This window comes from Tamandua tetradactyla, chromosome 10 (genome assembly GCF_023851605.1).
Source record: "Tamandua tetradactyla isolate mTamTet1 chromosome 10, mTamTet1.pri, whole genome shotgun sequence".
NCBI classification, from domain to species: domain Eukaryota; kingdom Metazoa; phylum Chordata; class Mammalia; order Pilosa; family Myrmecophagidae; genus Tamandua; species Tamandua tetradactyla.
The window spans coordinates 1,615,861-1,687,949 of record NC_135336.1 but is presented as its reverse complement, the minus strand read 5'-3'; the positions used below and the strand labels follow the sequence as shown (position 1 = coordinate 1,687,949).

The window sequence follows — 72,089 nt, the reverse complement described above, 5'->3', positions numbered from 1 at the left end:
TGGGAAAGAGGTTATGTTTGTCTTTTTCCAGAAGGTACAAAGTGACTATTTTGGGTCCCAGAATGCTGTGTGTGAGACACAAACCCTGAGCAGCAGACTGAACCATTGATAACATGGATGAAGGTGTTGATGCTGACCACCCAGAACCAGCAGAAGCACTGCCACCAGCTGACAACTAATACCTCTTCTGCACCTGCTATGACATGGGGACAAATAAAATCTTACCTGAGATGCTGCTGTAATTTTACTATCTACTGGTCAACTTTCTACTCAAAAATTGTTTTTTATAGCTTGCTGTTCTTTGTTCACTCTTCAGGTGGGCTTAGTTTCAGGAGCATGCCATTGGGCTTATGTTCCCTTTCCTCCCATAGTTTCTCCTGCTTCTTGGAATGAACCATCTGTACCTGTTTTTGTAGATGACATCCAGCTTTTGGGAGGCCAGTCAGTGTGCTCCATTAAATATGAACATGCAATAATCAAATATACAGGAAATTTAGTATTTTGGCCTTTATGTTTTTCTTGTAGAAATATTAATGGATGTCTTTTAGTTGGTCAAGAATACCAGATGTCAGTTGGGGGAGCTCAACTTTTTAATTTTGATAATTCTGGTGATTATGATAAAATTCTTTGACTGGTTAGAAAGAGGGAATTTATGAATGACACCGCTCAGATTCCTTTCCAATACCCCCTTTTCCTTATTGTGGCAGCAGTGCACATACTGGTCTTAATCAGCATCCTCCATGGGTTGAGTATGTGCAACCCTTTGCCTCAGAACATAGTACCAGTTTAAGTGGTGACACCTTCACAGTGTTAGATTGGGCACACAATTTAAATAATTTATTTTCCCGTTCCAACCCTCAGTAACCAGGAAGGTTTGTTGCTAATATACTTACAACTAAAGATAGACATTTTGAAAAGGATCTTTGGAGATTAGTTACAGCATCTCAGTCTATTTAACTGTCTTAGCATGGCAATAATGTATTATGTAAAAAAGATAATTACTGTGCTAAAAGAGGAATTATTGTTGGAATTTGTTTACTGTAACTGCATGTATTAACCCTCCTTATGTAGTCCTTGCTGGAAATTTAATTGCAACATGAAAAAATGGCATGTTTGCTATTACTTGCTCTAATGGCAATTTAACAATTTGCCTATCTATACATAATGCTGGCCAAGGCATTCTTATACTTTGTCATCCTGCTATTGTCATGCTGTCAGTTAATTTCAGTGTCCCTGGTACTATAATCTGTGACTACAAGTATTAAAAGAACTACATTCTGGACTTATTCAAAAAAAGTAGTAGGGTTATTTATAGCTGGTATATTATCTCTAGTAGATTTAAAAACCACTGCTATTGTATGTACCCTGGTCTTAAGTCAAATTATTCAAAATGCTAATACTATTAATGGTTTGGTTCACAATACTTCTGTAGCCTTTCAACCTTAACTGGATTTAGATATTAAATTTGATGCTAAACTAAATGCATTGGAATCTGCTGTGGTTCAGCTTGGAGATCAACTCCAAGATCTTAAATTTAAAAAGGAGCTCTTATATCATCCAGAATATTGCAGCACATCTTTAACTGCTTTACCCTATAATGAACCCAAGTGGAATTGGTCACAAGTTCAAAATCATCTGGCTGGCATGTGGTTCAACAACAATGTGAGCCTTGATCTTCAACAATTACATTCTTCTATACTAGATATACATAAAAATACATGCTGATGCAATTGATCCTAAAGAATTTGCTAAAGGATTATTAGATGATTTGTGAAGCTTTAATCCATTCAACATGCTAAAGCACTCTGCTATATATATAATTATTTTATTGTGCTTAATTATTCTTAATTTTATTCTCTTCTCTTCAGTCCTCCAGTGTGGGTACCTCCAACTCCCCTGAAACAGAACAATGATTCATCAACAACACTTAACTTCTAAAATTATTAGAAGGCACTGATGTTATGAATGGGATTCCTTACTAACATAGCTGAAAACATTAAGGAGATTTGCTATTAGCTTAATAGTGATGTTAACTCTTCTCTTTTGTCTTTTTGCTTAATCTGGAAATGTTTCCAAAGAAAGCAACATGAATCTAAATTTAGGATTGCTGCCTTGATCTCTGTCATACTAGTGCTACAAATATAAAGAGGGCATGATCAGGCCCTCTCAGGGCACATTGCCCCTTCCACATTTGCACACCTCATACCACCCTGCTTGGCCCAGAAGATGATTGGTTAGCCAAAGATGGGTAAGATTCCTCAGAGGAGGAACAAACTGAGACAGGCACAGTTGCAAAGGGGCCATCAGGAGAAAATTGGGAAAGCTGTGGAAGGTGGTTTGTTAGCCAAAGATGGGTATGATTCCTCAGGGAAGGAACAACCTAAGCAGAAACAGTTGCAAAGGAGCCATTAGGAGAAAACTTGGTACTCTTCTTGAAGAATAAAAAAGAAGGAGATGTTGGGGCCCAGTTCAGATTTTTCATAAAGCAGGCTTCTGACTGCAGGCAAAGCCACATCAGAATAACATTGGAGGCACAGCCCCTTGGTCCCCTGTGGAATGAGGTCCAGCCTGAGCTGCACCATATCTAATCTGGCCTTACTGTGGTAAAGATCTGCCTTTGCAGTTTCAAGCAGTCTAATTAATGTTCACTCTGTTCTCAAGAAAATTCTGTATCCCTATTCATTACAGCAAGAACATTCTCATGTACTGCACTGCCTTATCTGATATTCTATTGTTGAACAGTATAAAATAAACTTGCACTGGCTTCTCAGAATTGGTTGCCATCAGTCAGGCAATGAACCGCCTAAACCCTGCTAGGTCTCTTAAACTATGCATTGTATTTTTTCATAAATCTCCCACTGCCCCATCTGACCTATTTGGACAGTTGCTTGAGCTAGACTCAGCATATATTCATTAGGGAGATGGGCCTGTAGCTTTCCTTTCTTATAACATCTTTACCTGGTTTTGGTATTATGTTAATTTCATAGAATGTGTTTTATGATAGATAGTGTTCTTTTTTCTTCAATTTTTAAGAAAAGTTTGAGAGAATTCATGTTAGTTCTTTATGGGATGTTTGATAAAATCCCCTGAGAAACCATATGGCCCTGGGTTTTTCTTGGTAGGAAGGTTGTTGATGACTGATTGAATCTCTTTCCTTGTGATTGGTTTGTTGAGATCTTCTATTTCTTCTTGAGTCAGCATAGCTTGTTCATGTGTTTCTAGGAATTTATCCATTCCATCTAAGTTGTCTAGTTTGTTGGTATGTAGTTGTCCATAGTATCCTCTTAGGATTATTTTATTTCTTCAGGGTCTATGGTTATTATCCCCCTCTCGTTCCTCTCATTTCTGATTTTGTTTATTTGCATCCTCTCTCTTTTTATCTTTGTTAGCCTTGCTAGTCATCCATCAATTTTATTGATTTTCTCAAAGAACCAAGTTTTGGTTTTATTGATTCTTTCTATTGTTCTTTTCCCTCTCATTCATTTAACTCTGTTTTAATCTTTGTTATTTGTCTTATTCTATTTGCTTTGGAGTTACTTTGCTGTTCTTTCTCAACTTCCTCCAGGTGAACAGGTACATCCTTGATTTTTGTTCTCTTCTTTTATAATATAAGCCTTTAGGGCAATTTTTGCCTCTCAGAAGAGGCTTTGCTGCATCCCATAAGTTATGATATGCTGATTCCTCATTTTTATTCATTTCCATATAGCTACCAATTACTCTAACAATTTCTGTTTCAACCCACTGGTTGTTTAAGGGTGTGTCATTTAATCTTCATATATTTGAGAAAGTTCTCATTTTCCAGCTTCATTCTATTGTGATGAGAGAAAGTGCTTCAAATAATTTTGATGTCTTTAAATTTATAAAGACCTGTTTTATATCCCAGCACATAATCTATCCTGGAGAATGTTCCATGGACATTAAAGAAGAATGTATATCTTGGTGTTTTGGGTGTAATGGCCTATTAGGTCTAGTTCATTTTGCAAATTATGTTTTCTATTTCCTTGCTGACCCTTTGTCTGGTTGTTCTATCTATAGAGGAGGGTGGCATATTGAAGTCTCCTACTATTATTGTTGAAATGCCTATCACTCCCTTCATTTGTGCCAATGTTTGTTTCATGTACTTTGGAGTTCCTTGATTGGGTGCTTAAACATTTATGATTGTAATTTCTTCTTGGTGAATTCTCCCTTTCATTAATATATACAGTTTTTCTTTGTTGCTTATGATGTCTTTACATTTAAGGTCTATTTTGTCCAACATTCGAACAGTTATTCCTGCTTTTTTTTGGTGACAGCTTGCATTGAACAGCTTTTCCCATTTTTCATTTTCCATCTATTTGTACACTTGGTCTAAGATGAGTCTCTTGTAAAAACAGCATAGAGCTGGATTATATTTCTTAATCCATTCTGCCATCTGTATCTTCCAACTGGTGAATTTAGTCCATTAACATTCAAAGATATTACTAAAGGCGTTTCTTAAAGCCACCATTTTATCCTTTGAACTTAATTTGTCAGATCTATATATTCTTGTCCCTCTTTCTCTTTTTATCCTTTATGTTATGCTTACTGGTGCTCTTAAATTCTATTTCCTTCTCCAGACATTGCTCTCTTGTCTTTTTATACCAGCCAGCAAAATTCCCTTTAATATTTTTTGTAGGGACAGTCTCTTGTTGAAAACTTCTTTCAGCATTTGTCTGTGAAAATTAAAATCAGTCCCCAGTTTTGAAAGGCAATTTGGCTGGGTACAGAATTCTTGGCTGGAAGTCTTCCTCTTTCAGGATATTAAATATATCATACCACTGCCTTCTCACCTCCATAGTGCCAGTTGAATAGTCCAAACTCAGTCTTACGTGGTTTCCCTTGGATGTAGTACTTTTTTTTTTCTCTTGCCTCTTTTAAGATTTTCTGCTTCTCATCAATATTTGACAGATTTACTAGTATGTATCTTGTGGAAGACCTATTTGGAGTTGATTGGGCTTCTTTGATTTGCTTATTTATGTCCTTTATAATAGTTGGGATATTTTCCCCTATTATATCCTCAACTGATATTCCTCATCCTTTACTCTTCTCTTCTTTTGGGACACCAATGATTCTTAGATTTCAGTGCTTTGTTTTGTCCATCATTTCCCTAAGATGCAATTCAAATTTTCCATGTTTTGCCATTTGCTGTTTTATGTGTTTGAAATCAGGCTCTGTCCTCTAGTTTACTTATCCTTTCACTTGCCTCGTCAAACCTGTTGTTGTGTTTCTCTAATATATTTTATATGATCTTCTGCATCTTTAATCTCTGAGATATCTGCTATTTTTCTATTTATTCTTTCAAATTCCTCTTTATGTTCTTTTTGTGTCTTTTTGAATCTCCTTTATATCATTTGTCATATCATTGATTTTATTTAATATAATTATATGAACATCTTAGGTAAATTATTCCAAAGTCTGTGTCTCCTTTGTGTCTTATTTTGGTCATTAGGCTGGGCTATACCTGTCTGAATCATGATATGCTTACTGATCTTCTGTTGCCTTGGAAGTATGTAAATATCTTGATAGGGTTACTTTGGAAGTTGATTTCCTTTGGTAGTCTAAAGTTTTGTATTTACAAGATGGATGTGGAACAGGATGTGGGACACAACAGTGCACTGATGGGATACAGCACTGGTATAGGCACATATCAGGGACAATATGATCCTAGGGTGTGGGATGTGGGGTTGTGGCTGTGGAGCATTGTTGCTCTGAGGGCAGGGTGCAGCTTAGGCAGGCTTTACAGTGCAGAAGCAGTGTTTGGTGTGGAGGATGCATAGGTAGGGCACAGCAGGAAGCAGATAGGAAGCAGGGCAGATTCACGGGACTGTTGCTCAGACAGTATGTGTGTGGGTACATGGAGTGTGGTAGTTGTAGATATCAGTGTGTTGGATAGGTGGCGCAGAGGTCAGGACCCAGAGAAGGCATGGCATGGTTGTGTCCTTGTGCAAGGGGAGGGGCCTGGGGGCCCAGGGCATTGATTATGAGTGTGTAGGGGTAGGGCCCAGGTCACAGAAGTTGTGGGCATGGGTCAAGTATGAGTGATGTTGGGTGGGCATGAGCATTCATGGGTCTGTGAGGCAGCACCCTGGTATGCACAGGTTTAGGAGGCAGATCCCTAGTGTGTATATGCATAGATCTCAGGAGCAGCATGCTGGGGATGTGCCTGCTTGGGCTAGGAGCAGATGTGGCCTAGAATTGCAGGGCAACACTTATCCAGAGCTATGGGTCATGCTGTGGGTGAACAAGTGTGCATTTCTTGGTGTGTTTAAAACTGATGTATATGTGCACAGAGCTCAGGAGTGGGGGTGGGGTAGTAGGGGCTGTGTGAATGTATGTAATAAGATCATAACTGCATTTACCATAAATGCTAAAAATGTAAATGTACACATTTTAGTTAATGGGCATTAAACTATTACAATGCATCTGGCAATTGTAAATTTAGTTTGATGTTCCCCAACTTACATGAGGTACATGCTAAAATTACAAATTAAAGTTTTGGTTCAGACATTGGTATAAACTCGGAGTGAAAAAAAGAGTACATTGTTTATTTTCCAAATATTTTTGAATTTTCTATTCTTGATTTTTAATTTCTATTATTGATTTTCAACTCCATTCCATTTTGATTGGGAAACCTAATTGCATGTTTTCAACAATTTTGAATTCTTAAGATTTGTTTTGTTAACTAATGTATTGTCTAATCTGGAGAATGATCCATGTGCTCTAGAGAAAGATATGCATTTTGCTGTTTTTTGGAAAAATATTTTACATATGTTTCCTAGGTCTAGTTGTTTGAGGGCATTGATTAAGTCCTCTATTTCCTTATTTATCTTCTGTCTAGATATTTGGCTCATTATTGAAAATGGTGCACTGAAATAACTTATAATTAGTATAACTACCTATTGCTCTCTTAAATCTGTATTTGCTTCATATATTCTGGGACTCTACTCCTTAGTACACATATATTTGTAATTGGTTTATCTTCTAGCTAAATTGACCCCTGTATCAGCATATAATGACTGCATTTCTTCCAAAGCATGATTTCCTTTATTTATGATGTATTTTTTCTTTTAGTATAGCTACCCTAGTTTTCTTTGCTTAGTACTTGTATAATATATTTTCCATCTTTTCACTTTCAACCTATTTATGTCTTAGAAATTAAAGTGAATGCCTTGTAAACAACCTGTAGATTGGTCATGCTTTTTCATACATTCTGCCAATCTTGGCCTATTGCATGGAGAGTGTAATCTATTAATATTTAAAGGAACTTATTGGTAATGCATAATTTCTTTTTGCCATTTTTCTATTTTGTTTTTGTAAATCTCATGCCTTTTTGATGCTTAATTATTCTGCTTACTGTTAATTTGATATTTACCTTTTTGATTGTATCATTTTCAGGCCTTTCTCATTTATTTATGAAAATATTTCATGTAATTTTTGTGATTGCTGTGGGATTAAAATCTAACATCATAAATCTATAAACATAAGGTTTAATTTGATATCAACTTGTGTATAATGGCATACGCATGCACTCTTCCAATACTACTCCATCCTCCCACCATTTTTGTATGTTTTACAAGTTGTATTTCTATTGATTGTGTGTTCACAAGCACAGATTTATCATTACCTTTTGTGAATTTGTGCTTTAACACCTTTAATCAGTAAGAAATATAGTTACATGATCCACCATACAATACAATAACACATGCATTTATAACCACATGGCTTATTTTACCAGAAGTCTTAATTTCTTTATGCTGTTTATATCCACAGTCTAGTGTATTTTCCTTTCAGTTTAACTGAAGATAAGTTCTAGGGTTAATGTTTGTAGGAATCATCTAGTAGTTATGAACTCTCTCAACTTTTGTTTATTTCAGAATGTCTTGATCTCCCTCTCTCTTTTCTGAAAGAAATTCTTGAGTATTTAAAATTTTTTGTGGACAATTATTTGTTTTCAGCACTTTAAATATTTTGTACTATGCCTACTTGCTTACATTATTTCTGTTAAGAAATTGGCACCACCTAATCTTATTCCCTTGTTCATAACTCATTGTTTTTCTCTTACTGCTTTCAGAGTTATCTCCTTTTCCACAGCATTAGATGATTTGTTTCTTATGTATCTGGGTGAAGTTCTCTTTATGTTTACCCTATTTGTGATTCTTTGGGCATCTTGAATGTAGATTTTCATATCTCAGATTAAATTAGGAAAGTTTTCTGCCATTATGTCTTTGTACATTCCTTCTACCCTTTTATCTCTTTTTCCTCTTTCTGGGATCTTCATAATGGGTACATAGGTTCGTTTGATGTGTTCTACAGGTCTTTTATGATCTGTTTTTATTATTACTTTCTTATCCTATTTCCCCCAATCTCTCCAACTCCCCTCCCACTCACTCTCTCTGTGTTCTAGTTTGCTAGCAGCTGGAATGAAATATAACAGAAATAGAATGGCTTTCAAAAAGGGGAATTTAATAAGTTGCTAGTTTAGAGTTCTAAGGCCAAGAAAATGTCCAAATTAAACAAGTCTATAGAAACGTTCAATCACAGGCATCCAGGGAAAGACACCTTGATTCAAGAAGGCCAATGAAGTTCAGGGTCTCTCTCTCAAGTGAGAAGGCATGTGGTGAACTCAGCATCATCTGCTAGCTTTCTCTCCTGGTTTCTTGTTTCATGTAGCTCCCTGGGAAGTATTTTCCTACTTCATCTCTAAAGGTCTCTGGCTTGTGTACTTGCTGCTTCATGCTGCTGCAAGATTCTCTGCTCTCTCCAAATCTCCTTCATTATCCAAAATGTTTTCTGTTTTATAGGACTCCAGACCCATTGAAATGGATAGAGACATGTCATCACCTAATCCAGTTTAACAATCACTCTTGATTAAGTCACATCTCCAGGGAGATCTGATTATAGCTCCAAGCTTATAATACTGAATGGGGGTTAGGAGAAATGGTTGTCTTTACAAAATGGGATTAGGATTAAAACATGGCTTTTCTATGGGACATACATCCTTTCAAACCATTCCACCCTCTGGACCCTAAAAAAGACACACTTTCCCCATATACAAAATGCATTCATTCCTTCACAATATCAGAAAACCTTAAGCCATTTCAGTAACATTACAAATACAATATAAGTTTAAAACAAGTACAAAATCTCAAAGTTAATTACAAGCATGGTCTATTCTAAGGCAAAGTTATCCTCTGTCTTTGGACCTGTAAAAACCCAACACAAGTGAATTGCTGCCAGCATAGAAAGGAGGAACTTTCATAGGATACATATACCCATTTCCATAGGGAATAAGGAACACAGGGGCCACCAGACCCATACAGTTTCAAAAACCCACAGGGCAAAGTCCATTAGATTTCAAAGTCTGAGAATCATTTCTCTTCAGGGCTTTAGAAAGTGGCAGTCCCACCATTTCCAAAGGCCTGTACAGAGGCTTGCCTCTTTCTGAACACAACCTTGGGGAACATTGGGGAGACAACCTTTTCCTCAGCTCCACCCTCTCCAAGCATTGGGGCTGCACCTGGGCTCTCTGCCATCTCTGGGGCACATGTTCAACCACACCATGTGGTGGCAGCCAGGCTCTCCCCAAACCCCAGGAAATGTGCTTCACTCTCTCCAAGACCTGAGGTGGCATAACTTTTCCACTACAATGAGGTGGAAGGCCCATCCTCTGCCTTTGGGGCAAACTCATCCTGTTCAGGGCCAACTCACCTGGCCTGAGGCTTCTTGATTTCAGAACTCAGCCTCCATTGTTTTGCCTCTGAAGTTATTTTTCCTCCAGTATGTCCCTTCTCTAACCGCCCCAGTCCAGACTGGCAGCCGCTGTGTTTATACAGGTCCCACAGCACTCTCATTGGCTTTCTATGTGGTGGTATTGGATCATGCCCATCAGACATAAGGGGATTCCAAAAATTCTTCCTGTATAACTCCATGTCCAATCTTGGCTTTCTCTGAAATGGCTGATTGGTTCCATATTTGGTTAAGTCCTCACAAAGGGAACTATTCTCTGTGGTGTCCCTTTTCAGAAGCCCAGAATTTTCCAGGACCTCAATTTCTGGTTTCTTTGTACTCAAGAGTTCAGTTTTCAGCTTAACTATCTCCTGTTTCATTTCACTATAAGCTTTGAGGACAAACCAGACTGCACTTTTGAAATTTAATTTGGAGAGCTCTTCTGCTAAAATCCAAGTTCATGGCTTTTAAAATCTGTCTTCCAGCCAAACTCACTAGTCAACTTTGCCAGATTATCTGCCATTTTAAAACAAGGCCTGTTTTCCTTTCAGTCTATAATAGCACATGCCTTATTTCTGTCTAAGGCTTTATCAGAAGTATCTTTAGAGTCCACATTTCTATCAACAGTCTCTTCAAAGCATTCTAGGCCTTCTCTATTAAGCTTCTCACAACTCCTCCAGAATCTTCCCCTTATCCATTTAAAAAGCCATTGCAACATGTCTGGTATTTGCAAACCACAGCACCACCCCACTCCTGGTACCAAAATCTGTTCTAGTTTGCTAGCTGTCAGAATGCAATATATCAGAAACAGAATGGCTTCTAAAAAGGGGAATTTAATAAGTTGCTAGTTTACAGTTCTAAGTCTGAGAAAATGTCCCAATTAAGCATGTGTATAGAAATGTCCAATCACAGGCATCCAGGGAAAGACACCTTGATTCAAGAAGGCCAATGAAGTTCAGGGTCTCTCTCTCAAGTGAGAAGGCACATGGTGAACATTGCTTCATCTGCTAGCTTTCTCTCCTGGTTTCTTGTTTCATGGAGCTCCCTGGGAGGTATTTTCCTACTTCACCTGTAATGGTCACTGGCTCATGTACTTGCTGCTTCATGGTGCTGCAGCATTCTCTGCTCTCTCCAAATCTCCTTCATTCTCCAAAATGTTTTCTGTTTTATAGGACTTCAGACCCATCGAAATGGATAGAGACATGTCATCACCTAATCCAGTTTAACAGCCACTCTTGATTAAATCACATCTCCAGGGAGATCTAATTACAGTTCCAGATTTACAATACTGAATGGGGGTCAGAAGAAGTGGCTGTCTTTACAAAATGGGATTAGGATTAAAACATGGCTTTTCTAGGGGACATGCATCCTTTCAAACCCGCACACACTCTCTCTCTGTTTTTTTCCTCCTGTAATGTTATTTTCCTTCCCATAATGACAGAATTTGTTTTTACCTGATTTAGAACTTGTGGAGAAATAAATGAACCTGACCCTATCCAATCTTCAGAGCACTTTTAGACACCTCTTAGCTTTAGGTCAATCCATATAGTGTGAACATTTTATGAATTTTAGAAACTTAATTGGGACATGCCTTCCATATTCTTAGCTCACAAATTTAATTCATTTATGTGGTATTACTTTGCCCAAGTGTATCAACAGGTAATCAATGAACAAAAGCTTTACTCTTAATATTATTTGTAAAGGCAGGGCATACAGAACCTTTACTATCTATACACTTTTTCCATTGAAATAAAACTAAAACCATGTAAAAAAAATAAGCCAGAAAGAGAAACATCCATTATCACAGTCTAACATTTTTGGTATGGGGGAGCACAAGGGGACACTCCTATATCAAATTTCTCCTAACCATCCCTAAAGCACACCAATTGATTGAAAATTTTGCTAGTTAGGAACCAGCTCACAGATAATTTAGATGTTCTTCCAAGTTTTATACTCCCTGGCAGGTGAAAAATCTGAGGGCTCAAGCTTCTAGCTTACTATGAGTTTTGTACTGCTCTCCCTCATTGCTTTGGAGGTATTGTCAGGGCTGCCTGTCCCCAACAGAAACACTCAATATTTGCTAAATAAGAAGAAACTGCCATTTGCTTTTTACTTTTTGACCTTTAGAATATTTTGCAACTTCACTCCTCAGAAAACCACCTATCTAGAATGAAAGTGTTCCATGAAGGTTAGAGGTAGGAGTTCTAATCCTAGAAAACCTCTGTCCATTCTTGCTAACACTCAGTATATGGATGAAGACAATATAAAAGCAAGTGTATTGAAATGGTCTGCTTATATTCAAGAGATGACTTATTTCTTCCTTTTCTGTTACAAAGAAAAAAAATGTGCTCTTTTATTGATAAATTCTTCTCTCCCATCCAGAGTACTTTGTTCCTACACTTCTTCATTCCCCCAAAATATTCTTCTATTAATTTTCTGTTTGCTTTAGCTTATCTCTTTTCTTCATGTTTCCCTTTCTCTATTTCTGTCCTCTCCCTCACTTCTTAATCTCCTTTTCATTTTTCTTTAACATGCTATTTCTTCCTGTACCTTTGAGGTTATGAAATTGTATGCTTAGTGTTCAAGAACCCTAAAGGCATTGTACCACTGATCACAAAATTAATAGTTTTGTATTTATTCTGAATTTTATTTGCCATCATACAGGAAGACTGTGCTTAATAATTTTAGTTGTATTTTACCTCTTTTGACCTAAGCTATGATCCTGCTACTTTATTCAACCTTCTCCCTTATAATTCACCCATGCTATTCTAATATTGCTCTAGATTGCAAGCTGCTGAAATATGATATACTGGAAACAGGATGGCTTTTAAAAATGTGACTTATTAAATTCCAAGTTTATAGTTCTAAGGCCATGAAAATGTCCAAATTAAGGCAAGTCTATGAAAACATTCAAATTAAGGCACCAACAACAGGTTACCTTTACTCAAGAAAGCCTGATGAAGTGGGGGTTTCTCTCTAAGCTGGAAGGGCACATGCAAAGTCCACAAGCTCTCTTTTCCAGCTCCCTGTTTCATGAAGCTTCCCTGAGGATATTTTTCTTCTTCATCTACAAAGGTCTCTGGCTGCATGGGCTCTAAAACTTTTTTCCAAAATGGTTCCCTCCTAAAGGGCTTCAGTAAAGAACCCCACCTAGAATGGGTGGGCCACATCTCCACGGAAACAATAAAAAAGCTCCCACCCAGCAATACTGAATGGGTATTAAAGGACATGGTTTTTCTGGGGTACAGAATAGAATCAAACTGGCACAAATATACACAAAGAAGATTATTTTCTCAGTCATTTCAAGACAATCTCTGCAGCACATTATACTGTTTCTCACCTACTTTTCTTCTTTTTTCTCTACTGTTAGTGAGAAATAAGTCTCATTCCAAAAATAACTACTTGTTCCGTGAGATTCTCTTTTCCTTGACATTTATTCAATTATTTGCTATTCATTGAATATCCTTGAAAATAAAATATGAAGTCAGAATATTAAAAAATAAGTTATGATTTTTGCATGTGGTTTTGTCAAAGGATATTTCCTTATCTAAAGTCCACAGAAGTGAGGTAACCTTTAACAGTCATTTAAATATATTAAATTATTTAAAAATTATTTTCCATGCACATATTTACCATCAAAACATGATCATTTGTTTTCCCATGATTGCATTAATTGCTTAAATTTAATAGTTCTGTGCTATTTTACCATAAGATCAAAACAGAAACTATTTTCTATTTTTTACTTTATAAATTTAACCTACTCAAATAGGATTGTGACATTAACTCATCATAATATCAAAGATTTATTAAAATGGTCAGAATTGTATTTGTTGTGAATTCAGTAGAAATTACGTTCAGATATTAGCATAAATGCTGGCTTTATAGTTATATCCAGAATGGGAAGGGAAAGGCACATTGGTCAGATCATATGTGTATGTTATGGTTTACATTTCTTGAATTTGTACTCTAAGAGATGAATAAATAAGAACTTATCAGTAGTTGGGAAACTATTTCTTTGATAGGTGCAAAAACTACAAAAAGGAACTATAGAAAGATTAAATCCATTGTTCCAAGTGGACAGAAGGATCAAAGTAGACATAAAAGTAGATTCAAATCTAACTCTCTTTCAAATTGAGAATGGAGAATGATTCCTGCTCTGGTTTCATTTCTAGAAACTCTTTATTAATATCCTAGAGTTCTAAGATAATCAGATGACTAAAATTAAGCTCAATGAGATATTTTCCATAGTAAAAACTGAAACTAACATAATGGTCATAAATCTATACTTCACTTAGCCTTCAAAAGAAACTGCGGCACTACAGTATGGGCTGTAAACACAAGTGATGGAGAAAAGAGCAATAATGTAGCAATGATAGATTTAGAGACAAGGGCTTCTCAGAAGTTCTAATATTTGTTAGTTCTTGCTGTCAATTAAATCCTTCCCAGAACATTGTAGAAAACAGCTGACTTATAGCCCAAGATTTTGTTCTTTTCATTAAAAATGATGCATTACAATTGAAAACAAATTTTGTCAAAATAACTAGAAAACCTTTATAATTTTTGCATCTTTAATAGACATCACTAAAGTACAAATTTCACTACAATACAATTATTGGTAAATAGTTAATGTTTCATGTAAATGGGTAACAATCTGCATGCTTGACAATAGAGAATTGTCTATTCTAATTATGGAATCACCCCAATAAATTATATAATATGCAAATATTTTAGCAAAAATACTTAATATAAATAAATAATATAAATAATTTTCCATTATAATTCCATAGCCAATCTTGGAAATTCCAATGGAAATAAGCATACTCATAAACAATTCAAGTAATTAGAAAGAGAGGTGGAATTATTTTCTTCTTTCATGATATCCACAGTTGCTTTACACCTAAGTGGCCTGGGAATTTTTTGTTTTTAAATGCATTTTTAGAGTGCATTTTAAAACATTTTGTCTAACCCATGATACTACAGATTGCATGCTTCAAAAATAAAGAAGCAAACAGATACATTATTATAACTTTGATTCCTTTACTCACTAGGTGGCATAACTTTAAAGCATGAAAATCAAACAATGATGATGAAATTCTTGTTCACAAGATTTACTGAGAATTGGATGCTTTTGAGGCCTCTAACTTACTGATCTACTTAGTGGTGATATTGGTGAATTTTTTCATCAGCTTTCTCACAATTCTTAACTGGAACCTCCACAATCCAATGTACTTTTTCCTCTGTGATCTATGTCTTATTTCTGCCACAATCCCCAAATCAGACTCATCTCCCTCAACTTCAATGACTTCAAATCTTTCCTGGGGTGTATGTTGCAGCTCTTCCAGGTGGTACTCTTGACAGGGTCTGAGATTGGAATTTTCTCCATGATGTCCTATGATTGCTATGTTGCCATCAGCCACCCTCTTCCATTACTAAAGTGGTCTGTGTCCAGATGATAGCGCTGTCTTTGTTCAATAGTAGGATATTGAGAATTTTATACTCAGTGGGTACATTCTCTTAATTTTTGTGGCTCCAGTAAGATACATCACTTTCTGCTGTGGTATTCCTGCTTTACTAAAGCTCACTTGTTCTGAACAACATGCCAGCATCAACATCAGTATGGTCATTGGGGTCACTTATGTGTTTTCATGTTTACTTTGTATTGCAGCCTCATATTTGTATATTTTCTCCACTTTGCTAAATGTTCCATCTAGACAGAGCCAATCAAAAGTTCTTTGGACTTGCCTGCCTCACTTCACTGTTGTAAGTGCATTCCTTATAACTGGTGATGTTGCTTATATAAAACCAGCCTCCAATGCCCCACCTTCTCTCAACTTTTGCTGTCTGTGTTCTGTTGTGTGGCACTCTTAATCTTGAATACTGTTACCTACTGTTTGAGAAACAAGGGTATTAAATCAGCTTTAGATAAATCCTATGGAATGTTTGAAGCAGTGAAATAATGGAAATATGACTAAAGATGAAGTAAGATTTCCTTTATATTCTTCTGCCACTTAATAGCTGCCTGAAATTATTTCTGTTTAGATATCAATATATCATAGATCTTTGTTAGTGAGTCTTTTCTTACATTACTTCATTTTGTTTTTTTAGTATAAATTTTTTTCAATTATATATATATATTTATTTTAACCCTTGTTCCGAAGCTCCATTCACTTGAGAATTTATCAGATTCCCATCACCCCCAAGGTTTCTTCTTCCCAAGAATTCACTTTATTTAGTAAATGCTTAACAAGTTTAGATTTTTAATTAATTATCTATATTCATTCAGCTTTCTTCATGGCTTCTAATTTTAAGAATTTAATGTCTGATATTAATTTTACAGTTGTCAAAAAGCATACTCAATTTTATCCCACATGTCACTTATTTGACTAAGATGTGCTTGAGGATTGATTTCATACAGTTATTAAAAAATGCATAGGATTTCATAAGATAGTTCTCTTACATCTTTTTTTTAATGTAAATCACAGATTTAGGACTTGGATTCTTCTCATTTCATTAAAACGTCTGTTAGACGTGTTGACATCTGACATTGTGGTCATTTTTTTCAAAATATATTTGAATTTATGCAATTAGTCTCTGACACCTCTTTTCATGTTGTGATATATCCCACATTCTTCTTTTACCAGATTTCAGATTTCATACTTTCATGTTATTTCATGATATATATGTCATACATGCATATATATATATATATATATATATGTGATTTACAATATGATAAATATGCAAAATGATTTCCAACCTCTTTCTACATGGAACAGTTCTGTCACCCTAATTCCTCTGCTCACTTCTTCCTCTGGATGGTCTTCTAACCTGGTAAGGACAGAAATAAATATCTGTTGAATAACTTCACTATATTAGATACTTTCATAACACCAGCTCTATTAAATCATATCAACTTCAATGTGAGATGGCATTAATGCAACTGGGATAACTAGGACAAGGGGAGGTTGGTAGAACAGTGTCACATAGCTAATTACACAAGGATGCAATATTACAATACCCACCTAGTGATTGACAATCCCCAGGAAGTTTCACATAACAAACACCATCTCTGAAACTTTTACATAATTACCATCTTTATGGAGCCCTCTACTTTTCCAAATTCTACCTATATTTCAAAGTCTAGTCTAAGTTGAGTTGGCTTTAGGGAATAATTTAAGTACTTCATTATGTATTTCCAAAACTCTAAGCACTTGTACATAAATTGACAATAAATTACTTAAATATCTCTTCTATTGAGATAATTAATTTAATACTTCAATGGGTTTGTGTGATGCTTGGGCAGAAAGTCTATGCATAATTCCTTTATTTCCCTTTACAATGCAATTCATACTTCTTAGCAAATAATAGTAATTCTATAAATTCCCCTTGAACACAGGTCCTCATCTTGAATCAATTATTTCAAAATCAACTATATGTTTCTATTGCTGGAAAAAGAATGCATTAAATAAATTTATCAATTTTCATATGAGTTCTATGATAGAAATATAGAGATATGGAATATTTATTTATGTGAGTTTGAGGACATGGAATCATGGCTACATTTTTAGAGAGGAATAATAAAGAGTAAGTGATAAATCACACAAGAAACAAATGAATAGATTTGAAGTGGAAAGCCAAAAAGTCATGAGACAGTACAATGAGGGGAAACAAAATGATTAGTTACATTTTAAAATCAAAGGAAAGAGAACTGTAACTAGTCCTGGATTCTTTGATAATGCAGCTATATAATCATAAAATTTACTTATTGTTTATATCTTCTCTGAAAACTTGTACTATGAAATCTTCATCCTGTTGGCACTCCATTTTCTGCTCTGAGGATTGTTCATTATACTTTCTGACATGTATCGGATGTGTTACAATTTGTACAGAAAATCATGCAAACTTACTTCTCACATCTTTGATGCTATCCCTCTCTGTACCCTCCAATCTTTCTCCAAAACATTTTCTTCATAAAGATAATTCAACTGAATGTAAATGTGAATAGTACTTCATATTCATTTAAAAGTATCTTTGAGTTTCCAGAAATATATGCTTTCTTTCCTCATATGTTGAAACAAAGCATGTTTCTGTTTCTTTCTTTTTCTTTTTTTCTTTTTAACGTGGGAAGGCACCTGGAATAGAACCCAGGTCCTCTGGCATGGCAGGCAAGCATTTTTGCCTGCTGAGCCTCCGTGGCCACACATGTTTTTGTTTCTTATGTCATCATGGAAGAGTCTGACTTCTGTGTGGTGATTTATTCATTATTTTATTTCAACATCATTTTTAATCATGTATTGTCTAATTTGTATTTCCTATCTCTTGATATTGCATCAACACAAATTACTAATATCAAAACGGAAAGTGAGGCTATCACACCTGATTCCATGCATATTAAAAGTTTAATGAGAGTATTATAAATAACTCTATGCTCACAAATTTGATAACAGATAAAATGCACTAATTGAACTAAGTAATTGAATAATCAAGCTCTTGGGCAACCATATAATATATCATTCAGATAAAAAATGAGCCATCAAGCCACAAATAGATATTGAGGAAACTTAAATATGCATTGCTAAATGAAAAAAGGTTGATTTTATATCAATAAAATGATATGACATTCTAGAAATACAAAACTATAGAAGCAGTACAAAAATAGTGATTGCCAGAAGCTCTGTGGGGTAGGGTAGGAGGAGGGCTGATGAAGTGAAACACAGCATATGTTTAAGGCAGTGAAACTATTCTATATGTTACTTTAGTGGTGAACATATAATATTATGTGTTTGTCAAAACCTATAAACCTTTACAACCCAAAGAGAGAAACCTAGTTAAACTATAGACTTGGTAATAATAATTAATGAATATTGGTTTACCAATTGTAACAAATCTACTCCACAAATATAAGATGTCGATAGTAGGAGAAACTGTATACAGGGTCATAGAAGATTTAGGGAGCAAGATTATGAGAACACCCAATACTTTCTGTAAATATGCTTTTGTAAAACTAAAATCATCTAAAGGATAAAGTGCATTATAAAAAATTTAGCCAGGTAATTGACTTCTGAAGATGGTAGCATGAACTAATGGCCAGTTGAGTGCAATGCCAGCTTCACTTAAATACTTATTTAATATGAAGTGATCTATTTGTGTGACTTTTACAAGACATGGGAGTTTGCATGATTATATTTTTATAGATGTTGGAATGTTTCCATTCTGGTGCAGTTACAAATATTTCTTAGCCTATTATACATACACACTGATCTTGAATTGGAATGCATTTAGGAGTGGAATTACTTACTTTGGGGAGGTACATATCTCTAAATTAAGCTAATTCCGATTTTTTTCCAAAGTGTTTGTACCAGTTTTCATTCCCCACCAGTCATCTTAAGACAGTTCTTTTGTGGCCACACTTTTACTACCACCTAGTAGGTGTCTGTCTTTTTTATTTTAGCCATTCTTATGGGTCTGAAACTCTTTCATTGTGATTGTAATTTTAATTTCCCTCTTGTCTAAAGAAGATGAACAGTTTTCAGCATTTGTTAGCCATTTTCATCAGTTCTTTTGTGAATTGCCCATTGGATTCTTTGTATCATACATTAGTTTTAAGCATCTTATTCCACTTTTTGACCTATCTTTTTGTGCTCTTGTAATGATATCTTTGGATTTGGTATGTTACTGCTGTTAATACTTTTCTTTTATGTTTACATTTTTTTTGGTACTGACTGAGGTTTATTTTATTAACTAAAAATAAGATAATCTGTTATGTTTTAAAGCTTTATATTTACCATAAAATTAAGATCAGTAATATACCTAGAATTGATTATTGTGCATTGTGTAAGGGTATAAGGTAGACAGCAAGTTTCATTTTAGACATAAGGATATATGATTGACTCAGCATCTTTCCTTTAAAAAGAAAAAAATGTAAATTCTTTTTCTTTGCAGTACTGTCTTTGACATTGTTCATGCCCTCTATATTTATGGTCCATTTTTCCTCTGTATTCTGTTTATGTTTGAGTGAATATTCAAATGTTCTAATAACTGTATTTTTTTTATTTTGATATCTAGAGAAGAAGATATCCATCCTATCTTGGAATTTTTAGCCATTTTCAAATAACTTTTATATGCATTTTAGAATAAAAATCCAAAACCTTACAGAAAGTGTGGCCATATTTTTTTTTCACAAAATCATATTAAGTGCATAGATTCATTTGTGGAAATTAAATTTTCTAATATACCTCTGATATTCCTCAGATGATGAAGGAATATCATCTTCTTGGAAGCAAGTTGGATAGGGTGAATTCTGCATTTTTTCTTTCTGTGTTGAGGGGAGTAGAGAGATAACATATACTTTGCCATCCCCTGGGACTCAATACAAAACAAATTAAAGCACAGGGTTTCTACTGTTAAGAGTCACTCCCCCTAGATATTTGGGACTTGAACTAATCTGGGTATTTTAAAAATATAAGTCACTGATAACACTTTACCTGGGTTATTTTTCAGGTTGTATTGTGTAACCTTGAGGTTTGAGGAAATCCCCCCTTTCTTCTCCATGGGTAAGCAGTAGGGTTATTATAGCTGGCTATAAAATGGATGGATTTCCAAAGTCAGGGTCCCTAATCTGTATTGCAAATACTCTGTGAATGTAGCATATGTCCTCGATCACAGCATAGCCCCTGTGTTACTTGGGGACATAGACTGATATTCATGATATTTGTGGTGCCATAAGCAACGAAGTCTTTTGTCATTGACTTAGGAGTATTGTGTCTCCTGCTAGCAGACATGAAATATTAGTAGACTACCTTATTCACTTCAAACAACAAAAAGTCAAATTTCAGACATTGACTCTTTTTGGGGAAGAAGTCAAAGAAGCTGAGAGAATGGCCACATGACAATATAGGTTTAACCCCTGTGAAAGAAAAGGGAAAGGAAGAAGGTGCAGTGTAACTCAAAGAACATTCTGGAAAGGCTGCTGAAGAGTCACCAGAGTCATCCTGTTCCTCCCAGGAATGAGCCTAACTTAGTTTTCCTACTGTCTTCAGATAATGGCTGGCGGCAGTACTGGGGAAGTCAGGGACTCATTTAGCAGTCATCAACCAGCCCTCACCTACCTTCATTTCTTTTCCATTGTGTCCAGATGTTTCAATATGCTTCCTTTCCACAGCTCAAGTGAGATGACTTCATGTCTAATGGGATGGCCCTGTCATACCTTAAACCAGAAACAAAAACAAGCTCTGCAGCTGCTTAACTGGGTAGGAACTCTCAGTGGTAGGGTGCCCTACCTCTAGGATGTATTCTTAAATTCATTCTGGGGCAGCATAGATGACTCTCATCTTTGATGTGAAGTAGGACTTGTGCAGCCACCACCACCACCTGACAAAAGCAGTTGGCCTCCATGGGGAACCAGTCATTATGGGATACTTTCTGCTGATGTTTTAGAACTTTTTTGCTAAATAAGTAACAATGGTCAGTGCTAAAGTTTCTGTTGTGTCTGACCCTGTGCTGCGATGATGCGCGTATAGCAACTTTTACAGATTTTGGTGCAGCTTTCAAGGTACATGGGTATGAAGTGGTTTGATCCTTTGGTGTTTTTCTTTCCATCAGTTTTATGTTCTTTCTGTACGAGAGCATCTTCTAAAACACAGGTCTTCTGGATCTGTTGGCTAAACTTAAGTGTCATCCCACACTACCTGTCTGGGTAGAGGTATCTTCCAATGGCTATGGAAACTAGGGCACGCTGCCTCTTTCCTCTTGGGAAAGAGCAGTGAAAAATGAGACTTTGAGAATCCCCCCATGAATTCCAGGCTGTTGTCTAGCTAGTTCAATGCTCAGATTGATAAGAATGTGATTTTTAGTGCCATGGTTTATGGTTACTTATATCTGTTCTCTTTCTTGACCAAAGTATACCCCTTCAGACTACCTAGATTTATCTTGAGATTACTCTGAGGCAATTCCCTATTCAGGACACTGTTGAAACTTAACACAAGGGTTCAGAGGTGAACACAAAATTGCAACTTAAACAGAAAAGCATATATATTATATGAAAGATAGGTCTTCTACTTTGGAAGCTGCCAGAATGCATATACCAAAAATGGAATGGCTTTTCAAAAGGACAATTTAATAAGTTGCAAGTTTATAGTTCTAAAGTAGTGAAAATGTCCAAATTAAAGCAAAGCTATAGAAATGTACAATCCAAGGCATCCAGGGAAAGAAACCTTGGTTCCAGAAGGCCAATAAGTTTCAGGGGTTCTCTCTCAACTGGAAAGACACATGGCAAACATAATGATGTTTACTAACTTTCTCTCCAGGCCTTATTTCAGGGAGCTCTCCCAGGGGCATTTTCCTTCTTCATCTCCAAAGGTCTTTGGATGCAGGGGCTCTAAAGGTTTTTCCAAAATGGTTCCCTTTTAAAGGGCTCCAGTAAACAACAGCACCTTGAATGAGTGGAGACACATCTCCATGGAAACAATCTAATCAAAAGTTACCACCCACAATGGGGTAGGTCACATCTCCATGGTAATAATCAAAAAGCTCTCACCCAACAATATTGAATGAAGATTAAAAGTCATGGATTTTCTGGGGCCCACAAGAGATTCAAACTTGCACAATAGGTGTGGACAGAAATCTGGAGAGGATTTTCTTTCATGGTTTTCCTGACTTTATGAAGAGGGCACTGCTACTTCTCTGACCATCCATTCTGAATAGAGGAACTTGGGCTGCTGTAAGTCCAATGCTGTCCTACAACACAGTTATAGGAGGTGGCAGGGGACCAGGAAAAGAGTAGCTGAAAGTACATCCCACCTCACTTTGCAGTCACAGCTTTTTTTAGTGGAATCATTGGGTCAACACTGGGTGGTTAAATACCAGCTACAATTGTCTTAATGAAGACAAAGCCATGGTCACACTGTGATAACTGAGTTTTGACATGAGGCTATTCCTCCAACAGTGGAGGGATTTATCTCATTACCAGTTTCCCATAGAGCAATGGAATATTGATGGTGTTATCAGAAAAGCCCCTCTGATACATACTAGCCCTTCTTCCCAGCCCACTGCTTCCTCTGTTAATGCAGAAAATTTTCAGACAAATTAGATGGGTCAACAGCCACTCATTCCTCATCAAGCTATGTTTTGTGGTCCTTAGAGCATTCCAAAGGGTAATATAGATAGGATCTTCAAGGAAGAATTTGAGAAAAATAAACAAGAGGGAGGGCCACAGGCTCAATAGGGACAATATAACCCTGCCAAACACCCTCCCACAATCCCCAGATACAGACAATAGAAGAGAAGGAGGATCTTAAAGATTTACCGCTTCTCCCACTGGCCCCAAATGATTAAACTGTCTTGCAGAAAGGATTGCTTAACCCAAATTGGACTAAATTGGAAATTACATATGGCTAGAGCCAAGATTCCCAACTCCCACCCTCCACCCTTCAGTAGCTAAATAACTTATGCCCTAAGCATATGTACAATTTGCAGTCATTGAAAACATATTTTCTGTGTTTTCACAGTGCACATCTCTGTGAGAGTTGAGAGTACATGCTCTTCCATTCCAATGAAATCGGGCCATCAATGTTGGGCAAGTGATGAACCATGCACCCATCTCTGGTGCATTGTCCAACAGTAGCAATAACAATTTTCCAGTTGAGGAAAAGTTTACCTTACTGAACTTATACAAAAGCATTCTATCTGAAACTTCCCTCGGCTCCACAATTTGCAACCATAATAAATGTGTTGTCAGAGAAAGCCATGTAGAATATGGAGTATATATACACACTTGATGCTTGAATGCAGAAGCATACTGTTTGGCACCTATATTCCCATTTATTTGACTCTAAAGGAAGCCATTATTGTCTCAAGCTTCAGGTTTGTGCCACCACACCTGTTGGCCCCTCTAGCAGGAGAGAGCAATAAGAATTCATAGACCACTGTTTTTTACTAGCAAAATTCTCCTTTGAAGAGTCAACTTCTGGTGTGCTTTTGTGACTTGATAGAAACAGAGAGGATCACTTTGTGCTCTCAGGTCCTTCTGAAGCCTGGAATTATGATCATGTCTTGAGTCATACATAAACAGAGAACTCACTCAGAAAATGTCCAAACAGTGTACAATCAAATGAAAGGGGTATATTCAGGATCTCATTTGTCTGATCCCCTAGAGAGTGACATCAACTCAAGAATGCCTGACCACATGCTAAGCACTAATTCACTGATTCATTGATGGATTGGCCAAGCTGAAGCACATCAATAAAAAGAAAAACGATAGGATTTTATATTGTAACTTTCAGTGACCATTACATAACTTCAAGAAACTTAGTGATATCATGCATGTTATACATGTATAAAAATTTACCATGAAATCCAGATATCTGGTGGAAAAGACCAGATAAATTTGGTTACAAAATTAATAGGAAATTACATTTCTTTTTTTAATTAATTAACGGAAAAAAGAAATTAACGCAATATTTAGAAATCATACCATTCTACATATGCAATCAGTAATACTTAACATCATCACATAGATGCATGATCATCGTTTCTTAGTACATTTGCATACGATTAGAAGAACTAGCAACACAACAGAAAAAGATATAGAATGTTCATATAGAGAAAAAAATAAAAGCAATAATAATAGTAAAAAAAAAACCTATAGCTCAGATGCAGCTTCATTCAGTGTTTTAACATGATTACTTTACAATTAGGTATTATTATGCTGTCCATTTTTGAGTTTTTGTATCTAGTCCTGTTGCACAGTCTGTATCCCTTCAGCTCCAATTACCCATTTTCTTATCCTGTTTCCCAGCAGGAATTAGAAACAGGGTAAGAAAATGGGTAATTGGAGCTGAAGGGATACAAATTCCTGCTGGATTCTGTTACCAATGACATATTCCAAGTTTATTCTCGAATGTCCGTTCACATCAGTGGGACCATACAGTATTTGTCCTTTAGTTTTTGGCTAGACTCACTCAGCATAATGTTCTCTAGGTCCATCCATGTTATTACATGCTTCATAAGTTTATCCTGTCTTAAAGCTGCATAATATTCCATCGTATGTATATACCACAGTTTGTTTAGCCACTCGTCTGTTGATGGACATTTTGGCTGTTTCCATCTCTTTGCAATTGTAAATAACGCTGCTATAAACATTGGTGTGCAAATGTCCGTTTGTGTCTTTGCCCTTAAGTCCTTTGAGTAGATATCCAGCAATGGTATTGCTGGGTCGTATGGCAACTCTATATTCATATTTTTGAGGAATCGCCAAACTGCCTTCCACAGTGGTTGCACCATTTGACATTCACACCAACAGTGGATAAGTGTGCCTCTTTCTCCGCATCCTCTCCAGCACTTGTCATTTTCTGTTTTGTTGATAATGGCCATTCTGGTGGGTGTGAGATGATATCTCATTGTGGTTTTGATTTGCATTTCTCTAATGGCCAGGGACATTGAGCAACTCTTCATGTGTCTTTTGTCCATTTGCATTTCCTCTTCTGATAGATGTCTGTTCAAGTCTTTTTCCCATTTTGTAATTGGGTTGGCTGTCTTTTTGTTGTTATTGAGTTGAACAGTCTCTTTATAATTCTGGATACTAGACCTTTATCTGATATGTCATTTCCAAATATTGTCTCCCATTGTGTAGGCTGTCTTTCTACTTTCTTGATGAAGTTCTTTGATGCACAAAAGTGTTTAATTTTGAGGAGCTCCCATTTATTTATTTCCTTCTTCAGTGCTTTTGCTTTAGGTTTAAGGTCCATAAAACCACCTCCAATTGTAAGTTTCAAAAGATATCTCCCAACATTTTCCTCTAACTGTTTTATGGTCTTAGACCTAATGTTTAGATCTGTGATCCATTTTGAGTTAACTTTTGTATAGGGTGTGAGATATGGGTCTTCTTTCATTCTTTTGCATATGGATATCCAGTTCTCTAGGCACCATTTATTGAAGAGACTGTTCGGTCCCAGGTGAGTTGGCTTGACTGCCTTATCAAAGATCAAATGTCCATAGATGAGAGGGTCTATATCTGAGCACTCTATTCAATTCCATTGGTCGATATATCTATCTTTATGCCAATACCATGCTGTTTTGACCACTGTGGCTTCATAATATGCCTTAAAGTCAGGCAGCGCCAGACCTCCAGCTTTGTTTTTTTTCCTCAAGATGTTTTTAGCAATTCGGGGCACCCTGCCCTTCCAGATAAATTTGCTTATTGGTTTTTCTATTTCTGAAAAATAAATTGTTGGGATTTTGATTGGTATTGCATTGAATCTGTAAATCAATTTAGGTAGGATTGACATCTTAACTATATTTAGTCTTCCAATCCATGAACACGGTATGCCCTTCCATCTATTTAGGTCTTCTGTGATTTCTTTTAACAGCTTTTTGTAGTTCTCTTTATATAGGGTTTTTGTCTCTTTAGTTAAATTTATTCCTAGGTATTTTATTCTTTTAGTTGCAATTGTAAATGGGATTCGTTTCTTGATTTCCCCCTCAGCTTGTTCATTACTAGTGTATAGAAATGCTACAGACTTTTGAATGTTGATCTTGTAACCTGCTACTTTGCTGTACTCCTTTATTAACTCTGGTAGTTTTGTTGTGGATTTTTCCGGGTTTTCGACGTATAGTATCATATCGTCTGCAAGCAGTAATAGTTTTATTTCTTCCTTTTCCAATTTTGATGCATTGTATTTCTTTTTCTTGTCTAATTGCTCTGACTAGAACTTCCAACACAATGTTGAATAATAGTGGTGATAATGGACATCCTTGTCTTGTTCCTGATCTTAGGGGGAAAGTTTTCAATTTTTCCCCAATGAGGATGATATTAGCTGTGGGTTTTTCATATATTTCCTCTATCATTTTAAGAAAGTTCCCTTGTATTCCTATCTTTTGAAGTGTTTTCAACAGGAAAGGGTGTTGAATCTTGTCAAATGCCTTCTCTGCATCAATTGAGATGATCATGTGATTTTTCTGCTTTGATTTGTTGATATGGTGTATTACATTAATTGATTTTCTTATGTTGAACCATCCTTGCATACCTGGGATGAATCCTACTTGGTCATGATGAATAATTCTTTTAATGTGTTGTTGGATACGATTTGCTAGAATTTTATTGAGGATTTTTGCATCTATATTCATTAGAGAGATTGGTCTGTAGTTTTCTTTTTTTGTAATATCTTTGCCTGGTTTTGGTATGAGGGTGATGTTGGCTTCATAGAATGAATTAGGTAGTTTTCCCTCCACTTCGATTTTTTTGAAGAGTTTGAGGAGAATTGGTACTAATTCTTTCTGGAACGCTTGGTAGAATTCACATGTGAAGCCATCTGGTCCTGGACTTTTCTTTTTAGGAAGCTTTTGAATGACTAATTCAATTTCTTTACTTGTGATTGGTTTGTTGAGGTCATCTATGTCTTCTTGCGTCAAAGTTGGTTGTTCATGTCTTTCCAGGAACCCGTCCATTTCCTCTAAATTGTTGTATTTATTAACATAAAGTTGTTCATAGTATCCTGTTATTACCTCCTTTATTTCTGTGAGGTCAGTAGTTATGTCTCCTCTTCCATTTCTGATCTTATTTATTTGCATCCTCTCTCTTCTTTTTGTCAATCTTGATAAGGGCCCATCAATCTTATTGATTTTCTCATAGAACCAACTTCTGGTCTTATTGATTTTCTCTATTGTTTTCATGTTTTCAATTTCATTTATTTCTGCTCTGATCTTTGTTATTTCTTTCCTTTTGCTTGCTTTGGGATTAGTTTGCTGTTCTTTCTCCAGTTCTTCCAAGTGAACAGTTAATTCCTGCATTTTTGCCTTTTCTTCTTTTCTGATATAGGCATTTGGGGCAATAAATTTCCCTCTTAGCACTGCCTTTGCTGCATCCCATAAGTTTTGATATGTTGTGTTTTCATTTTCATTTGCCTCAAGGTATTTACTAATTTCTCTTGCAATTTCTTCTTTGACCCACTCGTTGTTTAAGAGTGTGTTGTTGAGCCTCCACATATTTGTGAATTTTCTGGCATTCTGCCTATTATTGATTTCCAACTTCATTCCTTTATGATCCGAGAAAGTGTTGTGTATGATTTCAATCTTTTTAAATTTGTTAAGACTTGCTTTGTGACCCAGCATATGGTCTATCTTTGAGAATGATCCATGAGCACTTGAGAAAAAGGTGTATCCTGCTGTTGTGGGATTTAATGTCCTATAAATGTCTTTTAAGTCTAGCTCCTTTATAGTAATATTCAGATTCTCTATTTCTTTATTGATCCTCTGTCTAGATGTTCTGTCCATTGATGAGAGTGGGGAATTGAAGTCTCCAACTATTATGGTATTTGTGTCTATTTCCTTTTTCAGTGTTTGCAGTGTATTCCTCACGTATTTTGGGGCATTCTGGTTCGGTGCATAAATATTTATGATTGTTATGTCTTCTTGTTTAATTGTTCCTTTTATTAGTATATAGTGTCCTTCCTTGTCTCTTTTAACTGTTTTACATTTGAAGTCTAACTTGTTGGATATTAGTATAGCCACTCCTGCTATTTTCTGGTTGTTATTTGCATGAAATATCTTTTCCCAACCTTTCACTTTCAACCTATGTTTATCTTTGGGTCTAAGATGTGTTTCCTGTAGACAGCATATAGAAGGATCCTGTTTTTTAATCCATTCTGCCATTCTATGTCTTTTGATTGGGGAATTCAGTCCATTAACATTTAGTGTTATTATTGTTTGGATAATATTTTCCTCTACCATTTTGCCTTTTGTATTATATATATCATATCTGACTTTCCTTCTTTCTACACTCTTCTCCATACCTCTCTCTTCTGTCTTTTTGGTTCTGACTCTAGTGCTCCCTTTAGTATTTCTTGCAGAGCTGGTCTCTTGGTCACAATTTCTCTCAGTGACTTTTTGTCTGAGAATGTTTTAATTTCTCCCTCATTTTTGAAGGACAATTTTTCTGGATATAGGAGTCTTGGTTGGCAGTTTTTCTCTTTAGTAATTTAAATATATCATCCCACTGTCTTCTAGCCTCCATGGTTTCTGCTGAGAAATCTACACATAGTCTTATTGGGTTTCCCTTGTATGTGATGGATTGTTTTTCTCTTGCTGCTTTCAAGATCGTCTCTTTCTCTTTGACCTCTGACATTCTAACTAGTAAGTGTCTTGGAGAATGCCTATTTGGGTCTAATCTCTTTGGGGTGTGCTGCACTTCTTGGATCTGTAATTTTAGGTCTTTCATAAGAGTTGGGAAATTTTCAGTGAAAATTTCTTCCATTAGTTTTTCTCCTCCTTTTCCCTTCTCTTCTCCTTCTGGGACACCCACAACACGTATATTTGTGCGGTTCATATTGTCCTTGAGTTCCCTGATACCCTGTTCAAATTTTTCCATTCTTTTCCCGATAGTTTCTGCTTGTTTTTGGGATTCAGATGTTCCATCCTCCAAATCACTAATTCTATCTTCTGTCTCTTTGAATCTATCATTGTAGGAATCCATTGTTTTTTCTATCTTTTCTACTTTATCCTTCATTTCCATAAGTTCTGTGATTTGTTTTTTCAGTTTTTCTATTTCTTCTTTATGTTCAGCCCATGTCTTCTTCATGTCCTCCCTCAATTTATCGATTTCGTTTTTGAAGAGGTTTTCCATTTCTGTTCGTATATTCAGCATTAGTTGTCTCAGCTCCTGTATCTCATTTGAACTATTGGTTTGTTCCTTTGACTGGGCCATATTTTCAATTATTTGAGCGTGATCCGTTATCTTCTGTTGGCGTCTGCGCATTTAGACAGATTTCCCTGGGTATTGGATCCAAAAGTTTGGAAGATTTTTCTGTGAAAACTCTGGATTCTGTTTTTCTTATCCTGCCCAGTAGGTGGCGCTCGTGGCACACGTTTGTCTGTGCGTCCCACCAGTAAATGGTGCTGTGGGACCTTTAACTTTGGAAAACTCTCGCCATCCGGGAGGTTCGCTAGCCGAAGCAGCTTGGAAGGGTTCGAGCCGGCACGGGGTCCGAATGCGGGGAGGGTTGCTGGCCGCCGCAGCCCGGGAAAGTGCCCGTCCGAATTTCCTAGTCGCCCAGGCGACAAGCGTGGCGGGAGGGCACCAGCGGCAGCGGCCCGCCCAGGAGAGTGCACGTTCTCGGGGAGTCACGGGTTTGGAAGGGGCCTCCCCCACCCGTCACCGTTCTCCGCGGCCTGGGGATTTCCGATCCAATTCTCTCATTAGGTCCGGGGGGCCGTGCGTGGTGTGGGCGCCTGCCGTCACGGTTTCAGGGGACCACCTCTCCAATTCTCCCAGCCGGCCCATGAAGGGGGAAGGGAGTGACTCCGGCCGCTTCCCGCCCCGCCCGTTGAAGCCCGTGCGCCTCGGCGATCTCACCCGAGCGGCCTCTCTCAGCCAGCCAGCCATTCCAGGATGGGGTACGCTGTCTTTTTTATCTCTGTTGTGGCTTTCGGCGCTGTTCTGTATCGTTTCTACTCCCCTACTAGCTGTCCTGGAGAAGAAACTAAGATCCGCGCGTCTTACTAAGCCGCCATCTTCTCCGGAAGTCAAAAGGTAGTTATCTTGACTCATTGATTGGATGATAAGTTGTCAGCCCTACAGGGACAAGTTTAGGATAGGTGAGCTTTATTTTGTATTGGATTAAAATAAAGAACTAGTAGCTTATATGTCTACCTACACTGGCTGCCTTGGTAGGGATTTCAAATTTTAAATGATCTTAAAAGGAAACTCGAGAGGGACTTCAAGGGTGAAGGGGTGCATGAGTTTTTGATTGGAGTGTTCCACAGGTGTTTCTCCTTTTAATTTTATACTTTTATTCTCCTTTAATCATAGATTCTCACTTGGTCATTTCTCCCTATACATGGGAGCTTCTTTATTTTATATGTGAGATTTTTTAGTACAAGTTAATCTCTTGTAGAAGGTTCCAAATTCTGTATTTGTCCAGTTGTTTTTCATAGTATTTGTCAACATATACCTCAGCCCTATTTTATATAAACTAGAAGGTACATCTGACTCTTGATTAGATCCAGGTTAAATATGTTAGAAATGAGTACTTCAAAGATATTTTGCCCTACCAAATGCAACACACCAGGAGGGACATAAGGACGGGTGATTTAACTATTATTGATACTAATTTTGATCATATGGGTTCAGAGATGTTCTAGTTTGCAAGCTGCCAGAATGCAATATACCAGAAACAGAAAGGCTTTTAAAAATAGGAATTTATTAAGTTGAAAGTTTACTGTTCTAAGTCTATGAAATCATCCAAATTAAAGTAAAGTTATAATAGTGTCTAATCTCAGGCATCCAGGGAAAGATATCTTCATTCAAGTGGTTGATGACATTCAGCATTTCTCTCTCAACTGGAAAGGCACATGGCAAATATGGCAACATCTGATAGTTTTCTCTCCAGGCTTCTTGTTTCATGAAACTCCCCCAAAGGCATTTCCCTACTTCCTCTCCAAAGGTCTTTGGCTTTAATGGACTCTTGTGGATTTCATGGCTCTGAAACTTTTTCCAAAATGTTTCCTCTTTTAAAGGATTCCAGTGAACTAATCAAGACCCACCTAGAATGTATGAAGTCATATCTCCCTCTGACCAAAGGTTAATGCCCACAATTGGTTGTATCACATCTCTGTGGAGATAATCTAATCAGGTTTCCAAGCTACAGCACTGATAGGGATTAAAAGAAAAATTGTGTCTACAAAATGGATCAGGATTAAATCATGGCTTTTCTAGGGTATCTAATCCTTTCAAACTGGCATGGGATGTCACCATCAGCCCTCCATTGTAAATAAAGAGAATGTAATTCATGGTTAAATTCATGTCACTATAAGATATCTCTTTCTCCTACCAAACCTCCCTGAATGGTTTTAGATTCCCTTAATCATTGCTGATTCTTGCTTGAATCAGTTATATCATAAATGATTAAAAATGTTGATTTTCAAAATGATATCATACTTCCTATATTTACTATCTGAACTTCTAAAAGAAACAAATCATATTTTTCAGTGTTTTCCCATGTAAGACATGCTATTTTAGCATATTATTTTAAATATATTACTTTAAACATATTATTTTAAGCATATTGCTTAATATATTCATGTAAAGATCATTTTTCCAAAGCAAATTTAAGGGAGGCAGGTTAACAATTACTTCTGTTTTGACAACTCTTCCCATTTACCTCAGCAAAATGTAAATCACACAAATATAATTATTTTTCACAGCTCTCTTTCTTAAGGGGACACAACTACTAAATTTGTGATTTTGTGTGAGTCTTCTGGCAAAACTCAATGATAATTTTACATGCAAGAGATGTCTTGATAGTTTGCATTTATTTTTTTATTTTTAGGATCTGGTTTTGAGGTGATAAAAATAAAAGATGTTTATAATCTATTTGATGACATCATTAAATAAGATTTCATATGGCTTACAAACAATATCTGTTTAGCCACTTAACCCATGACAATAAAATATTGATTACATGAGTGAAAACTAACATAACATAAATGAGAAAAATTAAGTCAAAGGACTGACACTGACCAAATTCAAGATTTACAATACAGCTTCTTTGACCTGGGAATAGTGGTTTCAGCAAAAGGATAGACAAGTGGATCTACCCATAAATAGACCCAAAATAAATATGGTAACCATATCTTTAACAAAGGACCATAAAATTCAATGAACAAAGAATAGTCTTCTCCACAAAATATGTAACAACTGGGCCTCCACTTAAAAGGAATTATTCTAGACACACAGCCTATAGCTTTCACAAAATTTAACTCTAGATGGATCTAATGTATAATGCAAAGCAGTAAAACTTCTAGAAAAGAATATAGGAATAATTATAGGTGACCTTGCATTTGGTGATGAATTTGTAGATGCAACATCAAAAGTGCAGTTGATGCAAGAGAAATTGACAATTTTTGACTTAATTAAAATTAAAAACTTCTGCTCTGTGAAAGTCACCATTAATAAATGGAAAATAAAAAGCATAGACTGTGGGAAAAAGTACTTGTAAAACACACATCTGGTGATCCAAACATCTGGTATATCCAAAATATATTAGGAGCCCTAATATTCACCAATAAGCAACCCAATAAAAATGGCAAAAGAACAAACTACCTCCTTGAAGAAAATATTCACTTATAAAATAAGCCTATGAAAATGTTCAACATCCTATGCCATCAGAGAATTGCAAATTAAAATAAAGTGAGACAGCAATACACACTTATTAGCATGGCTAACATGAAAAAGCATGCCAACATCAAAGGTTGACAGGGATGTGGAACAATATGTAGTCTCATTCATTGTTCATGGTACAATCACTTTGGAAGACAGTTTGACCATATCTTACAAAGTCTAACATAAGTTTACCATACATTCAAGTAATTTACCCCCTAGGTATTTACTCAAATTAGTTGAGAGCACATGTGAACTCAAAAGCAGTGCATTTTTAAGGCACTGATACTATTCGGTATGATACTTTGGTAGTTCATTCATAACATTCTACATTTTTCAAAGACTGATGGAGCTATATAGTAAAAATATGGACCATATGTAAATGAATGATTAGGTTAATAACTATAATATATCAATATTGATTTATCTCTTATAACTAATATACTATAATAATGCCAAATATTAGTAAGAGGAGAAACTGTGGGCACAGGGTGAGGTGATTTTGGCAACTACTTATAATTTCTGAAAGTATCTTCTGTTACCTAATACTGATCTGAAATATTAAGTGTTCTACATAAAAAAAGCACAACACATCAAAATTCCTTAGGAACAATTTTTTCCTCCATAGATAATTAAGACCTCAGCAAAGTCAATATAACTCACATAGAATAATTCTGGTAAGACACAGAATCTTTAGGTAGATTACATATAAGGCAAAGAAGCACATTTCACATTTCAATGGTCAGTGAATAGATGAAAGATGAAAATCCATTATGAGTGTGTTACAACTTCTATAACATCAGCATCAGCACATATCATAGCTTCTTTTCAGATTCTGATAATAATACAATAAAAAAATTAACCTCACTCTAGGAGAGATAAAGGCCTCTCTGAATGCCGGCATGAAGACACACAGGGATACATGGGTCTTATAGTTTCAGGTATCTGAAATTTTATCTCTTTGAAATCTCATTTACCTGGCTGAGTACTATTGATCTTTGAGAGGTAAGCTCAGGTATACCTTCCTGCATGACTTTGCCTCTGCTTTATGTTTCTATTCTGAGTTTTTTAATGGAATTTTCACCTGTAGAGTACCCTTTAGCCTACTGCATTTTTTCCCTGATTGTTTCTATATCTAATCATTAGATAGTAAATTCTCTTAGGGAATTCATGTATGAATTTCACTGTGTAATCCATGATATTATACCCATTGAACAAATTCAGTCATTTTACTTTCATGAAATGAATCATTTATTCATGATCCATAAATAATATAGGTAAATAATTTATTAAAATATCAAAAATGGAAACAAAAAGGAAAACAGAACTACTTATTTCAGAGGGAGGTATTACAGAGATCATAGATGGAAAGATACTTTTTCATAGAAAGGCATAAATGGGAGTATTGAGACCTGTGGCTTAGCCCCATATAATACAACTATCTGACCTATGAGTCAGTTACTTCAGCTCACAAGTATCCATTTCCTCATGGCAAAGCCAAACATGATTCCATGGCATTCCTCTCTCAGTTCTTTCCATAGTCAAAAATAAGGTAATTTATGAGAACATTATTTGTGATCTGTAAGGCATGATATCACTTGCAGACACTTGGAAGTGTTAAATTCTGACAGCCTGCTGATTGTGTATTTTTGACAGCAAACTCACCAGAGCCTGTTTTACATCCTCACTCCTCAGGCTGTTGTTTGCAGCATCGAGTACTGGAGGTGTCATGCTGTAGATGCCAGAAAGAAGCTTGTCAGTAACAAGTGTAATTGAAGGCAGCATGAGATAAACAAAACCAGCAGTTATAGAAAAATAGTGAAAAATTGTGAGATGGTGGAGACATGTGGAAAAATTCTTTGACCTGCTGTGGGAATATACAGCACAGTGGAGAAAATATAATATAAGAGATCACAATACAGACAAAGTGAGACACACCTACACACATACCAATCCCATTACTTGCATAAACTACCATTAGTCCTTCAGAACAGTGAATCCTTAATACTTAGGGAAAATCACAGAAAAACTTTGAGACTACATTGGAGCCACAGAGGGGCTTAGAAAATGTACCAGCTGTGTATACACCTCCAAAAAGTCTTCCAATGGCCCAAGATATACTTGGGTAAACAAGTGCCAACTTTCATGATGATCCAATAGTGCAGAGGATAGTAGATGGTTATTTAGCAGTCATAGGACATGACTATGAGGACAGGCTTCACACGTTCTGAGAATGAAGTCATTAAAAGTAGCTGGAAGACACATCCTAAAATGGAAATGCAATAGTTGTGAGTTAGGCTCTCAACAGTGAATTTTGGGATTGGGACTGACACAAGGATGACATCTAAGAAGGAAAAGCTCTTTAAGAAGAAGTGCATTGGTGCAAGGATTTGCAGGCCTAGGGTGATGAGAGTGATGTTGATGAGGTTACTCATTTATCTGATAAGTAAATCACTAGGAAGAGCATAACTTGTAAAACCTGAAGCTCTGAGACATCAGAAAACCCTACTTACCAGGAGGAACATTTTTCTTCTCATGACCAGACACTGAAAGATATCTTTTATTATGACCAATTACAGAAGATTTGCCCGTTAATTTTATAAGAAAAAATACTAAAACAATTGTGTTCATTTACTATATTAGACAATGTTATAAAAATTAAAAGAGATTTTCTAACCCCTCAGTTACTGATCTGCAAATATTAAACAATATCCTCTTCCTAATTATGGTTTTACTTGTTTTGAAAACATTATATTTCATAGGCACATCTAAATTTCCTTGTCAGTTATATTTTTTACTCTAATTCTTCTCTAAAATTTCTTGCAATCTTCTATACATCAGAGCTTCATCTTCAACAAAAAGTCACTTTAAATAAAACACCCAATTGTGCCAATTTCATTTTGCATTAGATTTTATTAATGCCTGTTTTAGTATTTCCTTAGACCCAGGCATCCAGCCCATCTTTGCCTTCATGTGGGTAAGACAATAATAGACATTTATTGTATTATCATAAATCTAACTTCATAGACCTACTATCTGCCATGGTCTTGTAGCACAAGATTTAAAACTTGGCAGTCTTCTGAGCAGATCACTCTCTTTCATTATATTGATAATATTTTGCTAACTAGTAATTCTTTTACAAAATTAGAAGATGAAACCAATGTTGTAGTAATTCACCTTGAAAATGGGATGGGCAGTAAATTGGGACATTCTGCAAGAGCCTAGATGCTCTGTCAAATTCTTGGGTGTTGTTTGTTTGAATAATGCAAAATCTATTCCTTTTGTTGTTATTGATAAAGTGCAAAGCTACCATACTTCATGTATTCCCAAACAATTGATGGCTTTTTGCAATCATCTGGATTACTGGAAACCATTTATACATCACAGTGCACAAATTAATAAACTCTTGTACATCCTAGCCTGAAAAAGGAAAATATGAGAATGAAATATTCCCCTACCTGTCTGCATTTGAAAAGGAAAACTTAAACCTTATGCAGGGTGCACCCAGACATACTTAGTGATTGGAATATGGACCATAATGGTATTGATTTGGGGTGGGATTTTTGGCAAAGGCAACAAGCAACACAACCTCCTATTGGCTTTTTGTCCCAGGTCTGGTGAGGAGCCAAACTGTGAAATAGTCCCTTAGAAAAACAACTGTGATGCTTACAATGCATCATTGCAAGTCAAAGGATATGGTAAATACTGTTACTGGAATGTAGGTAGCCTTCCTGATAGGGAAAGTTAACCAACAATATTGTATAAGCTGTTTAGAAAAACTAACTGTCTTGTCCACAGATGTAGACAGTGATACAAATCTCTTGAGGATGGTTTTCAGGAAACCTGTGCTTCCCTAGTGGGACTTGGCTTTGTTCTGGCTGGGAAAGACTGATTTGAAAACTCATTTCCAGCATACTCTGCCTCCCAGAGTTTGCCTCCAGGCAAAAATAACATGATTCAATGAAAGCAGTGCAAGAAGCAATTCCATGAAGGGCAGTGGTTTACTCATTTTAAATGCAGTTGTGCATCACTTGGAGAGGGAGATGGTCTGTATCCTCAGAAGTGTGTGTGGGGGGGTTAAATTCCTGTAAACAGAGGAAGTCCTAAGCAACTAGCAAGTTCTAGCCCAGAACAAGACACTTGCTCAGAAAAGAAAAAGAATTCCCTGCACTTTGCATTTGAACATTTCTGGTAGGAGGACTACCATGCAAAAAAAAAATTCTGCCATATCATTATCTGGTTCTAAACTCAAGAAATAGAAATCTCACAGAATAAGAGTTATCTTAAAATAATAAAGTATAGCATGTGTAACAGAAGATTATAAATAAATAAAATGGAGGACAAAGAAACAGGAAAATATGGTTCATCCAAAGGAAAAGGATAAAAATCCTGAAACACAAAAGAAGACCAGTCTTTACAAAGATAGTCTTTACAAAACTGATCTTAAAAATGCTCAAGAAGATGAAGGAAAATATAAAGTACAAAAGGCTACCAGGAAAACAATGAGTGAATAATATTAAAATCTCAAGAAAAAAGGGATAGAAATTTTAAAAAAGAATCAAACAGAACTACTAGAGTTGAAGACCCTGATAAATGAAATGAAATATTTCTAGAAAGATTTCAATAGATCATAGCAGCAGAAGAAAAAATCCATGAAGATGAAGACAAGATATTTGAAGTGATTCAAGATGGGGAAAAGAAAGAAAAATAAATACAGAAAGCAAAAATATCATGAAACCTCTGGGTCACTGCTTTTGTTTCCTTGATTTCTAAAGCAAATCCCATGGCTTAAATAATAGGAATTTATTAGCATGCAGTTTTGAGGCTAGCAGAAATCTAAATCAAGCCATGATAATTTCTTACAGTGGACTGGTGTTCTGGGGCTGACTGCCAATTGTCCTGTTCCTGGGTACCACTGTCATATGGCAGTGCACATTGTGGCCTCTCCTGAACTCACCTTTCTCTTACTGGTTATATTTACCTTCAGCTTTGTGATTCTTCTAACTTTCCCTTTATGAATTTCATTCTGTTTATAAAACATTCCAGTGACATGATTAAGATCTATTCTGATTTAGTGGGCCTCCTCTTAACTGCAGTAACCTCATCATAAGGTCTGACTTATGATATGTTCACACCAACAGAGATGGATTAAGTTTAAGAGCATGTTTTTCCATAGTACATAGCTCTAGGATACCATAGACACATTCTGGCAAAAAGGGGGCATTATGGGAGTGTCAGAAGGAGAAGAAGGAGAAAAACTGACAGAAGGATTATTCAAAGAAATAATGACAGAAATTTTCTCAAATCTAGCAAAAGATGTGGTATGCACATCCAAAATCCAGAGAACACAAACAGGATAAAACTTTTAAAAAGTACACCACATCACAAATAGATCAAACTGTCAAATGTGAAGGAAAATAGAGAATTCTGAAAGCTTTGAAAGAAAATCAAAGTGCTATATACAAGAGAGTCCCAATTATACTGCATGTCAATTCTCATTAGAAACTATGGAGGCAAGAAAACACTTGGTTGAAATACTTAATGTGCTGAAGGAAAATATCTGACAATCAATAATTTTATATCCAATGAGACTTACATTTAAAAATTGAGAGGAGATGAAGACATTCCCCAATAAATGAAAAGTGAAGGAGTTAATCACAGCTAAATCTGCCCTAAGAGCATTTCTAAAAGGACTTCTTCAGACTAAAAGATAGGACACAAGACAAAGGTTCAGAGTGGTATAAAGAAATTAGGAGCACTGATAAATGTAACTATTTGGGTAATTATAAATGTTGGTATTATTGAATTGTATTTTTTGGTATGTAAATTCACTTATTTCCTACAAATGTTAAAATGCAAATGCTTATAAACAATGAAAAATTTATGGTTTAGGACATACCATGCACAAATATTGGTAACAAGTACAAAAAATTGCATGTGACTGAGGAATACAACGAAAATTGCATGTGTGTGCTATTGAAGTCAAGTTGTTATCAAACCACAAATGTTTGTTACATATTTAGGATGTGAAATTTTAACCCCATCATAACCAGAAAGAAAATAGAGGAAAAATATATTCAGCTAGAAATGAGAAGTCACTCAATATGGTACAGCACAACAAAATCAAGGAAATACAAAGTTAGGTGTTCTAGGTTGCAAGCTGCCAGAATGTGATATACCAGAAACAGAACAGCTTTTAAAAACGTAGTAAGCTGCAAGTTTATATGTTCTAAGGCCATTAAAATGTCCAAGTTAAAGCAAGGTTATGGAAATGTCCAATCTAAGGCATTCAGGAAAAGATACTTTGGTTTAAGAAGACCGGTGACATTCAGGATTTATCTCTCTACTGGAAAGGCACATGGTGAACATGGTAACATCTGTTATCTTTCTCTTCATGCTTCTCATTCATGAATCTCCCCTGGATGTATTTTCCTTCTTTATCTCCAAGGTCTCTGGCTACCTTGGCTCTGGATCACTAAAGCTTTCTTCAAAATGATTCCCTATTAAAGGGCTCCAGTAAGCAACCTCAACCTTGAATGGGAGGAGATACATCTAGATGGAACCCATCTAATCAAAAGTTACCACCCACAATTGAGTGGGTCACAACTCCATGAATAATCAAAGAGCTTCCATCCAGCAGTATTGAATGAGGATTAAAGGACATGGCTTTTCTGAGATATACCACAGATTCAAACCAGCACAATAGGCATAAATGGAAGAATTTCCTAATTATAAATAGACCAACCAATTTTTTAAAGAATAAATCACAAAGGAAATTAAGAAATATCCTGATGTGAATCAAAATGAAACACAACATACCAAAACTGATGGGTTGTCACAAAGGGACCTCTCAGAGGGAAATATATAGCTCCAAATATTTACTTAAAAAGAAGAAAGATTTCATATCAGAGACCTAATCTCACAACTAGGAGAAGAAGAAAAATAACAAAACATTACCAAAGCAAACAGAAGGAAGGAAATAGCAAGGATTAGAGTGGAAATCAATGAAATAGAGAGAAAATCTTAGGGAATCAGAAAACCATTACTTAATTCTTTGAAAATATCAATAAAATTAAGTCTTTTGCTAGTCTGATAAAAAAGAAAGAGAGGGGACACAAATTTAAAAAAGCTATTACTATTGACCTCACTGAAATAAAAAAGGAATATATGATGATGCTATGAACAATTGTGGACCAACAAATAAAATAATCTAGGCGAAATGCAAAAATTTATAGAATGCTGATACTAACTCAAGGAGAAACAGAAGACTTCACCAAACCAATAATTAGTAAAGAGATTGAATCAACAATTAAATACTGGTGGGGAGGTTAATAGATTTCAAACTAGGAAGAAGTTTTTGTTTGCATAGTATATTATTCAAATAAATGCATTCAAACTGATTACAGGATTTAACTGACATATCCTTTCCGTTCTCATTTGTGCAAAAATGCTCTGTAAAGATTCACATATATAGAAAATGTGGATTTTTTCGAGTTCTACTTATTTTATACAATATGACAAATACATTGAAAAATATTAACAATCTGAGATGAAAAAGAACAATTAAAATTTCATACATCATGTAATGAGTTATTAGCAAAATAGTTTTATTCCACAGTAAGATATTATTCCAGAATTATCAGTTGCAACCTTCATATAGTTTAGGTTTTAATATATGTATATTAATACCTCTCCTACTTAATTGTAGGACTGCTGTAAAGCTGACATGATATTGTTTATCTCTGCCTGTCAGGAACAGTTTTGGTACCATTGCATCACATCTAAATTTTTATCTGACTTTTTAGTATCAAGCATTCTTCACCTTACATATCCATATTCATTACTAAGTATTTCCCTATATTGCAAATTTCCTTAGATAAGACATATTTCAAACTCCATAAAATATCTTATTGTAATCAATCCTCCATTATGTTATGTCCCCTTTTCATGTACACACACATATATACAAGACCTGCTAATATGAATTCTCATTCTCCAAAACTGAATAACCTTACACATTTTTCATTGTCCAGCATACAAGATGAATTCATTATTACTAAACTGAAAGACTCATTATATATTGCAATTATCATAATTGTATTCATTACATACATGGGATTTGAAATTTTCGTCAACAATGTCTTCTATCTCTTACTGAAAATTGTTTTATCTTTGTCAGCCCAGGTTATAATACATTTTTAGGAGAACAATGATAAAAGGAGAACCCTAAAATCTGGTAGAAAAAAATTGTTAGATAGATAAGAGCAAAGTTTGAATTCTTGAAGCAAAATAATAATATATTTAAGGTTTAAAACGTAAGAAGAAGAAAAAGACAAGAGCAGAGTGGATGAGAGTGGGGACTATTTAAAGAACACTGTTCTAAAGCTCTTGTACAATACATTGAGTGGAATAATTTTGTGTAAACATAGGCTTTGAGAAGTTAAAGCTGAACATCTTTGCCCTAGATAAACATCAAATTAGTAAATTAAATGATATAGCTAATAAATCCATAGGTATAGATAAAGTAAAATAATAAAATATTTAATTAATTAAAAAAACGATAAAAAGGAAGAAAATATAACATAATAGAGGTAAAAGATGACAGAGCCAAATCCATTCACATAATTAATTTATTAAATGTAATTTATCTAAACACTTAGATGATTTTTTACAAGGTTTTCAAGTGCATTAACTATGTAAAAAGTGATTTTCAGTTATTGCTGCTGAGAATATTGGATATCTACATAAAGAAGAATGAAATTTATCCTTACTTCACACTGAATACAAAAAAAACTCTAAATGAATTGAGCACTTAAACATATGAGCCAAAACTGTAAAAATTCTGTGAAGAAACTATGGGATAAAATCTTTATAACTTTTTATTTGATAGTACTTTCTTAGACTGGATGAAGAAAGCATGAACAGCAAAGTACAAAATAGATAAAATTGACTTCATCAAAGCTGAAAAATTGTGTACACCAAATGATTGTATCAAATAGTTAAAATATAATGCTAACCATTTATCTATGATTTTTATAATGAGAATGTTTAAAGAACTTGTACAACTTAACAACAAAGTCAAATAACCCAATTAAAAATGGGGAAACTACTTGCTAGACATTTCTACAAAAAATACAAATAAATGACCAATAAACCAATGAGAAGATGTTTAACATCACTGGTCATCATGAATATGCAAATAAAAAACAAGAGATACCACTCTACACCCACATGATTACGGGGGTGCTCTGTGCAAGGGATATTTTCCCTTTTTCTAAGGACCGTGGAATGTGTTGAAAAGCTAGATAGCCTAATAGCTAGGCCTCACACACTAAACATGTTAGCCAAGTAGTGAATACAAGGAAAAAGTTATTGAAAGAAATTAAAAGTTCTACTCCAATGAGTACACAAATGATGAGAAAGTTGAAAAGCTTTATTGCTTATATGAAGAAAGTTCTAGCCATCTTCATAGCAAAACAGTGCAAGGAAGAAGAGCAAGTGCTAATGTAGAAGTTCCAGCAAATTATGCAGAAGATCTACCTAAGATAATTTATAAGGATGGCTACAATAAACAAGCAATTTTCTTTATAGACAAAATACCTTTTGCTTGGAAGACTATGCCACCTAGGATGTCATAGCTAGAGAGGCTTCAAAGCTTAAAAGGGGAGGCTGACTCTCCCAGAAATGCACCAAGTCACACAAGAGCTCTGATGGAGATGTAAAATGGCATAAATTTTGTTTTCATGCCTGGTAATACAACACCCATTCTGCAGTTGATGGATCAAAGAGTCATTTAAAATTTCAAATCTTATTATTCAAGAAATAGATTTCATAAGGCTGTAGCTGCCATTGATAATGATTCATATGAAGGATCCTGGCAAAGCCAATTGAAAACCTTTTTATATGGTTTTCTTATCTGCCTTTAAGAATATTCAAGACTAGTGGGAGGAGGTTAAAATCTCAAAATTAATTGGAGTTTGGAACAAGTTCTGTCTAACTCTCATAGATGTCCTTGATAGGGTGAAAACTTCAGTGGAGGAAATAACTGCAGATATGGTGGAATAGCAAGAGAACTAAAATTAGAAGTGGAGCCTGACAGTGTCACTGGATTGCTGAAATCTCTTGAAAAACTTTCATGGATGAGAAGTAGTTTCATTTGGATGAGAAAGGAAAGTGGTACCTTGAGATAGATTCTACTCTATGGTGCTGTGAACATTGTGCAAATGACAATCATGGATTGAGAATACTACATAAATTTAGTTGATAAAGCAGTGGCAGGGTTTGAGAAGCCTAACTGTAATTTTAAAAGGAGTTCTACTGTGGATAAAATGCTATTAAACATCATAGCATGCTACAGAGGAAACTTTCATAAAGGGAGGGGTCAATTAGTATGGCAAATTTCATTGTTGCTTCATTTTAAGAAATTGCCATAGGTACACCAACCTTCAGCAAACACCACATTATCAGCATCCATCAACATTGAGGAATTTCCCTCCACTCATAAAAAGTTTATGACTTACTGAAGACTCACATGATAGTATTTTTCAGCAATATTTATTTTTAAATTAATATATGTACATTTTTAGACATAATGCTGTTGCCCACTTAACAGAAAACAGAATAATGTAAATATTACTTCTAATTATTAGGAAAGAAAAAACATTCATATGAAACTCTATTATGATATCCATTTACTGCAGTGGTTTTGAACAGAACTGGCAACATCCTTGAGGTATGCCTATATAGTCTATGATTCTATCTACATATGAGAATCTTGTAAAAATAAAGCTAATATATAATTACATGAAGGAGATAAATGACTTCCTGGGTTTATGGGAAGAATTTAATTGACTATGTGGGCCATGAAAAAACATTTGAGGCTAGTTAATTTGGTTATATTACTTGGTTGTGTACATTTAATGTACACAATTATCACATTGTGTAAATATGTACACATATTGTACATACATACATGTAAAAAAATCATTGCATTCTACTGACACAATGGGTGAATTTTAGTGAGTATCAATATCATAATCAAAATTATTTTAAAAGTCATTTATTCTATTGACTCTTGGACAGTGATTTTAATGAGATCACTATTAATAATGTGGGCAGATATAGACCATTTCTATATAATAAACATGCTTAGTTCCCAAGGTCAATTAATAACATTAATATCCCATGTTTATATTAACTGCTTCCACAAATGCCCAAATATATCATGGTGTCTTCAACGTTCTAATAACCTGTTTGGAATTTCTTCCTTCATTAATATTTGATAAATATTTGATCCATGCAGCATTTATGTATAAAGATTGATCTTTTATTTAGTTTTCATATGGGCTAAATAGTTTTCAAAAATCTGTAGGTTGATTAGAACAATTTTTCTCTTGAGTAATTTGAACAAGCACAAACTAATTTCCCTTATCAGTGCCCACATGTGGTTATCATCTAGATTTATTTCATCAGTCTCCTACAGTGTCATTCTTTCTTTCTTCTGATACCAAAGTTTATCACTCTTCCAAGCCATTTACACATATTCACTGAGTTACTGCATGTAAGCCCTTTGTAAATGGCTCACCATTGGCAGCTAACACAGTGAGCAGAATTGTTCTCTACACACAGTAGTATATTTGTTATATGTTGTAAAGAGATGCCAAGGTATTATGGATATTTTTGTAGCTCTTCAATACAGGCATAATTTGTATTTGATATGCTAGTGAAAATAAAATTCTAATAGCCCTTGTGGTGGTTGAAATATTGAGGGATACTCTATCTTTGAAGTGTGACTACTGTAGACAATGGCAGCTAATAAAGCCACATAGGAAGCTTTTCTTTTTAGTCCTATGGAGACATTGCTGTTGGTCCTATGCTCCTTTTTCTCAGTCCCACAGGGAGAGCACTCTCACTTATACCATGTGGAGTCTCGAGGTAGAGGACAGCTCTCCAGAACTCCAGATGTTGAAATTATGAAAATATTTCTCACATATGGGATCTCAGCTCATGACTTTACCTCACTTTGGCCACAGTGAAGAAACACATCTGAAAAATAAACTTAGAGTATTTGGTATTTACAATATAGATGCTATGGGTGAGCTTATGACACAGGGTGAACACAAATGGATTCCCAGCCAACAGCAGTGTGGATATTTCTTAGTTTATGTCCCTGTGATCCCATCATATGCTACATAGGCTCCAATACATAGCATACTGACAAGAAGTATTTGCAGGAAATTTTAACTAATAAAATTCTCATTCCAGAAAAATATCCAAGCTGAATACAGACTGTGAGCATGCCCGTGGAAACATCAATATTTTCTGCTGGTTTTGGAAGTAATGACGATGCAAGCCAAGTAATGGCATAAGTATTTTATGATTTTAGATATGTCTTTAATCAGAGGCCATACACTTTCTCGTTTGGCATGTAAAAGTAATTAATATATTTTGAAAATTAATAATACAAACTGAACAAAAATATTTATAAATTTCTTGATTTTTATTTGCATTTTTTTGAAAAAACAATAATTGATTTATAATTGATTTTCTCTACTGTTCAGTTCCCTCCTAAGTTAATATAAAACTGAGAAATACATAAACAAAAATTTTATAAGGAAGAATTAAATAAAATATGGAATGTCTTAGAAAAAGGGAAGAGATTGTCTCTATGGGATGAGATTGGTCTGAATCTGTTGTTAAAGCTCTACTTACATACTTTTCATATAGTTAGTTTAACTTTTTGCATATGTGTGATTCCTGGCAGAAATTTAGTTGGCAATATTGCTTTCATAAGATGAATAAGAAACCCCTTGAGTCCTTGGTATTATTTATATTTTTCATATAAATAAATCAGAGAATTAAAATCCTGAAAAAATATTTTTAAAAATTAATTTGAGCACTTTCATTCCAGCAGCTTGCTTGAACTATAAATTCTAGGTATACTGCCAGGAGAAATGTTTCAAAATGTCTTTGAATTGTGGTATAGCCTGCACATATTAAAATTTTATTTTTGTTTCCCTGAGAAACATGTCAAAAGCCCTAGCAGTTTTTTAGTGGATAAACATAAACAGCATGTTATACCAATACAACAAAAATGTTCCCTAGCCACACTAACATTAATTGACATTTTAAATAGGTCTAACCCATATTTCCCATTATATACATATGCATATATATCTTGAAATGTTATCTACATTTTCAACAGTGCACCACAGCAAAACATAATACTGTGTTTTATAGTCAATGTATGTTTTGAAGTAGAATTTTATGATTCAAAATTCTAAAAAGGTTAAAACAAGGCATTGTAGACATGAATTTAAATGATCCCATGCCTCATTCTGTTGGGGTTTTTTTACTGTGATATAGGAGTTTTCAAGTTTGTGGCTTTATTCCAGGTACTTTCTTAAAAAATGTAAAATAAAGGTATTTTCATATGTAATAATCTTATGGCTAGTAATAAAATTTTTGCTTTATGCTTATCATATTATGGCACAAAAATAAATGTATTCTAAACTGCCTATTGATAATCTGCTATTTCCCAAAAGATTTTTACTCTTTTTCAATTTATTTGCTTAATTATTCCTAACCACTTTGGTAAAATAGGTAGACAAATATCCTTAAAAATAAACAAACAAAATCAAGTTGAAGTATAGGAAATTAAAAAGAATATTTTAAAACAAAGTTGCTTTCATGTAGGTTTTGAACCCTACTCATTGTTTTGATTTCTGAATTTGGAGCTTAATTAATGTTCTGATTTCTCCATAGGAACTGAACAAGGAGTTTCCCAAGTGGCTTCATTAGCTGCCATTGCACATAGTGTTCATGCTTAAAAAGATGATTGCATAATGGTATCCTCTATATTAGTCAAAGTTCTCCAGGGAAACAGAATCACTAGGATATTTATATATATTTATGTATACCAGTATACAGACACATAGATTAAATAGATATTAAGTAATATAATCTATACAATGTATAAATAGTAATGTAACATTATGAAGTTTTAATATAGGGAGTGGTTCAAGTAGTTGCAGAGATGGGCAAGTCCAAATTCTGTTAGTCAGATTAAAAATTGGAAAATCCAGTGAGGGCTTTTGTTGAATTCCTGAAGAGAAATTGCCCAGCTAATTCAGAGGTGAAAATTTTCCCTTCTGACCGCTGAAAACATCACTTCTTCTTTTATGGCCTTCAAATGTTTGGATGAGATTTTTCTCATTGTTTAAGTCAATCTCTTCAATTGATTGCACATATAATCAGCCACAGAAGAAATCATCCTAATGATAATTTAAAACCTCACAGTAACAATCAGACCAGTGATTACTTGACCAAACAACTGGACACCATAACCCGACCAAGACAACATATGAATTTAGCCATCATTGTCCACCACTTGTCAACTTAGCTCTTAAACACGTCTTTAACACCATACATAATATCTAAAGAAAACAAAAAACAACATGTTCACTTAATACTCAACTTACTTATGTAACAAGAGAAAACATACTAATTTTTCCCTGAATAGCAAGCAAGTCTTTGGGTAGCATTCACTCTTAAACTTGATATCCTATAACTTAAATAATATAACATCAAGTGAATGTAACTTATGTTATATAGTTAGGGGTTAAAATGGAAACAAAATAATTGCTTTGTGTATATTTTCAAATATATCCATAAGAAAACAAGGAAGAATAATTCATAACTATTGTAGTCCTCTTTTGTGTAACCGATCATGCCATTGTAGCTCTAGTTTTCAAATACCTTATTCCACTACTTATTCTACATGTCCTTTACCCTCAGCAAGCACTTCAGTTGCTCATGGTTCTTTGCCAGATGTGATGACTCAAACCTTCATGACTGAAGTTTCTGGACCATTAGTAGCCTTCCCCAGATTGGGTTGTTTCATTTTTCAATTGATTTTCTTCATGGGGTATAACAGTAAAAAGGGTCACCGTAACTGATCTCCTATATTCCAGGCAAAGCATTTTCTGTCTCCATGAGTAGTAGCAGTCCTATTGCCACTCAATAATCAATATCAATCACTGAAGCCAGCACACTAATTCTGTTCTTTGCTTGTTGACTCAAATGCAGGAGGAAACTAAAGTGGCCAGATGACAGTCCTAACTTCCAGTTCAATTGAATCATTGTGTTTCCTGTTGGAAGCACTTTTCCTTTTGGAACTATGAATTGTACAGTGACAGAGCTTAAAGTTGCAGGGACAGGAAGTAAAAATTTCATAGTTAGGGATAATAGTGAGTGGTGCCACTCACATTTCCATCCCTTTATTCCTTCACGTATGAACTCCTGGCTATGAGAGAAAAAATCTCATTGATTGGTGGCTGATTCAGAGCATGCACAGCCTCTGGGAGATACTGTCCAAGTCTTGCAAGGTGCTGTTACCCAGTTTGTACCATAGTTGAGTCTTCAAAAGGCCCTTATAATGGTCCATGAATCCAGCTAATTCAGGGTGATGGAAACATGGTAAGAACAGTGAATTCTATGAACATGTGCCAATTCCTATACTTCATTAACCACAGAGTGGGTTCTTTCATCAGAAGCCATACAGTGTGGAATACCTTGATGGTTTATAGGGCATTTTCTATAAATCCATGGATGATATTTAGCAGAAGCACTGTGTACAGGGAAGGAAAAACTGATGATAAAGTGATCCAATCTAATCAACTTGCCATCAGGTAGCAGGCTGATTACCTCTGAGAATGGTGCAGTATAATACCTTCATGGTGATCTCTGCTGATGGCAAGTTGGGCACTCAGCAGTGCTTATCACCAGTGGGCTTTAATGAATGGAAGTTCATGTTGCTGAGCCCTTGAATAACCATCATCCATACTACCATGGCCATTTTTTCCATGAGCCCATTGGGGAATAAAAGGAGTGGCTAGGGAAAGAGACTAACTGATATCCACAGAATGTGTCATCTTACCCCCTTGATAATTATAATCTTACTCTGTTGATGTCATCCTCTTATAAGCATTCACATAGGACAAAAATATCATTTTTACCACGCAGGAAGTCTATATACATGTCTCATTTCTAGACATAGTTATCACCAATTTTCCAATCATGTTCCAGGAAAGTCCCTGACCATTCATATTTGATCTATATTGTTTTAGTTGGTCATTTTCATTTGATCTTGAGTAGATACATTCTATTTCAATTTCATAGCTAAAGCAATAAGTATCTTCTGATAAATTGCATTTTATCTTAAACAAAATTATTTGTGTATAGTTGCAGCATATGCCAAATATTTAACAAGCATTATCTTAAAATATTCTATCTTAAAATATTTCTAACTTTTAAATCAGTAAATGTCAAACATATAATATTAATAAATAGCATGCTACTTAGAAATATTATTAAGTGCTTTGGAGCAGAGATAAACATCATAGAGAATGTATCCAAAGGATAATAAGGCATACAAAAAATGAGACTAATAGAGTAAGTAAATTTTAAACAGTTTTTATGCAATTAGCATTATAACAGTTAACATAGGCTATTTTCTACAGGGAATAGTGCAATAACTTTAATTATCATGGTTAGAGTGCTCAAAAATTTTTTTTGTTGTTGCATGCATGATCTGGGAATTGAACCTGTCTCCTACATGAAAGGTAAGCCTTTTACCACTGAACCATCTGTGCACCTTAAAATCTCTTTTAATTTAATGATTTTATATATTAATTTTAGACTTTAGTAGATTAATAATTGATATGACAATATCTACTATAATGATTAAAACAAACTAGCTTTTTAAAGATAATTATTAAATGGTAAATCCTTACAGAACAAAAATTTCCATTTTTAACAAATGAAAAGAAGAAAGAGTGATAAATTGGTACAGATTACAAAATAAAAATGTGATGGCAGAAGTGATTCAGATACAATAATTAGTTACTTCAGTACATTGAGCTTTCAAAAAAATGGCATAATTTTCATACAGGTTTAATAAAAGAAAAACATTTATTTGTAGGCTCTGTTCTAATTTTCTAGCTGCTGGAATGTGATATGCCAGAAATAGAATCACTTTTTATAAGGGGAAATTTATTAGTTGCAAATTTACATTTGGGCATGGAATTGTCCAAATTAAAGCAAATCTATAGTAATGCCCAATCCAAGGCATCCAAGGAAAGCTTGGTTCCAGAAGGCTGATGATGTTCAGGGTTTCTCTATTAATTGGAAAAGCCAAACATGGCAATATCTGCTATATTCTTCTCCAGCCTTCTTTCATGAAGCTCCCCAAAGAGTGTTTTGCTTCTTCATCTCCAAAGTTCTCTGACTGTTTGGGCTCTTGGCTTTTGGCTCTTATGGCTTTCTCATGGCTTTTTTGGATTCCCCATGTCTCTCAGTCTTTCTACAAAATGTTTCCACTTTTAAAGGATTCAATTAAACTAATCAAGACTCACCTGGAATGCTATCTGATATCCACAGAATGGTCACATCTATCTCTAATCAAAGGTTAATACCCATGATGGACATATCATGTCTCCATGGAGATAAGCTAATCAAGTTTCCATCCTACAGTATTGAATAGTGATTAAAAGAAATGTCTGCCTCCACAAAATGGATCAGGTTTAAAACATGACTTTTCTAGGGTAAATATCCTTTGAAACTGGTGCAGGCTCATCAGAAGACAAATTTATAAATTACAAAGAAATGCAAATATTGAATATCACTGTGGAAAATGGTAGCCAAGGCAAATGAATGCCTGAACAAACATTTCTCAAATCAGAGTGATCAAATCTAATAGTGAAACTTCAGTTTAAAAGCAAAATACTAAAATTTTAATGTTATCCTCAACTAAAAACATAGATTTTACATCTATATATATAAATTCAATGTGATAAAATCATAAAAGTAGCTGGATCATAAGGCCAAACTTTTACAAAACATTTTTAGTAAGGATTAAGTAGAGATAACTCAGAAACACAGTGTTTAAAAGAAAAAAAACTATCATGATTTAATGATGTATATTCTTTCCAAGCACACAGGACCTATAGATGTATTTTTCAAAAAGCAAATCTCAACAAATGTTAAATAACTCTCTTGTTATGTCACATTTTTAACAAAAAGAAATACAATTAGAAATTTTTAAATAATTTAAAATTCTCTATTTCATGTTTAAAATCCTAAATTAAGAAGATAATAATTACACTGAAATGAAAATAAAAATATTGCATTCCAAAACTTGGAACAATGCTTAAGCAACTACTAGGGAAAGTTATATATTAGGGAAGAGTATAAATTTGGAAAGACAACAAGTTGAATGCATGAATTAATATCTGAATTTTAAATGTATTAAATGTATTGTGGAATAGGATTAAACATTGTCAGAAGAAAATGCTAATGATGATAGTTAATTAGTGAAATAAAAATTGGAAATATTCTGGATAAGATTAATAAAACAAAAGATGTTTCTGGAAAATCATATAAATTTCAGAGATCTTTGGAATAATTAAGGAAGAAGAGAGAACACATGAATAATAATAAAAAAAAGACATTATTGTATGTCCAGTACAACTGTTTAAATGTATAAAACAGGTTAGGGTTACTCTAGAGAATGTTATTCCAATGAGTAGAAGATATATTACATTGACCCTAGAATGATTTAAAATCTCTGAAACTGACTAAAGAATAATTATAAAATCTAAATTGTCTTACAAGTACATAGAAACTTTTGATTAAAAATCACTTGTGAACCAGTGATTAAAAATATTTTTACAAAATAAAATATCCAGCTTAAATACTTGCAAAGTATTTTATCCAATATTTAGGTAACCCATAAGCTCATAAATTATTGTTGGTACAATAATCATGTTATCTACAATAATGACATATTTGTTGCTTAATTTTCAAACTTTATATTTTTATTCATTTGGTTGATTTTCTACTAATGAGAAAAAAACAGAATATATCTTTGAATCATGCCCAATATTTAAGAAACACATGTTACTCTATGCACACACAATTTTCTAGAGAAATGAGAAAGTAGAAACATTATCCAACATATTTTTGATTATTAGAAATTTAGATATAATTTTGCACCAAATCCCCACAAGGAAATTAGAAGAAATTAGGTGATAGGCTAAACCTATGTAGGGATATAGATTTACTAAAAATTTATAGATATATTAAATATCATAAAAATATCATGATTGAGTTTGAATCATTCAATGATTACAAATTTCTCTCAATATTAAGAAAATTACTTTGGCAAGTCAACATATTAATAATCTCAATAAAGGAAAATATTAAATATTGATACCATTTATGGAAAAATCTAGATAACTAAGGCAGAAAAAATTTCTTCAACAAATAATATATAATTTAGTATATATCAACAATAAATAGTATGTAGACAACTGTTAAATGTATTGAATTAAAATCCAGGTGACTTAAAAGCATTCTCTATCATAACAGTTACTCAAAGGTATACTGTGCATTCTACTCAGTAACATAAATCCAACCAAATGGATGAAAATATAAAGTTTGAAAATTAAGCAACAAATATGTCAACACAGCTGATAACATAATTATTACCCTAAAAATAACTTAGGAGTAAAATTTTCAGAATACAGAAAGAAATTCAGTAGGTGAGCAAGAATTCTGGATACGAGATCAATATATAAAGGTCATATGCATCTTTATATGCTACCACAAATATGGCTATATCGTGATTTTTTCAGACTGTATTTGAAAATACATTAAAATTATAAAGTTCTTTGGGAGAATATTTAAAAGATAATTGAGTTATCCTGACTTGAGATAAAGCTTAATTTAAAGGACTCATATTCCCTGTTAATGATGTTAAATTTTCAGTTTCATATTGCTATCAATTTCATAAAATTTGTGTCAAAGTTCCAGTTAAATTTTTGATGTAATTTGTCCATAATCTATTTTGAGTTTATTTTTTTCTGTGAGGTAGATATCTATCTTCATGTTTTTGCATAAATAATGATAATATTTGCTAGCTTACTCTTTAATTCCTTATTTAATGTTAGGTCAGGATAAAGTTATATCCAAGAAGGTAGGATATGTCTATCTTGCAATTATGTTTGATAATATACAATCATAGTTCACAGGAGACCTTTGGGATTCCATTTTCCAGAATATCTCATACCTAAAGAAACTGAGTATCTATCCTCCTTTCTCACTTTTCCTCTTCTAATTTTTCTTTGAATTAGGTTACATAGAAATCAGAATTAATATAAGTTTGATGGTAAAAGCACGTTTTAATATAAAAGATAGGTGGAATTTTTGAATCTCTAAAATGCAGTGTGAGCAATGAGAGCCACTGGAATTTTCACATATCATGAAATCAACAAATCTGTAAAAGGTGAGAAAATAGAGGTGCTGACATAACAGACATGATATAACTTCTGTGACATTGAATGTGACCCCAAATTTAGACCCATTTCTTTAGCCTTATTTAAATTCACAGGGTATTATTCATACACCCTTATAGTATTTTACTAATAAACACTGTGTTTCTAGCAATGTTTTACTACACAAGAGCTCCTTCCTGAAAGGATTTATTCAATTCTCTAGCTTAAAAATTTAATCTAAGACTTAGGAAATTACGTGTAGTTGCTCAAAACATGTAAGTGAATAAATTGATACATTGATTGCAATGTGTCCTATCCTAGTTTGCCTGGGGTGCTATAACAATTGCCACAAACAGTTTGGCTTATATAGTATGTAGTTATTGCCACATAGCTTTGGAATCTGTAAGTCCAAAATCAATTTGTTGACAAAAAAAAATGTTTTCTCTAACATCTACTTTTCTCTAGTCATGGCTTGACAGAGATCTATCATTCAATCTCTGATTGTACTAAATGGCTTCTCTCTCTCAATCTTTCTATACTGATAATTTCTGTATTTCTTATGCTTTCAAGAACTTCAGTTAAAGTGGATTAAGGCCCACCTTAATTCAGTTTGGGCTCATGTTTATTAATAACATATCCCAATATCCTATTTATAAATGAGTTCACATCCTCAGTACTGGCAGTTTGGACTTAATCTCTGAAATTATTTAAAGCAGATTATATTAAATGGACAAATTCTGGGCAACATAAAACAAGAGTATGAACACATGTAAAAGAGAAAACATTTTAAACCTAGTTTCCAACAGGTAGATCCATATTGTATATCTGTGTACATCACTTGCATTTCTCCTTAGTGGAACAACGACACCAGGGACTTCATCTGAAGCATCCTCCTCATAAAAAAAGGAACAGCCTTTATTCGCTCCATGCCAAGTTGGGATGATCTGTGAATGTCTACTGAGAGAACATAAAAGAAAGTTTGAAAAGACCTTGAAGAAATATTGTACACAAAGTTGCAGAAAAACATGGTGCATTCATGAAGTTTATGTGTGATTAAATAATTCAATGATTTAGAGAAAAGCCTATTGGTTATGTTTCATGAATAATGCATTCTGCATTTGTGGGATGCCTTATTCCTTGTTGAGTTGTTAAAATTGTTGCTTGCTCTTAGGCAACATCTGGCATTAGAAATTTCCCTGATTTTGTTACCATCTCAATGTGGACCTTTGCTACCTGTATTAATAACAGTGGGCTTTTGTTCTGTATCAGTACAATTTGGTTTCTTTCATTAATGTTATGCTTGAAAATAATTAAAGCTAGTATACTAGAACATGCCCTTCACTGTTTGTGTAAATAAAATGACGCTTTGGCTGAAGTTAGTGAGATTTTAATTGTGCACTACAACAATGCTATAACAAGTTATTAATAATTTAGAATAAAATCCCAGAGCAACATTAATCAAATAACCTACTGTTCTTCCTATTAAATAGAAGGAGAGCATTACTATATTCTGGACTTCTTGGGGATTCAAAATCGGTTTATATAATTTTTTGAAATCACTTTTATTGTATCAGTCTTTTTAACAAATGTTTATGCTGATATTTCCCCCAGTGTAACATTGTTTTTCTGCCCCTGTAGTACTGAAATTTAGTTGGAAGAATAATATCTTTAAAAAAACAAATCTATGACTCATAATCAAGTCAGTCTAACTAAATTTTTACCCCATGAATCTGTGCTAACTTTAATCCACATATGGAGCTTGAATCAAGATGTAAAGAAATGAACACACATTTTCAAAGATGAAGTATGAAAGTTGGATCAGGAGATAGCAGAGAAAATGTATAAATCTGTGAAGAGATGGGATATAATGACAAAAAAAGAGAGATGACATGGCAAATGTGATGATCCCTCATCTGAGGACAAGGAAATGTATTGAAACATTAAAAAATGCCCATGCCTTTTTTCTTTTAGATGACCCATGCTGGTTAAGTTGTATAATTTAGAAATGAGTAAGATATGTACTAAACCTTACTATTATTTTAAATTCTTCCCTGCCTTACATATCTCACTGTACACTTCAATGCATATCTTTCTAACACATTTAATCATCTTAGCATGAACTGAATAACCAAGTTAAAGAGATTTGTCTTAGTATGCTTCAGTATCTCTTGATGACCTTATTTTTTTAATAATCTTGTGAATGTCAATCAGAATGGCCACAGTCTCTCAGTAAAATTATCTAAGATCCTTTTAAATTTTAAAATTCTACAAGATGGTTGCAAGTATTCTTAATTCATCCTTTCAATTTTCTGAAAACAGAAATTTGAAAGGATGAATTAACAATACTAATATTTCATCCAAATTTCCACTTCATGTTACTATCAAACCAAATTGTAATGAGTTTATCATCAAAATGTTCAGATGAGGAAACCCTAGGTTTTGAAAGTATAAACAATGTGCCTAGTATTCAAGAGGATCTCAGAGGAGACAGGACCTTAGTTTCCACGCTGCTGTAAGGTCATATGTTGCATCCCTAGTTCTCTCCTTCTATTCACTGAGTTTCCTTCACTTTGTTGCATATCACTTCTTCCTTCCCTTTATTGATTTTTCTTTTGCTTTCTCTCCATTTGAAGTGAATATATAAAATATATAAAAAATATATTACCCAACATGTAATAGAACTGAAATAGATGGATAGAAAGTTATGCTCCAAGATGTTAACAATTTTATTGCTGATCTACAATTACAAAACTAGGCCATATAAGTCACAATAAATTTTCAATTTGATACAATATGTGATTAAGAATAGAAAGTAACGGTCTGACGTCTGTCTGAAGTAAACTCAAGCTTCAGTCCCCTGAGCCCATCTGTGTCTTTCTTTCTTCCTTTCTTTTTTTCTCATAATTTCTTAATATCCTTCAAGCTCTGTTTCAATAGGAAGCAACATTTGGTGCTCAACATGGGGCTCAAAGAAGAAGACTCCAAATCTATATTAAGGAACCAAGGAAAAGTCTCCTTAGAGGCATGTGTGTCCAGCCAATAGAAGAGGACTCAAGTCATATTGGTAAAAGCAACTACTAGGTGACCAGAAACAGTGCACAACAGCTCCTGGGGCCACAGTAGGGACTGGACACAGCATACCCCAGTCTGGATTGGCTGGACCAGCTGCGAGACTCTGCTGCGGTGAGCTCCCCGAGTGGCACGTTCTTCCCTGGGCCGTGGCGGCTGGTGGTCGGCGCCCCTCCCTCCTTCCTTCCCGGAGGAGCTGAGAGTCTCGGAGAGGCAAGTTTCCCAAGCTGTGGCGGCCAGTGGCCAGCAGCCCTCTCTCATGGGTGGGTTCCCAGACTGGCTACGAGTCTCAGATCAGAGAGTTCCCCAAGCCGTGGCACCAGTGACCGGTGGCCCTCCCCAACAGGTGGCTTCCCGGTCTGGCATCAAGTCTCGAATCAGCGAGTTCCCCAAGCCGTGGCAGCCAGCAGCCGGCAACCCTCCCCCACAGGCAGCTGCCTAGAGGGAGAGGAGGGAGTTTCCAACACTGGCAGGAATGGGGTCCAACCAAACACCAATAGTGGCATTAACAAAGGAGCTACAACATCTTTTGCTAGTGGGACCCACAGACAGACAACTGCCACATACTGGGCAGGGTAAAAAAAGCAGAGCCCAGAGACTTCACAGAAAAATCTTTCAACCTGCTGGGTCTCATACTCAGGGAAATATGATTAAATGTCCAGATGCCAGCAAAAAATAACAAATCACACCAGGAAAATTGAAGATATGGCCCAGTCAAAGGAACAAACCAATAGCTCAAATGAGATACAGGAGCTGAGACAACTAATTCGGAATATACGAACAGAAATGGAAAACCTCTTCAAAAACCAAATCAATAAATTGAGGGAGGACATGAAGAAGGCAAGGGATGAACAAAAAGAAGAAATGGAAAGACTGAAAAAACAAATCACAGAACTTATGGGAATGAAAGATACAGTAGAAGAGATGAAAAAAACAATATAAACATACAATGGTAGATTTCAAGAGACAGAGGTTAGAATTAGTGAATTGGAGGATGGAACATCAGAAATCCAAAAAGAAACAGAAACTATGCGGAAAAGAATGGAAAAATTTGAGCAGGGGCTCAGGGAATTGAATGATAATATGAAACACACAAATATGTGTTGTGGGTGTCCCAGAAGGAGAAGAGAAGGGAAAAGGAGGAGAAAAACTAATGGAAGAAATTATCACTGAAAATTTCCCAACTCTTATGAAAGACCTAAAATTACAGATTGAAGAAGTGCAGCACACCCCAAAGAGATTAGACCCAAATAGGTGTTCTAAGACACTTAGTTATTAGAATGTCAGAGGTCAAAGAGAAAGAGAGGATCTTGAAAGCAGTCAGAGAAAAACAATCCATCACATACAAGGGAAACCCAATAAGACTAAGTGTAGATTTCTCAGCAGAAACCATGGAAGCTAGAAGACAGTGGGATGATATATTTAAATTACTAAAAGATAAAAACTGCCAAACAGACTTCTATATTCAGCAAAATTGTCCTTCAAAAATGAGGGAGAAATTAAAACATTTTCAGACAAAAAGTCACTGAGAGAATTTGTGACCAAGAGACCAGCTCTGTAAGAAATACTAAAGGGAGCACTAGAGTCAGATACAAAAAGACAGAAGAGAGAGGTGTGGAGAAGAGTGTAGAAAGAAGGAAAATTAGATATGATATATATAATACAAAAGGCAAAATGGTAGAGGAAAGTATTACCCAAACAGTAATAACACTAAATGTTAATGGACTGAATTCCCCAATCAAAAGACATAAACTAGCAGAATGGATTAAAAAACAAGATCCTTCTATATGCTGTCTACAGGAAACACATCTTAGACCCAAAGATAAACATAGGTTGAAAGTGAAAGATTGGGAAAAGATATTTCATGCAAATAACAAGCAGAAAAGAGCAGGAGTAGCTATACTAATATCCAAAAAATTAGACTTCAAATGTAAAACAGTTAAAAGAGACAAAGAAGGACACTATCAACTAATAAAAGGAACAATTAAACAAGAAGACATAGCAATCATAAATATTTATGCACAGAATCAGAATGCCCCAAAATACATGAGGAATACACTACAAATACTGAAAAGGGAAATAGACACATCTACCATAATAGTTGGAGAATTCAATTCCCCACTCTCATCAATGGACAGAACATCTAGACAGAGGATCAATAAAGAAACAGAGAATTTAATATTACAATACATGAGCTAGATTTAACAGACATTTATAGGACATTCACCCCACAACAGCAGGATACACCTTTTTCTCAAGTGCTCATGGATCATTCTCAAAGATAGACCATATGCTGGGTCAAAAAGCAAGTCTTAACAAATTTAAAAAGATTGAAATCATACACAACACTTTCTCAGATCATAAAGGAATGAAGTTGGAAATCATTAATAGGCAGAGTGCCAGAAAATTCACAAATACGTGGAGGCTCAACAATACACTCTTAAACAACCAGTGGGTCAAGGAAGAAATTACGAGAGAAATTAGTAAGTATCTTCAGGTGAATGAAAATGAAAACACAACATATCAAAACCTATGGTGCACTTAGCATTTACCAAAGGCAGTGCTAAGAGGGAAATTTATTGCCCTAAATGCCTATATCAAAAAAGAAGAAAAGGCAAATATTCGGGAATTAACTGTCCACTTGAAAGAACTGGAGAAAGAACAGTAAACTAACCCCAAAGCAAGCAAAAGGAAAGAAATAACAAAGATCAGAGCAGAAATAAATGAAATTGAAAATATGAAAACAATATAGAAAATCAATAAGACCAGAAGTTGGTTCTATGTGAAAATCAACAAGATTGATGAGTCCTTAGCAAGATTGACAAGAAGAAGAAGAGAGAGGATGCAAATAAATAGAATCAGAAATGGAAGAGGAGACATAACCACTGACCTCACAGAAATAAAGGAGGTAATAACAGGATACTATGAACAACTTTATGCTAATAAATACAAAAATGTAGATGAAATTAACAAGTTCCTAGAAAGGCATGAACAACCAACTTTGACTCAAGAAGAAATAGATGACCTCAACAAACCAATCACAAGTAAAGAAATTGAATCAGTCATTCAAAAGCTTCCCAAAAAGAAAAGTCCAGGACCAGACGGCTTCACATGTGAATTCTATTAAACATTCCAGAAAAAATTAGTACCAACTCTGCTCAAACTCTTCAAAAAAATTGAAGTGGAGGGAAAGCTACCTAATTCATTCTATGAAGCCAATATCACCCTCATACCAAAACCAGGCAAAGATATTACAAAAAAAGAAAACTACAGACCAATCTCTCTAATGAATATAGATGCAAAAATCCTCAACAAAATTCTAGCAAATCGAGTCCAGCAACAAATTAAAAGAATTATATATCATGACCAAGTAGGATTCATCCCAGGTATGCAAGGATGGTTCAACATAAGAAAATCAATTAATGTAATACACCACATCAACAAATCAAGCAGAAAAATCACATGATCATCTCAATGCAGAGAAGACATTTGACAAGATTCAACATCCTTTCCTGTTGAAAACACTTCAAAGGATGGAATACAAGGGAACTTTCTTAAAATGATAGAGGGAATATATGAAAAACCCACAGCTAATATCATCCTCAATGGGGAAAAATTGAAAACTTTCCCCCTAAGATCAGGAACAAGACAAGGATGTCCATTATCACCACTGTTATTCAACATTGTGTTGGAGGTTCTAGCCAGAGCAATTAGACAAGAAAAAGAAATAAAAGGCATCAAAATTGGAAAGGAAGAAGTAAAACTATCACTCTTTGCAGATGATATGATACTATACGTTGAAAACCCTGAAAAATCCATAGCAAAACTATCAGAGTTAATAAAGGAGTACAGTAAAGTAGCAGGTTACAAGATCAACATTCAAAAATCTGTAGTGTTTCTATACACTAGCAAGGAACAAGCTGAGGGGGAAATCAAGAAACGAATTCCATTCACAATTGCAACTAAAAAAAGAAAATACTTAGGAATAAATTTAACTAAAGAGACAAAAGACCTATACAAAGAAAACTACAAAAAGCTGTTAAAAGAAATCACAGAAGACCTAAATAGCTGGAAGGGCAAACCGTGTTCATGGATTTGAAGACTAAATATAGTTAAGATGTCAATTCTACCTAAATTGATTTATAGATTCAACACAATACCAATCAAAATCCCAACAACTTATTTTTCAGAAATAGAAAAACCAATAAGCAAATTTATCTGGAAGGGCAGGGTGCTCCGAATTGCTAAAAGTATGTTGAGGAAAATAAACGAAGCTGGAGGTCTCATGCTGCCTGACTTTAAGCATATTATGAAGCCACAGTGGTCAAAACAGCATGGTACTGGCATAAAGATAGATATATCAACCAACGGAATCGAATAGAGTGCTCAGATATAGACCCTCTCATCTATGGATATTTGATGTTTGATAAGGCAGCCAAGCCAACTCACCTGGGACAGAACAGTCTCTTCAATAAATGGTGCCTAGAGAACTGGATATCAATATGCAAAAGAATGAAAGAGAACCCATATCTCACATCCTATACAAAAGCTAACTCAAAATGGATCAAAGATCTAAACATTAGGTCTAAGACCATAAAACAGTTAGAGGAAAATGTAGGGAGATATCTAATGAAACTTACAATTGGAGGCGGTTTTATGGACCTTAAACCTAAAGCAAGAGCACTGAAGAAATAAATAAATAAATGGGAGTTCCTCAAAATTAAACAATTTTGTGCATCAAAGAACTTCTTCAAGAAAGTAGAAAGACAGCCTACACAATGGGAGACAATATTTGGAAATGACATATCAGATAAAGGTCTAGTATCCAGAATTTATAAAGAGATTGTCCAACTCAACAACAAAAAGACAGCCAACCCAATTCCAAAATGGGAAAAAGACTTGAACAGACACCTCTCAGAAGAGGAAAACAAATGGCCAAAAGGCACATGAAGAGATGCTCAATGTCCCTGGCCATTAGAGAAATGCAAATCAAAACCACAATGAGATATCATCTCACACCCACCAGAATGGCCATTATCAACAAAACAGAAAATGACAAATGCTGGAGAGGATGCGGAGAAAGAGGCACACTTATCCACTCTTGGTGGGAATGTCAAATGGTGCAACCACTGTGGAAGGCAGTTTGGTGGTTCCTCAAAAAACTGAATATAGAATTGCCATATGACCCAGCAATACCATTGCTAGGTATCCACTCAAAGGACTTAAGGGCAAAGGCACAAACGGACATTTGCACACCAATGTTTATAGCAGCGTTATTTACATTTGCAAAGAGATGGAAACAGCCGAAATGTCCATCAACAGAAGAGTGGCTAAACAAACTGTGGTATATACATACGATGGAATATTATGGAGCTTTAAGACAGAATAAACTTATGAAGCATGTAATAACATGGATGGACCTAAAGAACATTATGCTGAGTGAGACTAGCCAAAAACTAAGGGACAAACACTGTATGGTCCCACTGCTGTGAACCGACATTAGAGAATAAACTTAGAATATGTCATTGGTAACAGAGACCATCAGGAGATAGGAATAGGGCAAGATAATGGGTAATTGGAGCTGAAGGGATACAGACTGTGCAACAAGACTGGATACAAAAACTCAGAAATGTACAGCACAATACTACCTAATTGTAATATAATTATGTTAAAACACTGAATGAAGCTGCATCTGAGGTATAGTTTTTTTTTCTCTCTCTATTATTGCTTTATTTCTTTTTCTGTTCTCTTTCTATTTCTTTTTCTAAATTGATGCAAATGTGCTAAGAAATTATGAATATACATCTATGTGATGATATTAAGAATTACTGATTGCATATGTAGAATGGAATGATTTCTAAATGTTGTGTTAGTTAATTTTTTATTTATAAAAAAACTAAAAAAAAGAATAGAAAGTAACAATCCCTATGGATTTGCATCAATCCAAATTTTACACACTGTTACAAATTCATATGTGTATACACACTCACATACACACATATAAATAGATTAGAGTATTTCATTACTCTTTTTTTCATTCTGTGATATATAACTAGAATAACTCAAAGAATAGTAACAGTTCGACTATTCATACATACTCAAAACCAAATACATTATAGAAAGAAGGAGTTTTTTCTCACCAACCTGATGAGTTGGATATCATGCTTACATTTATTTCATAGATGAGGAAACTGAGGTAATCTGGGCTTAAGGGTATGCCTCTAGGCAATGAACAGCCATGAAGTTAGCTGTCTTCTTCTGAGGTCATGTGATTAAACATTATACATCTCTCCTTCCTTAAATCACTGCCATGCTTCTATTTATACTCATTACCTGTTTATTCACATCTGTCATCATATATTTATACATAGAGAGAGGACCTTGGAAAAGATAATTCAATACAGGTGTATATTTCTCTAGTATGTTGAATGTGGTTAATGGCCTGGAGTCTCAACTTGCAGCTGTAAATGAAATTATTAACCTTCTTACGAAACTCAAAGATACAGAAGATTAGTCTCTGAAGAAAAAAACTTATGGTTTAAAAATGCTGCAAATTATAAGTTGACAATGAAAAAAATCAGCAAAATTATTATTTAAAATGCATATAATTGAAAATGCAAAACCTAATGTTGTGGCATAACAAATTTCCTAGTTTAGTGCAGTTCTTTTCAGAATCTATATATCTAACCTTAATTTCTATTTATACATGTGTATGTGTGTGTATGTGTGTGTGTATATTCAGTAGTATGGTATCAAATTCCCAATGTTGGTACATTTCAAAGCATTCCACTCTCATGTTTACTTTTCATTTACTTCTGTCTGAATACTCCTGTAGTTAATAGAATTAAACTACATTTTAGATTTGGGACTATATCCCTGAATGCATTATTTGATATAATTGATATGATCTGTATGACCACTCTTAATTTCTGCAGTGTCGCTTTAAAGCAATTCTGAGCAAGGTAAAAATTATCCTACACCAAATGGCATATATCAGACAAGTTATTACACTGGTGCATTTAATTGATGATATGTTGATTGGACCTAGTGAGCAAGAATAGCAAGTACTCTAGACTTATTGGTAAGGCATTCATGTGTCAAGTGAAAGGAGATAAGTATTTAAAAATTATGGGTAACTTCCACCTCAGTGAAATTTCTAGATGTCCAGTGGTGTGAGGCATGTTGAGATACCCCTTCAAATATAAAGGATGAACTGTTGCATCTGGCCCTTCCTATGATCAAAAAAGAGGCATAATGCCTAGATGGTCTCTTTGGGTTTTTGGAGACAACACATTCGTCATTTCAGTGGTCTACTCTGTCCCATCTACTGGGTGACTAAAAAAGATACTAATTTTGAGTTCAGACTGGGACAAGAGGAGGCTGTGTAGCAGAACCAGGTTGCTGTGCAAACTTCTCTGTCACTTAGAAATATGATACAGCAGATTCAATGATGCTGTGTCAGTGGCAAATAGAAATGCTGGATATTTGGCAGGCCCTATTGGATAATCTGAATGCAGGCCTCTAGTATTTTGGAATAAAGACAACATCTTCTGCAGATAAGTACTCTTCTTTTGAAAAACAATGTTTGACCTGCTACTGGGCTGTAGTCAATTGATTATGCAAACCTGGGCCATCAAATTTCAGTGACTCCTGGGTTGTCTATCATGAGCTGAGTGTTGTTTGACATACCAAGCCATAGTTTTGGGAATGTAAAGCAGCACTCCATAATAAAATAGAAACGGTATATAAGAGATAGGGCTCAAGCTTGTCCTGAAGTCACAAGTAAGTTAATAAGTGGAAGTGCCTCAAATACTCAAGACCCCCACTCCTGTCATATTACCTTCTCTTTATCGTCCCAGAGCTATGGCCTCCTGTTCAGTTCCTAACAAACAGTGGACTGAAGAAGAGCAAACTTGGGGCTTGTTCACAGATGGTTCTGCCTGATGTTCAGGTTCCACCCAAAAATGTGCAGACACAACACTACAGCCCCTTTATGGCATATCAATGAAAGACAATGATGAGGGAAAATACTCCAGTGGGTGTGGCTTCAAGTGATACACGTAATTGTTCATTTTGCTTGGAAGAACTGGTCAGAGGTGTATTTTTGTGCTTATTCATGGTTTTTTTCTAGTGGCTTGTCTGGGTGATCATGGTCTTAGCAGGAGCATGATTGGAAAACTGGTGATGAGATTTGGGGAAAACATATGCGGATAGACCTTTCTGAGAGTGCAGAACACATGAAGATAATTGTGTCCCATATGAATGCTCACCAGAGAGTGACTTCAGGAGATGAAGATTTTATTAAACAAGATAGGATTATCTGTTCTGTGAATATGTCAACTTTTTTTCCCAGCCACTCCTCTCATTGCTCAGTGGGCTCATGAACAAAGTGAGCATGGTGGTAGGGATGAAAGTTATGCAGAATCTCAGCAACATGGATTTCCTCTAGCCAAGGATAACCTGGCTATTGCCACTGTTGAGTGCACAATCTGCCAGCAGCAGAGACATACACGCAGTCCCCAGTATGGTACCATTCCCTGAGGTGATCAGCCTACTACTAGGTAGGAGGTTGATTATACTGGACTATTTCAATCATAGAAGGGGAAACTATTTTCCTAACTGGAATAGACACATATTCTGGGTAAGGCTTTGCTTTCTCTGCACACAATATTTCCACAAAAACTGCCATCCCTGTATTTATGGAGTGGCTTACCCACTGTCATGGTCAGGTTCATGTGTCAACTTCGCCAAGTGACAGTACCTGTTTTTCTCTTTGGGCAAGTGCTGGCCTGTCTGTTGCTATGAGGACATTTCATAGAATTAGATCATGATCACGTCAGCTGCATCCACAACTGATTCCATTTGTAATCAGCTGAGGGAAGTGTCTTCTGCAGTGAGTGATGGTCAATCTAATCACTAGAAGCCTTTTAAGGAGGATTCAGAAGAGACAGGCTCTCTTCCTGCTTTGGCTGGTGAGCCTCTCCTGTGGAGTTCATCCAGACCCTCCATCAGAGTCGTTGGTTTCACAACCTGCCCTGGAGATTTTGACAGGCCGTTCCTGTGGTCATGTGAGGTACTTTTATAAATTTTATATTTGTGAGTGTTCCCTATTGATTTTTTTCTCCTGAGAACCCTAACTAATACATCCACCATCATTGTATTCCTCACTGAATTGCTTCCAATCAAGGAACCCACTTGGAAACAAATAAATTTCAGGAATGGGCACAAGTTCATGATATTCTATGTCTTATGATGTTTCCCTTAGTCCAGGGTCAGATGGGTTGATAACTTAGTAAAATGACCTTTCAAAAACCCAATTATGGCACCAACTAGGTGGCAATAACTTGCAGGACTGAAGGTACTGAATCAGTGTCCTCACTATGGTGCTGTTTCTCCCATAGCCAGGATGTATCGTTCCAGGAATTAAGGGATAGAAATGAGAGTGACACCACTCACTATCTCTTCTCTAATCCAATAAAAAAATTTACTTTCAGTCCCTGCAACCTTAAGCTCTGCTGGTCTATGTGTCTGAGTGCCAAATGGAGGAGTGCTCCTACCAGAAAACACAGCAATGATTTCATTGAACTGGAATTTAATACTGCCATCTGACCACATTGGGTTTCTCATGACTCTGAATCAACAGAGAGGGAGGATGATTCTTGTACTGGCTGGGATGATTGATTCTGACCATAGAGAGGAACTAGGACTGCAACTACATAATGGACATAAAGAAGAGTTTTCCTGGAATGCAGAGATCTCCTAAGGCATCTCTCAGTGCTACCATGCCCTGTGATTAAATTCAATGGAAAACTGCAACAACTCAATCTAGATAAGACTATCAATGGCCCAGAAACTTCAGGAATGATAATTTAGTTTACCCCAACTTTCAAAGAACCACAGACAGATGAAATGCTTGTAGAGGGTAAAGGGAATAAGGAATGAGTAGCAAAAGGAGGTAGTGAGAAACGTGAACTATCACTATGTGATCACTCACAGAAATGAGGACTGTGATGGTATGACTATTTCCTCATTGCCTTGTTATGAGTATGTTTGTACATACAGAAAATAATAATTTTCTTCTTGTCATATGACATAAGTTGTTTTTTTTCTTGTTATAGTATTTAAAATATAGGATATCAAATTTAAGAGTGAATGTTCCCTAAGGACTTTCACCTTGTTCTGGAGAGTTTTAATCGGTTTCTGATTTATGCAGGACACTTGAGTATTGTTAGATAAAACGGAGCTCTGATATTGTGATCTATTTGAAGATTAAGTATTATTTAAGGTGATGTATATAGTTTCAAATTTGACAAGGGGTGGACTGTGATGGTTAAATACAGGTGTCAAATTGGTCAGGTGATAGTGGCTATTGGTCAGGAAAGCATTGGCCTAACCATTACTGCAAAGATATTTCATGGGTGGTTGCTAAACCAGAAGGCTGGTTTATTAAATCATCTCTCAGTTCAGTGCTTCTGTGGCTGATCACATCTACAATCAACTAAGAGTGTGTTTTTTGCAAATTAGAGAATCCAATCAGATGGATTTCAATCAGTTGAAGACTTTTAATGGAGAAGAGAGAATTTTTATTTCTTCTTCAGTCTACCAAACCTCCTGTAGAGTTCATCAAGGAACTTCATTGGAATTGCCAGACTCCTGCCTGCCCTACAGATTCTGAACTCTTGCATCCCCATGGTTGCAAGAGACATTTTAAAAAATCTAATATTTATAGATATTTCCTGTTGGTTTTGTTTCTCTGGAGAATGCTGACTAATACAGTGCACTTGGAGGTATTTCATATTTATGGTTTTATTCAGGTACTTCTGTTAGAATACCACTGTAGCTAATATATTTAAATGACATTTGAGATTTTGGAATATATCCTTGAATGTGTTATTTGATAGAATGGGTATGATCATGTGACCACTCTTCCTTTCTACAGTGTCATTTACTAAAACCATTCTGAACAAGGTAAAAGTTCTGCCTCTCCGAATAGAATATTTCAGATCATCTGACAGAAATGCATCTTCCTATAATAAACTATGAGTGAATGACTAATGAAAATTTAAATGGAGGAGAAGTCTGAATATATAAAACTTCAAAAAAATTCTATGATGAAAAATTAGTAACATTTCTGAGCATCTCACAGAAATACATTTAGTTTGTATTACTGCTCCAGAGCCAAGAATTCTTCCCTGAAGTTCTCATCTTGATCACACATAAAATGCAAAGGACCAGGGACCATATTATGTTGGCAGTCTTTAAATTAAATCTTTGATTCCTTCATCTGGATTCTTATCCCTTGAAGAAATTACATTTGTTCCTTCACAACCTGATACATTTTATTCTTCTTATGTACAAACAAAAGTTGTTCCTATCTGTTTTTCATTTTATGCTTCCTGGTAATCTTTATTTTTCATGATTTTTGTTCCTCATCTATGACTCTATTGTGTTACATCTATCTGTTTGGTGCAAAAGCCTTAAAATAACAATGAGTAAGATTTATCGTCATAATGAAAATGTTCTTGTATTATTTTGTTTGTTCATTTTATAGTAGGTGAATGTGGATTATGTGAAAAATCTTCATTTTTATTATATTGAATAAAATTAAATGCATATCAAGTGCTTCTTCCATCATGCAAACTTTTACTCTGGAATGGTCATACTTGTAAGAAGAGAATACCCAGGGAAGAATTATACATCAATTTTAAGCTCCCAGAAATAAAAAAAAAGCCAAGTAAATTTAGGCACAACATAAATAACAATGAACATTCATAGGGAGAATTCTGTATGAAACTTCTATCTCCTCAAGGGGAAATTTTGGGGATCAAATTCATTCTTCTAATAAATTCAATTCTCTGTTAGATTGGCATGTTCTTTAAATAATTTACTAACACCAGGTAAATAGAATTATCTCATCCAACTATTAGGTGTTCTTCCTGTTCAAGCAATGTGTCATGCTGTCTCTCTAACCTTACAATTATGTCAAATAATCTGTCACTTTTTTCCTTTTTTCTCAGAACATTCCCCTTTCAAGTGCTTTGGGACCACTGATTCTTTCAATACCATAGCTGAAAAGACTTCTTGTCCTCTCATTTTCTTGAAGGATCCCTACTTTCATCAGATATCTGATTTCTGGTTCATACTCAACAACTCCTTGATGAATAATTTAGATTGATAATCTGGAGGCTCATATCCATGGATGGACTCCCTGGTAGTTATTAGCTGTCTAGTTAGCTTAATGGTTCCCAATATTATTGTTCAAGTACTTGATCAACAAAAGATTTAATTCATTCCAATTTACTTCATTAATTCAGCCATTAAATTCTCACTATGTTTTTCTCACTATTATGAAGCCATCTTATTTAGTACTTTATGCCAAGTGGTGGGGAAGACAGATGACACTATGCTCTGAATACAAGTTGTCTATATGTCTGAAACTGGAATACAATTGTATGAGAATAAGCCCCATAAGAAGAAAGCATATGTTAGTAATTCATTTAGATCTATTTATAAAATCAACACACAATTTCAAGTGCTTTAGATTTTGTTCATGGAACAAAAAAGTCCAAGGATACCTGAAGTGTGGTGACAATCAGGCTAGACTGTTTCAGATCTTTGATTCACTGGTTTTCAGCCTCCATAAGGCACATAGATCAGTGCAATATTTTCATACTAGGGGAAAGTAGACTTTGCTGTATAAGTATTGCTAAAATTTTCTCACTAATGACATTGCATGTGAAATATAAGCCAACTCTAAGCAGAGCGAAAAACTAACAAATGTAACTTCTAATAAAAGTTTGCAGATTGCCTAAATTGTTTAGCAAGATCAGTGTGAAGAAGACTATTTTTCAGTTTGACATTTTATTCAGCTACTTAAACTCTTGTATTAAGCACATAAATGTGAATCTCAAATTTCCCTTGTTTCCATTTGTAGTTTTTGAGTTTGCTTTCTAAGTAAATCTCTGAATTTGAAGGAAATCAAGTTCCAATTATTTCAAAGTATCCCAAAACACCATTAAGAGGAATTCTTTTTAGTTAGAACAAAGGGTCTTATTTCCTGAGCCACCACTACCAAGAGCAATCTAAACCAACACAACAACATTTGTAAGTCTAGATAAAAATGGGTAGAATAATAATCAAAATAATATAAAATATAACTAAATTGTTTAGATCCACTTTTTATTCTTTGTTTTGACAGTTTTTGTATACAATCTATTTTAATAACCTTTAACCAATATTAAAGGTGATGCAGGTGCTTGCTTGAATAAAGCCTTTTGGATTTACTAATACTTAATGGAGCAAGTTCATTAAATGCAAACAGTTTTGAGGATGGTATGGGTAAGATGACAGAATAAGGTGCTCTAAATTCCTGTCCTCACAAATAAATATGAAAAACAAGCTGAATCTGTCAGAATCAAATTTCTTAAAACTCTAGAAAAGAGTATGTTTTGCAACAACCAAGAGAATGCTGAATCAAGAAAAATTAAAACTTAACATGAGTAGGAATGTACTGTAATATTTTTGCTGGGCCTTCATGCACCATTTCCCCAGTCCAACACCATAGTATGTGAGATGGAATTCAGCCCCTCTTATGCAGTGCCTGGTTTTGGAGGAATAGAAGCATAACTTATTTGTAAATCTGGGTATATGTATATCTATTTCAAGCATTTGATGGCTAATTGATGGATTGTTTCTGAATAATCATCTCTATATTCTCCATTCCATAAATCAATATGGAATAACATGCAGCAGCCCTGACTACAAAAACACTGCATGAGAAAAATTAACTTGCTGTTTTGAGGAGCAAGAGATTATGGTTGAAACATGCAATAGATCATCTTGGCCTATAACAATATACTATGGGAATTTCTTTTGGAAAATTAGCATTCAGAGGTTACACATATTGAGGAGAATTTATAAAGTCACACATATGAGTAAAGCAAGACATACTCAGAAAATACTTGAGTACACAGTAAATTTTCAATTTAAAATATAGTCTAAACTCAGTGCAGACTGACTAAGCACTTAAGTGTATCACTGGCAAAAGATCATTATGCAAAGGCTTCATGCAATACTTTTTTTCATTCTATTTGTTTTTTTTATCTCTTTGCATTCAAGAAAACTTTTTCCATAGTGTGAGCTATGAAAATAAATGAAAAGAAATATCAGTGACCACATGCATCAAGTATTATTGTCTGTGCTTAAATATTTTGGAAAAATCACTAAACAAATAAACCAGTACTGACATCAATGATAGAAAATTAAATAAACAGCAAACCTTGTGGAATGAGGAAAATCTGATCTCCAAGTTTATCTTATAAAAATATTTGAATTTCCAGACTAAAACAAAAAATTCCTGAGACATAAAAGTATGTATGAAAATACTCCATAAAAATGAAGAAAATTAACTAAAAAATCAATCACTAAGAAAACTCATAAAAATCAGATATATGTCAGTAGTGTATAATTATTTATTGCAAAATACACAATTAATGTTGCTTTGAATTTCTGAATTTCAAGAAGTTGTGGGTCAATTCATATGTTTTTTTTATTAATTAAAGAAAAAAAGAAATTAACACAACATTTAGAAATCATTCCATTCTACATATGCAATCAGTAATTCTTAACATCATCACATAGATGCATCATCATCATTTCTTAGTACATTTGCATCAATTTAGGAAAAGAACTAGCAAAACAACAGAAAAAGATATAGAATGTTAATATAGAGAAAAAAATAAAAGTACTAATAATAATAAAAAAATACAAACAAACAAATAGACAAACAAAAAAAACCTATACCTCAGATGTAGCTTCATTCAGTGTTTTAACATGATTACTTTACAATTAGGTATTATTGTGCTGTCCATTTTTGAGTTTTTGTATCTTACCCTGTTACTAACTCCTGCTGGTCTCTGTTACCAATGACATATTCTAAGTTTATTCTCGAATGTCGGTTCACATCAGTGGGACCATACAGTATTTGTCCTTTTTTTTTGGCTAGACTCACTCAGCATAATATTCTCTAGGTCCATCCATGTTATTACATGCTTCATAAGTTTATTCTGTCTTAAAGCTCCATAATATTCCATCGTATGTATATACCACAGTTTGCTTAGCCACTCATCTGTTGATGGACATTTTGGCTGTTTCCATCTCTTTGCAATTGTAAATAACACTGCTATAAACATTGGTGTGCAAATGTCCATTTGTGTCTTTGCCCTTAAGTCCTTTGAGTAGATACCTAGCAATGGTATTGCTGGGTGGTATGGCAATTCTATATTCAGTTTTTTGAGGAACCACCAAACTGCCTTCCACAGTGGTTGCACCATTTGACTTTCCCACCAAGAGTGGATAAGTGTGCCTCTTTCTCCGCATCCTCTCCAGCACTTGTCATTTTCTGTTTTGTTGAGAATGGCCATTCTGATGGGAGTGAGATGATATCTCATTGTGGTTTTGATTTGCATTTCTTTAATGGCCAGGGGCATTGAGCATCTCTTCATGTGCCTTTTGGCCATTTGTATATCCTCTTCTGAGAGGTGTCTGTTCAAGTCTTTTTCCCATTTTGAAATTGGGTTGGCTGTCTTTTTGTTGTTGAGTTGGACAATCTCTTTATAAATTCTGGATACTAGACCTTTATCTGATATGTCATTTCCAAATATTGTCTCCCATTGTGTAGGCTGTCTTTCTACTTTCTTGAAGAAGTTCTTTGATGCACAAAAGTGTTTAATTTTGAGGAGCTCCCATTTATTTATTTATTTCTTCAGTGCTTTTGCTTTAGGTTAAGGTCCATA

The 72,089-nt window shown here is 35.0% G+C and overlaps 1 pseudogene; it reads right to left on the bottom strand.

The window, feature by feature from the left end:
• Positions 1-34,510: 34,510 nt before the first annotated feature.
• On the bottom strand, positions 34,511-43,373 carry LOC143648889 (olfactory receptor 14A2-like; annotated as a pseudogene).
• Between the last annotated feature and the right edge of the window lie 28,716 nt (positions 43,374-72,089).